This window comes from Marmota marmota, unplaced genomic scaffold (assembly GCF_001458135.2).
Source record: "Marmota marmota marmota unplaced genomic scaffold, marMar, whole genome shotgun sequence".
Lineage (NCBI taxonomy): Eukaryota > Metazoa > Chordata > Mammalia > Rodentia > Sciuridae > Marmota > Marmota marmota.
In genome coordinates, this window is record NW_025999869.1 from 18,562,345 (window position 1) to 18,633,899 (window position 71,555).

Below are 71,555 nucleotides of genomic sequence, written 5' to 3' on the forward strand. Positions count from 1 at the left end.
AATCTCCCAGGGCAGTTGAGGGAGCCCAGGGAGCCAGTGTGCGCTGGGCTCACGAGGTGGGGGTGGGGGTGGGGCACACCTGTGTGGTTGGGCATATGCACCCTCAGGCTCCTCCCTGCTTTGGTCCTACAAGTGCCTCTTCATTGACTCAGCAATAGCTTCCAGGTGCCCCAGACAGGAAACCCAGGGGCCCTGCCGTCCCCTCCACAGCCCGAGGGGCTCACTACTCTTCCCCTCGCCTCCTGGTGCCCACAACACACAGATCTCTTTCACTCCATCTGCAAGAACCCGGCAGCTGATTTAGGAGTGTGTTCAGGACCCAGAATGTAAACCATTTCTCACCAGGAATGTGTAAACAACCCATAAAGCAAAGGATTTGGGGCTCGGTCACGTGGCCCAGCTGCCCATAAAACCAAAGCATTGATCTCTGCTCTGCAGTGAGCCTGTAAGCCGCGGGAATGATGGAGGGGCTGCGTCTTGGAGACCTGTAATCTCCCACTATACATCTAGGGTGGCATGTTTGAAGTCCTAGGATGAGTTATTTATATTATTTTTGCAACATGTACTGAAAGGGCATTAGCCCAAACTCCTGGCAACGAGGCTGACGGGGCCTGGCCACTTGAAAAAAGGTGGTGGTGATTCCAGGGGTTCCTTCAGCAAGTCACTCATGAGCCAGGGTTTCTCTGGGTAGCCATATAATCAAAGCCAGGTCATCCAGCAAACCCAGATTGCTTAAGGATCACCTTCCCAACTTCCACCACATCCGTGTGCCACCTGATATACCTAATGCTTTTTATTTTAAGGCACTATTTTTTTTTTTAATGGTGCTAGGGATTGGACCCAGGGCCTTGTGCATGCAAGGCAAGCACTCTACCAACTGAGCTATGTCCCCAGCCCGAAGGCACTACTTTTAAACCTAGCTTCATCCCAAATAATATCCACGAAATCATGGGTCTGCTATCTTAACTTTATTTTTTCTCTTATACATTAAAATATATTCATAACTTAATAGGTGTTCACTTTCTACCATGTAAAATCACCTGGCATATCACCCGTGTACCACTCTTTGAGAAACTCTGAGGTGCTCAGATACATTCCTACAAATTAGGAAACTGAGTCTCACAGAGAAAGAATGTTACCCAAGGTTACTCAGAAGCAGGTTATCAAGGTTACTCAGGATTTAGGAGCAGAGGGAGCAAAAGGGATTATAATAACAATTACCTATTGGTTGAGCATTTACTGTGCACTCAGCACTGTCCTCAAGTTCCTTATGTATATTTCCTGACTCATTTAACAACGAGATTGCATCTACCATTAGTAGATGAGGGAACTGAGGCCCAGAGAGTTAAGTGGTTAGTCCCAGGTCACACAGCTCAACAATGACTGACCAGCATTTTAGTTCAGGTCTACTTGACTATCAATTCTGTTCTTAATCATCCAAGAGAAAGAGAAAGGAGAGAAAGAAAAGAAGATGAAATACTTATTAAATGCTAGCAACCTTTATATCTACAGTTGTGTCCTCTACTCACCTATTCAGCATGCCTGTTTAATAAAATCCTCCCCATGGCTGCCAGGTGCCACAAGAACAGGGTCTCCTTCCCAAGGCCCCCCAAGGTCCCAGAAAAAGGAAGCCCCTCACTGCTTACATCCTTGTTTTTCTGACATTCACTCTGTGCTTCTAAGAATTTGACTACTTTAAATGGTACATATGAGTGAGCTCACGCAGACCACACATCTGACAGGAATCGAGTGGCCAAAACACACGAGGACCTCAACAACTCACTAGCAACACCCACAAATAATCTGATTTTCAATATAAGCAAAGGACATGAATAGACACTTCTCAAAAGAAGATGTATAAAAAGCCAACGGGTAGATGGAAAAGGGATCACCATCACTAATTATTGGGACATTCAAATCAAAGCCCAAATGATGAGCTATCATTAGAGTGGCTACTATCAAAAAAAAAAAAAAAAGAAAGAAAGAAAGAAAAAAATAAGTATTGGCAAGGATGTAGAGGAAAGGGAAGACTTGTACCATATTGGTGGGAATGTAACTTAGTATAATCATTATGGAAAATGACCTGAAGTTTCCTCAAAAAAATCAACAATAGGAATACCATAGGATCCAGCCCCTCCATTACTGACTATCTAACCAGAGAACCCAAAGTATCTGAAGAGATGTCTACCACCCCATGCTCACTGAAGCACTATTCACAAAAGTCAAAATGTGGCACAATGGAATATTATTCATCCATGAAGAAGAATGAAATTTCGGTGTTTGCTGGTAAATGGAAGGAACTGGAGACTATCATGCTAAGTGAAATAAGCCAGCCCCAAAACAACAAAGGCCAGATGTTCTCTTTGATATGAGGATGCTAACCCACAAGACGGTGGGAAGGGAAGAATAGAAGTTCACTGGAGTAGACAAAGGGGAATGAAGGGAAGGGGGTGATGGGAAGAGGAAGGATGGGAGAATGAGTTGGACATAACTTTCCTGTGTTCATATATGAAGACACGACCAGTGGAACTCCACACCATGGACAGCACAAGAATGGGATCTAAATCAGGATGGGTTATACATCGTGTATGTATAAGATGTCAAAATACACTGCACTGTTATATATACCTAAAATGAACAAACAAAAATAAATAATTAAAAAGAAGTGGGATGTTTATTTTTTTCAAGGAGTTGTCTTTCAAATGGTCCCAGTAATCCAAGAAAAGTCAAATTTCTCCACATCCTCACGTCCATCCTTGCCAACATTCAGCATTCTTACTCTTTTTTCTTTTAAATATTATATAGGTGAATAGTAGCATCTCACTGTGATTTTAATTTGCATTTCCCTAATAAGAAATAATCCTGAGAATCTTTTCATGTGCTTACTTACCATCCACATCTTTTTTTTTAAGAGAGAGAGAGAGAGAGAGAGAGAGAGAGAGATAAGACAGAGAGAGAGAGAGAGAGAGAGAGAATTTTTAATATTTATTTTTCAGTTTTCGGTGGACACAACATCTTTATTTTATGTGGTGCTGAGGATGGAACCCAGCGCCCTGCACATGCCAAGAGAGTGCGTTACTGCTTGAGCCACATCCCCAGTCCCCATCCACATCTTTTTGAATGAAATGTCCTTAAGATAAATTTTTAAAAAGATACGGAAGCAACCTAAATGCCTGTCAATGGATGAGCGGCTAAAGAAATGTGATTCCTATTCACAGTAGAATATTATTCTGTGTTTACAAAGGAAACTCGTCATTTGCAACAACCTAGATGAACCAGGAGGACATTATGGCAAGTGAAATAAACCTGGACTGTAAGCTGGGCCCAGTGGTGCACACTGTGATCCTGGCGGCTCAGGAGGCTGAGGCAGGAGAACCAGAGTTCAAAGCCAGCCTCAGCAACTTAGCGAGGTGCTAAGCAACCCAGCGAGACCCTGTCTCTAAATAAAATACAGAGAAGGGCTGGGGATGTGGCTCAGTGGTTAAGTGCCCCTAGATTCAATCCCCTTTACCAAAAAAGAAAAGAAAAACAAAACAAAACAAAAAACCTAGACTCCAAATTCAAAGGAATACTTTATGTTCATGGAGTTGGATCCTTGAGTTGTTGGGGGCTCAGGTGCTATCCAGGCCCATTGAGACTAATTTCCAGTTTGACAAACTCTTGAACTCTTCATGACTGTGCTCACAGAGTTTTATATGTATGTTGGTGGCAGCTCTTGAGTTCGGGATTCCCAACTTTTTTATTTTTATTTTTATTTTTTATTTGTTTTAATTAGTTATACATGACAGTAGAATGCACTTATATACTTTGATGTATCATACATAGATGGGATATAATTTCTCAATGGGATTCCCATCTTAACTCTGCCATTACTTCTGAGCCAGATTGATGGCGCACACCTGTAGTGCCAGTGACTTGGGAGGCTGAGGCAGGAGGATCATGAGTTCAAAGCCAGCCTCAGCAAAAGAGAGGTGCTAAGCAACTCAGTGAGACCCTGTCTCTAAATAAATAAAATACAAAATAGGGCTGGGGATGCGGCTCACTGGATGAGTGAGTGCCCCTGAGTTCAATAAAAAACTACTGAAATTGCTGATCTTGCTAAACTTCAGTTCTCCCAGTTGTGAAAGGAACAGAGTCAAAAGCCTATTCTTAAAGAACTGTTTTGAAGATTGTAAAAATAAAGTCTGCAAAGCAGTTTGTGCAATGCCTGACGTGGGGTAAAGGCTTCCCACAGGAGCAATTATGCCTTGTTTCTAACAATCACATTTCCATGGTCTGATTTAGGAAATGAAGATACTGGGAAATGTGAGTTTGTGAACAGAGAGGAGAACAAAAATGTGGTTTTTATCAAACCCATTAATAAAATGCGCTGGGTTGCCAAATAAAAATCAGCTGCAGGATTGGGGACACCTCATTCCACGCACATTTTTTTGGAGGGCCGAGGGAGTGAGGCTTGACCCTGGCTCCCGGACAGTCAGGCTGCAGACTTGGCCCTGTCCTCGGGCTGCTCCAAACCTCCCAGGGACAGAGGACTGGCAGGAGCAGCAGCCCAGCCGCAGCACTGAGCCCGTTGGCCAAGCTCTGTGCGCACTCAGGAAATGTGACTAACTCCAGCCTGCAGCCCCCAGCAGAAGGCAGGCTTGGAGTTGATCCCTGAAAAAATGGGAAGAATTTCCTTTTATAAAAACAAACAAACTGCCCACATCTGGGTCCAGATTCTACCCACCCTTCAAATGCCGCTTCCTCCCAAAAGCCTTCCAGGAGCACTCTCCAGTCCAAGTGTCCCCTCCCTCCTCTTTCGAAGTCAGCCAGCCAGTGTTAGGTCTCTTACAACCTCCTGTGGGCTATTTTTACATTCCTGTTCGTACCCCCCCAACCCCCCCACCCCGCCCACCTGAGGGTTTTGAAGAAAGCTGTCTGAGCGCTGGTCTTACCAGTGTGTTCTTGAAAGCTGGGTCCTTGTCCCCATGCCAATCCAATAATGGGGACACGTCTTTTTGAGGAAAAAAAGGAAAAGTTTGATTGCTTTGCTAGCAAAGGAGAAGCACAGGGGACTCCTGTCCTGGAGGCTGTGATTCAGGGGAATAAGGGGCTTTTAAAGAGGCGATTCAAAGCCTTCATTCCACGTGTTCCCTGTTGGAGTCGTAAGTCATCTGTTAATTGGGAAATTGGCATTTGCTGCTAATGTCAACAGGGGTCCACTTTAGGCTTTGAATATGACCCTTGCCTGCTCTGCCACTGCAACTTATTTTTTTTTTTAAATATTTTTTTAGCTCTGGCTGGACACAATATCTTTATTTTTATTTATTTATCTTTATGTGGTGCTGAGGATGGAACCCAGTGCCTCATGCATGTGAGGCAAGCGCTCTGCCCCTGAGCTAGATCTCAGCCCGCAAATTATTTTTAAAATGGACAGTGTTTCTTTCTCTTCCTCTCTCTCTGCTCCTCCCTAATCTCTCCCTTCCCTAATCTCAGGGGAAACAGGATTACCTTTCTCCCCATCCTAAACAGATTTGTATGTCCTTGACGCACCCACCATAGAAACAAGTCATCCAGACTTTGGAGAGGCACCAGAAGATCTCAGAAATGACTACCTACCAAATTAACAAGCGACTTACCACTCCAGGCAGAGAACACGTAGGATGTCCCCTTTGAATCCCTCTTTAAAAGCCCCCTGTTCCTGCTGATGGGCAGAATCACAGCCTCTGGGACAGGAGTCCCTGGTGTTTCTCATTCTTAGCAAAGCAATAAACCTTCTTTTTCCTTTTTCTCAAAACCACATCCTTGTTATTGGATTGGCCCTGGGGACAAGGACGGAGATTTCAGCCACAAGATCTTTGGTGCCATCCTCAAATCTGAATTACTTCCCTCCCGAGGTGGGTGTGTGCTCAGGGACAGACGACTCTGCCCAGGTGGGGAAGAGAGGTGATCCCGGCTCCCCAAGAACTGAGAGGAGGGAGGGGAGGGGGAGAGGAAGAGAAAGAAACGTGTCCCTTTAAAAATATGTCGCAGCGGCAGAGCAGCCAGGGCTGTCTTCAACGCACAGAGTGGACCCCTGTCACAGTGGGCAGGCGATGGCTGAGGGTGGCCCAGTGGAAAGGTGTGGATCCAGTGCCAAGTCCAGGCCCTGGGTCTCTGGTTCAGACTCCTCTGTGGGTGGGTCCCACGCACATCCGAACTGGCCCTCTCCACAGCCTGCACTGTGACCCGTGCTTCCCTGCGCCCCCCGCCTCCCCTCGCTGGGCCCTCAGAACACCTGGTCTTTAGGGTCCCAGGCTCAGGTTACCTGGGAGAGTGCCCCGCTGGGCTCTGCCTGCATGCTCACTGAGGAGTCCCTGTGTCCTTTTACCTGGTTCACAGAAGCAGGAACAGAGAGATCAAAGGCCACTCAGCTGGTGACCTGGAGTGGTCCCTGACGCTTCCCTTCTCACCTCCCCCGCACACCAACCCATTCCCTGTCCTAGGCATTTCATCTGCTGGGTGTTTTTTGAAATTCACCCTTTTCTGTCCCTGCTACTGCCACCACCCTGGCCCAAGTCACCATCTCCTCTTGCTGGTATGAATGTTGTAGCTTCCCATGTGGTCACCTTGCCACCGTTCTGATCCCTTCTGGTCTGTCCTCAATACTGCAGCCACCAACTTGTTGACTTGAAATCTTTTCCCCTGCACCCACAATGCACAGACATGTAGTGTATACACACATGGTTTTACATACAAACCTAAACATGCTTAGAGTCCACTGTATTCTGTCAGTGCTTCTCTTTTTCATTTGGTTCCTCTTTTTCTATGTCCTCTCATTCCCACACTTTATGCCAACAATACATGTGTCCTTCTGTACTCCTTCAACCTAAGCACACATCTCTATTCACATTCATGTATACAACTGTCATTACTTCTTTAAAAAAAATGGGACTGTTGAGTTAGTCAGCTTTCTGTTACTGTGACAAAATGCCTGAGATAATATACTTATAAGGAGAAAAGGTTTACTTTGGTTTATGACTCCAGAGGTTTCAGTCTATGGTCATGTGGCCCTGTTGCTTTGGGCCTGTGGCAGTACTGAACATCATGGCAGGAACCCATGGCCAAAGAAGCCTGTTCATCGGTGGGGACAGGGAAGTAAAAAGGGAGGAAGAAGAGGAAGGCTTAGGGTTTCAATATTGTCTTCAAGGGCACTCCCCCAATGACCTCACTTCCTCCTATGAGGCCCTACCTCCTAAAGGTCCAGCTGGCTCCCAATAGCGCCATAAACTGGAGACCAAGCCTTTAACACAAGGACTTGAGCAACACTCATCCAGACCACAGCAACCACACTGTTAAAAAAAAAAAAAGAAAAAAAAAACTTTTTCAAAAACATATTGGCGGGGCGCGGTGGTGCACACCTGTAATCCCTGTGGCTTGGGAGGCTGAGGCAGGAGGATTGCGAGTTCAAAGCCAGCCTCAGTAAAAGCGAGGTACTAAACAACCCAGTGAGACTCTGTCTCTAAATAAAATACCAAATAGAGCTGGAAATGTGGCTGAGTGTTCCTGAGTTCAATCCCTGGTAGCCCAAAAATAAATAAATAAAAATAAAAAGGCCTGGGGCTGTGGCTCAGTGGCTGAGTGCCCCTGGGTTCAATCCCTGGTATCAAAACAACAACAACAAAAACCCTCATTAGCGTCCCCTGCACCTTGTCTTCTGTGCTTCTTGAGCATCTTTCCGAAGCATCTCGGGTAGCTCCAAGGCTTTTGTTGGAGTGACTGTGTGACACCCCTCAGTTGCCTGAGTCAGTTCATTTGCTGTCCCCTTGTTGACGGTCACTCGGTGCTGCCTGTTTTCACTCCTGGGAGCATCTGAAAGTGGCCTTAGGAGCAGCAGTGAGACTCCAGTGTGGCAGGGAGATTCCAAAGGCAGGTTCTCACTTAATTCACGGTCAGGGCATTGGGGACAGTTCCCTGCTGCAGCACCAGGACGACATTCTTCATTTCGGCCCTTTAGGAGCAGGGCTTATTAGGGCTGAATACGTGCAGTTGGGAAACGGCTCCCACCAGCAGGGGAGGTGTCTCAGCAGCAAGAAGGTGAGGCTCTATGAGATGGAGACTTGCTTTCTAGAACCAAGGCCCCAAATCATGCTGTGGAACAGCCAAAGAGCTCACCAGACCCGCCCCGCCCTGCTGCTCCACTCATGCCTCTTCTATACCCAGAATCCCACCTTGCAGCCCCTGGGGAAATGCCCCTGGTGCTGTAGCCCCCATAACTGGACCCTTATCTGCCAGTGCAAAGTGGGAGACATGACAGGGTGCATCTAATTGGCGGATCCCACTGGGACGGCCACATGGGAACTGTGAAGGAGGTGAACTGGGGGAGGAGGGTTCCCCCCAATGAAAAGGAAAGTTGGCTGGGTACCGAGGTGAATGTCTGTAATCCCAGCGACTTGGGAGGCTGAGGCAGGAGGATGACAAGTTTGAGGCCAGCCTCAGTGATGTGGTGAGGCCCTAAGCAACTTAGTGAGACCCTATTTCAAAAATAAAAATAAAGGGGCCTGGAGATGGAGCTCAGTGGTAAGGCTCCCCTGGGTTCAATCTCCAATAGAAGAGTGGGGGCTGGGAGAAGCTGTTTAAAATTACGGGAAACTATGAATATGACAGCATCCACTGCAGTTTCTTGTTCATAAGTCCTTCTTACTGGGCCTTTATTTCCATGCACCAGATCCCAGGAGCTGAACTGCTGCTTTTCAAAATGCCTGTGACAGATCCTATTTGCAGGAAATGTGTCTGATAGGTTGGAGTCCCGCTTACTCGACCTCCCCTCTAGCCATGGGTGTTAAGCTCAGCTGGACGTGAGGCTGCTGGGCTCATCCCTTTTCCTGACTGCTCACGTCAATTGGAAGATCCTTTACACAGTCAGGCCATTGCCTTTGTTTGGCCAGCTCTGTGGTCCAGGCCACACCCCTTCCCCCACAGGGATGCCCTCCTTCTGGGCCACAGCTGGCTCTTCCACTCAGCCCTTCAGATCAGCTCTGACTCTACTTCCTCCCTTTGCTCTGTGCCTCTTTTTTTTTTTTTTTTAATGCCTTTATTTTATCTATTTTTATGTCGAACTCAGTCTCAAGCGTGCTAGGCAAGCGCTCTACTGTAGTGGCACCTCCTTTATCCACAGAAAAGTCTTAACTGGGCTTCTCCAGAAATCTTCACCATGGCTGACTTTAGGACTGTCAGCAAAAGAGTCTCTGCAGAAGAGTTCAATGTAGATAGACTTCCAATTTTCATGTCACCCTGTTTACTTGGCCACTGGCTGGAAAGATACCAGCACTCCAGGTGCTGGACACCCCCTTACTAGTTTTTCACAAATGTATAGTACTTTGAAGTACTTTGAAGGAAATGCACAAACAAGTCCTCTGGCCTTGAGCTGGGCTTCACAGAGATGTGTACATTTTTAAGATAAGTTACCCACTGGGCTCCATGGTAACAGCTGGCAGGGGGAGGAAAGAAAGGGGAGAAGAAGCTCTCCCCTTCTCAGGTGTTGTCCTTGAAGGGTTAACTTGTCCAGAACAATAAAAGAAAAAACTGCTTTTATGTGAACTTCTGCAGACTGTGAACTTCTGAGCCCCTCCCTTTTCATGCTGGGTATAAAACTCAAGGCTCAGGGGATTGATTGATTTCAGCAAAAGCTGTGCCCTCTGAACGTGTCTGCAGCCAAATAGAACTGTTTCCTGCTTTCTTCCAAGCCCTGTCTCGTCTGTCCCTACAACACTACCACTGAGTCACAACCCCAGATGAGCTCTGTGCCTCTTACACCCCGTGGGCTGTAATGAGCTCCCGTCCTCTGCCTCCTGTGGGGTTTGGCCAGTGGAAGGCCCGGCCAGAGTTCCCTGGGCAGGAGGAAAGGGAGGCTGTGTGTTTATCCAAGGGCTCTACCATGGAGCTACACCCCCATCCCCAAATGTGCTCCACTAAAACATTATTTACAAAAATGGGCAGCAGCTCATTCCACTCTTAAGTATTTATCCAAGAGAAATAAAAATACAGGACCATGCAAAAACCTGTACCCAGGGCTCACGGCAGCATTGACCACAACAGCTGAGAAGTGGAAACACCCCAAATGTCCACCAGCTGAAGAACAATGAAAGCATGTGGTGGAAATCAACACTGTGGAATGTCATTCAGGAAAAGGAGGGAAGTACAGACACACGCAGCAACATATATGAGCTTGAAACAGTAGCTCAGCGTAAGGAAGCTACCTAAGTCCCGTATTATATAATTGCACTGTCATGAAATGTCCCCAGCAGGCAAATCCATGGAGACGGGTTAGTGGTTGCCTAGGGCTGGAGTTTAGGGCATAGTGGGCTGGGAGCTCAGAAGTAAGGGATTCCTTTTTTTTTTTTAGTACCAGGAATAAACCCAGGGCTGCTTAACCACTGAGCCACATCCCCAGCCCCCTTTATTTTGAGACAGGGGATCTTTAAGTGGCTTGGGGCCTTGCTAGGCTGCTGAGGCCGGCCTCAATCTTGTGATCCTCCTGCCTCAGCCTTCCGAGCTGCTGGGATTACAGGTGTGTGCCACCATCCCAGGAAGGGATTTCCTTTTGAGGTAAGGAAAATGTTCTCAATTTCACTTTGGTGATGGTTGCACATATCCATGAATATACCAAGACCCACTGGACAGTTACTTTAAATGTGTGAATTATACGGTATGTGCATTATCCTTCAATAAAGCTGCTATTAAAAAAAAAAAGTCAGCCAGCTAGATTTGGCCATGGGTCATTTGTCAACTAGCTCCTTCTCCATGTCATAAATGTGGTTTTCTAGACTCTCTTACATTCTTTTGCATATCGTGATTCTTAACTTTAAGGTTTTGATCCACCGGAAATTTAATATTTTATGATTTAAAAGGAAGGTTCATCTTACTGATTCCAGAACACTACCCCACTGGGCCAGCCCCATTTGTGCAATACATGACCTTTTTCCCACTGAGAAGAGGTATCTCTTGTCAAATATCAACATCTACATCCTGGAATCTAATTCTGGATTATTGATCATGTTCCACGGATCTATTTGTCTCTGCCTTTCTAATACCGCAATGACCCGATTTTCACAACTTTATTGTATGTTCTGGTTTCTGTAAAAGAAGTCCCTCCGCCCCCACCCCGCCTTGTTCTTTTCTTTCCCACTTGACTTGCAGCAGTGAGCTTGTCGAAATGGATATTGTTCCCTGCTGAAAAGCCTCTAATGGATTCCCATTGCTCTTGAGAGCATGGCCCAAATCCTAGCTGGCCTTGAGCTCTTGTGCTTGGCCCTGTGTAGCTCTCCGGCTTCACTTGACTGAGGACATCTTACCTGGGACTTGGTACTTTGGCCACACTAAGGCTATTCAAGAGCTCCTTCTCCCACCCACCCAGGACCTGTGCGCTGGCTATTTCTTCTGCTTGGAATGAGTTTTTCCTTATCCTTCAACAAGCTAGCACCTCCTCTTTCTGCAATCTCAGTTTGATCATTATTCCCAGGGGAAGAAGTCTATGCTGACTCCCTAACCAGAACCACATTGTGCACCTATGCTGTGTTACTCTTACTGCATTTGTTGTGGTTATTTGATGGTATTGGACTAATAATGCCTGCCTCCTCTAGCTCCCCACTGCCTTCCCAGTTTACGTCCCACCCATAGTCTGTACGGAAAAAACATTGTACAAACGGCTAAGCAGGGCTGGGATCCATTACCCCTGGTTTTCCAGTTGAGAATCTGAGGCCATTGACGAAAGGACTCACCCAAGGTGACACAGCCAGTCAGGAGCAGAGCCAGGGACCTGCTTTCAGGGACCCAAGTAGGGTTGTCTTGGGAAAGACCCTTTCCCTGGCCGCCCCCTCCCTCCCCCGCTTGGCCATGGTGACCTGGCGAGGAGGGGCGGAGCCTGGATGTGCCCCCCCTCCATGTTTCAGGCCTGGGTTGCCATATTGAGTTTCTATCTGCTGTGATTCACTCAGGAATTTTATTTAAAGGACTGTGAGAAAACAATTCACTTTGTTAAAAAATTGTTTAAAAGGAAGCTTCTAAAAATAAGAAAAAATATATTGGTCATTGCACTGTAGCCACTGGTGGCTTTTCTCTTTCTTTTTTTATTTTTAAATTGATTTTTAAAAAATAAATGACAATGGAATGCATTACAATTCTGATTACACATATATACCACAATTTTTCACATCTCTGTTTGTATATAAAGTATGTTGACACCAATTCATGCCTTCATACATGTACTTTGGATAATGATGTCCATCACATTCCACCATCATTGCTAATCTCCTGCCCCCTTCTTCCCCCCCCACCCCTCTGCCCTATCTAGAGTTCATCTATTCCTCCCATGCTCCCCCCCTCTACCCCACTATGAGTCAGCCTCCTTATATCAGAGAAAACATTTGGCATTTGTTTTTTGGAGGCATTGGCTAACTTCACTTAGCATTATCTTCTCTAACTCCATCCATTTACTTGCAAATGCCATGATTTTATTCTCTTTTATTGCTGAGTAATATACCATTGTGTATATATACCACATTTTCTTTATCCATTCATCCACTGAAGGGCATCTAGGTTGGTTCCACAGTTTAGCTATTGTGAATTGTGCTGCTATAAACATTGATGTGGCTATGTCCCTGTAGTATGCTGTTTTTAAGTCCTTTGGGAATAGTTCGAGGAGAGGGATAGCTGGGTCAAATGGTAGTTCCATTCCCAATTTTCCAAGTAATCTCAGTACTGCTTTCCATATTGACTACACCAATTTGCAGTCCCACCAGCAATACATGAGTATACCTTTTTCCCCACATCCTCTCCAACACTTACTATTGTTTTTCTTCATAATAGCTGCCATTTTGACTGGAGTGAGATGATATCTTAGAGTAATTTTGATTTGCATTTCTCTAGTTGCTAGAGATGTTGAGCATTTTTTTTCATATATTTGTTGATTGATTGTATATCCTCTTCTGAGAAGTGTCTGTTCAGGTCCTTGGCCCATTTGTTGATTGGGTTATTTGGTTTTTTGGTGCTTAGCTTTTTGGGTTCTTTATATACCCTAGAGATTAGTGCTCTATCTGATGTGTGAACGGTGAAAATTTGCTCCCAGGCTCCAACTTCCTTAATAAGACTCCTATAGCGAATTAAGAATTAATTAAAGAATTAAAACCAAGAATTAAAATTAAGAATCAATAAATGGGGTGGACTTAAACTAAAAAGCTTCTTCTCAGCAAAAGAAACAATCTGTGAGGTGAACAGAGAGCCTACCTCCTGGGAGCAAACTTTTACCCCTCACTGGTGGCTTTTCATCTAAAACACTTCTAAGTAAACTCGACCCATTGGAGCCAGGTGGGCTCAGCAGGGAGCCGAGACACCCCCTCCTCCCCTGGGGCCCTGGGGGCCTGTGTATGGGAGGCCCTGCTCTGGGCTGGGGCTGAGGTGGGCAGCCGTCCACGTGGCCTCAACTGTCCAGTGACAAATGTCTGCTGAGTGGCACGAGCGTGCAAAGGTCCAGGCCAGGGGCTGCCAGAGCAGGGCGGAGGAGGGTTCCCATGTGACTCTGGGGTGTCAGGCTGTGACGGCCACGGCATGCTGGTGTGTGTTGAGGTCAGTGTGGGTTCGTCCATGGGAGAATTCAGGATCGTGCCCTCCGCTGGGCCTGCTGCCTGGACTCCCACCACTGCCCCTCTTTCCCAGTCCAGTCCCAGGTCAGCCCACGTGGCGGTGCTGGCCAAGGCCCGCCTTCTCTCAGGGCCAGAAATGCCGAGTGACAGAGACAAGGGGGCCAGCAAGGAGGGCACCTCCATCCGGCCTGGTCTCCTGGGGGCCAGCAAGCAAAGGAGGCCTCTGGAGTCCTGGCTGGGACCTAGCATTCCAGAATGTTCCTGGCCTCTCTCTCATGGACCGATGGAGAAGTGGGGCTTGAAGGGCAGGAGACACTGAGCACTTCGGAGGCAGGGCCAGGCCTCTGGGTCCTCAGTGACTGTGCAGCCTCGTCACGAGCCTCCAGGGACTGGCTGAGTACCATCTGCTGCCAAGACAAACTGGAAATGAGGAGAAAACGAGAACTTTGAAACTATAAGTTAAAACCAATGTGTGTGGAGCCCATGTGTATTAAACACTTTAAATGCTTTACCACAAATCCCAATGAGAAAGAATGACTATTATCCCATTTTCCAGATGAAGGAAGCAAGGCACAGAGAGGTTAATTAACTTGACCAGAGTCAGAGAGCTAGTTCACGGCTTTATGGCCAGCATTCCAGGCCTCTTCGGTAAGCAGAGAAGGGGTAGGTGTTCCATGGATAGAAAAAAACTGAGATTCAAGAGTTAGCTGGAGCCCTTCGGCCATCCTACCACATGTCCTTGGAGTCTAAGGTGGCCCCTGCCCAGGTCTGCCTGTCAGTTCACAAACAAGGAGACCAAATGGAGGTGAAATCACTTGTGTGAAATCATATCGATGTTCCCAGGTCCCTCTCCATTTTCGAATGGGGAAACCTGAGACTGAGAGTGGTTAAGTAACTCACCCAGAGGCACACAGTTTGCAGCTAAGAGACAAAGGTGTCTGGTCTGAAGCCCATGACCTTCCCCACTAGGATCTCGGCTTCACATTTCCCTGTATCTCAAAACCACAGCAGAGAGGGCCGGGCACAGGCACTGTCCCATTAGACAGCGAGGTGGCTCAGCTTGCCTGAGAGCATGCGGTGGGCCAACCTGGGAGCCAGGATTCAGAAATCTAGCTCCATCTGATTCCGGGGCCAGTGCCTTTTTCAAACTTTGTTCCTTCAGGAATATTCCAGAAAGGCTCCAGTTCTGTAGTCAGCAGTTTCCAGGACACTTTCCAACACGGTTTCCTACTCATTTTACTGATCACTCCTTACAAGCCCTTGAGAGTCAGAACATGCTCCAGTTCACAGATGGGCCAAGAGGCTCTGTAAGGGAAAAGGACGTGCCCAGGGCCTTGAACCAGGGTCCCTGGGTACATCCACCAAGTCAGCCCAGGGTGGGGGCTCTGCTGGGCAGTCTCTGGAGGGACGACCCTGTCTACTCTGGGTGAGGTCATCGTCTTATCAGCTAATTGCCACCCTGAGGTCTCACCCTGGCTCCGCTGGAACCTGCAGGAGTGGCTGCTGGGAGGGGGAGCTGTTACTGTCCAGATGAAAGGACCCTGAGGTAGAGGGCAGGGGAAGGGGGAGAGTGCACCCTCCTACTCCCCCTCCAAGCCGTTGGCTTTTGCAAAAACCTCTGGGGCAGGAACACTGGGGCTTCCCCCAGCAGAACAGCAGGTTTCTGCTTCTTTTTTGCTGAGATGTCAGATGCTGAAACCAGGTGGGGGCCACAGGCTCGCTAGGAATAGACAGGCAGGGCTGAAAGCGGGTGGGGCTGTCCCTGGGTGCAGGGAGCTGGTCACTGATGCTGAGATAAAAGTTGCACAAGCCTGGGAAATGCTAACGCGGTGTCTCCCCCTGGGGAAGCCCTCGGGGACAGGAGTCAGTGGGACGTGAATGTGGGCAACAGAGAGCTGTATGTTGAAAGGAGGGACCCAGAGAAGGACCTGGATGAGTCCCAGGATGTCAGGGAGACCAAATGCACAGGGCCTCCCAGCTCCCTCCATCCTAGACCAGGTCCTGCTGGGTAGGTGACTGTCCCTTTCTGAGCTCCAGTCCTGTCCTAGGTGTGATGGCAGGGGAGGAAGAGCTCCTTCTACCAGGAAGGTTGTCAGCATGAAGTGCAAAGAGGGAGAGGAAGTGTCTAGCACACTTGGCACCAGGCCGCGGGATGGATGGCGGCCACCAAGCTGACTCAGGGGAAGGACAGCTGTGGCTGGGCCTACAGGTGAGCTGGCTGCACCAGTCTGCATGAGCCCACAGTGTGTCCAGGGGAACAGATTGGGCTATGAGATGACCATGGGGAGGGAGAGGCGGCCGGGAGATCCCACCAGTGAGACACAAGAAGTCCTGCTCCCCAAATGTGGTCACTTAGAACCAAGAGAGACATGTCCTTGCTCTGAGGGTTACCCAAACCGAGTTGGCACACTGTATCTCACTCTGTTTTATTTAAGCCTCAAAACCAATTTTGCAACAGCCTCAGTGGATAGATACATGGAGAAAGGGAGGCTTTGAGAAGTCAAGTGGTGCTTCCTGTCGTGGAGCTTGGGTGTGGCCCAGCCAAGATCTAACCCAGGACTGCCCGACCCCTTCACTTATCCCCTGGGCTCTACAGCTGGATGTGCTGCTGGGTGGATGTGTGACCTTGGAGAAGTCATATCTTCCTTTCCTGAATCTCTGTTTCCCCATCCCTGAAGGGAGAAAACATGGGTCACGTCAAGTCATGGGTGTGGGAGTCCTGCCAACGTTCTTCTAGCTGGAGAATTATTAGAAAGTGATGTAGAAAGCACCCAAGGGACTCTTCTTCCCCCACCCTCAGGATCTCCCTCTGAGCCAGGGTGCTCAGTCTCCAAAGATCTCCCTTACATCTTTCCTGCACCCCAACCCTAGAGAACCATAAGGAAGCATATTAATCAACAGCTATGGCTACCTCACATTTTCCAGATGAGAAAACCAAGGCACCAGGAGATAAAGATAAGTCTTTTTCCCCAGAGGACACAGGGTATGGCTGAGGGGGTGCCTGAGAGCAGACATCAGTCTCTGCCCACCCTGACTGCAGGCCCTAGCCCTGGGACAGTACTCACAGAGTGGGGGCCGAGGTGCTGTTCTGCTGAGGCTGCGGTGGGGAAGACAGGCTCCACGGACCTCCCTCTCCCTCCTCCACCCTGCCTCCTGGTCTAGAGATGTCCCCCGGTGCCAGCCCTTCCCCACTGTGCAAATGAGCCTGGCCCTTTGAGCTCCCTTCTCACTTGCATGTGAGACTCCAGGCCTTCAGGAGGGCCTTTCTTCTGGGAGAGACGAGGAGTCTGGAGCAGAAGGCCTGGGTGGTCAGGTTTAGGAGGCTCCATGGGGAGGGACGTGGGGAAGGGTCTGGAATGAAACAGGATCCTAATCTAACCAAAGTGACATTGTGTTTTGCTTCGTTTTGCTTTAGCCATAGGAACAAGTAAGACTTAGAAAGGTGCTCCAAGCCTGACATCAAGAGAGGAGCAAAACCAGGACCTCAACCTGGTCTCCTGAGCCCCTAGCCTGACCACTTGTCTGGCCTGCTGCTTTGTGCTGTGACCTACAAGTGACAAGAGTCCTGCCTAGAGACAGGGGGGAAGCACTGAAAAGTGTTTTGAGTGAATGAATGAATGAATGAATGATGCTAGACCTTCCTCTAGAGAGGCGTTGGATGGGGAGCTGATCCCCCAGGAACCCATGGGCAGGGCTCAGCTCCTCTAAACCAGTCCCTTCCCAGCTTGGAATTCACTCGCCAGGGCTTTCCCTTTCCCCTAGAGAGTTGGGCGCCACCTAGAGGACACTAGGAGTACCGCATCCTCATCCCACTCCACAGCTTCTAAATGTCCCCCATAAGCCTGCCACCTCATGTGGGGGAGGCGTGGGGCCCAGATCAGCTTCCAGGAACATCTAGCAAAGACTTTTTTTTCTTTGGTACTGGAGATTGAACCCAGGGACACTTTACCTCTGAGCTATATCCCCAGCCCTTTTTCTTTTGAGACAGGGTCTCAGTAAGTTGTCCAGGCTGGCCTTGAACTTGTGATCCTCCTGCCTCAGCCTCCTGAGTCACTGGAATTACAGGCATATGCCACCACGCCCAGCATGGAGACATTCTTTCTTTTTTCTTTTTTTTTTTTTTAAGTTATAGATGGACACAATGCCTTTATTTTGTTTATTTATTTATTTATTTTAATGTGGTGCTGAGGATCGAACCCAGGGCCTCACACATGCTAGGCAAGTGCTCTACCACAACCCCAGGCAATTAAGACATTCTTGCTGACTAAAAGATTTCAAGTAAAAAATGGCCCAAACTCTCCCACTTCCATGTTTCCTAACTCAGTCTGTTTTGCCTCCCTCTACCCCTTCCCCACTCCGCCATACCTCTAAATAATAGAGACAGAAGAACAGCACTGCTTCCGTGGTCTTCCTTCAAAGATGCAAAACCAGAACTAATCATCAGACAAAACCCACGGAAGGGATATTCTACAAAATAGTTGGCCAGTAATCTTCCAAATGCCAAGGTCACGGAATTCACAGAAAGTTGAGAGATGGTTTCAACTGAAGAAAATCAAAGCGACACCCAGGATTCTAGCCACACAGAATCTCGGATGGGGGCTGAGGGTTTGAGGGTGGGATGTTAACGTCTTACCAGCAAAGGTCATGTTCGAGTTTGTAGGACATTGTCTGTTTTTTGGGAATAAACAGAAAGCCATTCGGGTGGGATGGGCTGTCCATCAGCAACTTACTCTCAAGCGGTTCTAACAAAAACAGGAACGTGTGCTGTACTTGCATCTTGCTTATGAATTTGAGATGGTTTCAACATTTTTAAAAATAGATGGCATTAAGAGTAAACAGAATGAATTTATTATAGGGAAAAAGATAGCACTGCCTTCTTCAGATTGAAATGGTAGTGAAATTAACGTCCATAATCACGATGCCACTTTTTGATTCCTGACTAAGGGCTTTGCATACCCCATCTCCTCCGCACACGCTCTGACTGTGCATTAAGCATCTTCATCCCCATATTCTGGATGGAGAAACTGGGGTTCAGAGGTTAACTAGATGAGCTGCTAAATTTTCAGCCCATGGTCTCAGCACCTCCCAGTGCCCACCCAGGGTCTAAACAGCACATTCTCCTTCTCTGCCAGTGAACATCTCCTATTCATCAACCCCGCTTATGCCCGGTACCCAGGAAGTCTTCTTGGATTTCTTACGGGATACAAGGATGTGTCTTCTGATCTCCTACCTCTGAGATCCAGCCTTCCCGTGGTCTGTCCTTCACTCACCAAGGAAACATTTGCTCAGAGACTTCTATGGGGCCAGCATCATCATCCAGGGGCTAGGCCTGGACTGATTTGGAAAACACATTGTGGCCTCCCTGGTGGCCTTGTGGTTAGGTAGTGGAAAGAGACGGAACCCATATCCACACACATGTACATGATTGCACATTGGTGGGGCCACGGAGGCAGGTGATATGATAGCAGGGCAGAGGGGTGGCCTCTGGGGAGGAGGGTGCTCAGCCTGAGTGCAGGAGGGGCCAGCGGGTGGGCAGAGACATGGGCACCGCCAGCCCAGGGGAGCCCAGAGAAGGTCTGGAAAGGGGTGGGAGAGCCCTATCAAGGCTGGAGGTGAAGAGGGGCATGGCAATGGGGTCCCACAGCGGGCCGGCATCCTACGGGACTTTGGAGGCCATATTTAAGGAAGTTGATCTTGATTCAGCTGCACAGGAAGTCCCCGCGGGGCTGGGAGTCAGAGGGAGCCTGAGATTTACATTTTTCAGAGATCACTCTGGAGCTGCTGTGGCAGATCAGAGGGTCAAGAGTGGAAGCAGATGGGTCCTTATCGCTCCCTGCCTGTTTTCTGGTTGAGCGGGGTCTTATCTGGCTTTCTGGAGAGCTCCTTGAGCCAGGGCGGGCATCTGTCTCCCAGGCTGCAGAGCCCCGGCCTGGCTCCCTCTGTGGCTGTGTCCCCAGGCTTCGCCTCTGTCCCTGGGGACAATCTGGGACACTTTCTGCTCTCGCCTCCCCAGGACTGTGCAGCCCCAGTGTGGGGGAATGTTTGACACAGGAGCTCACGTGTTCTCCAAACAGACCTTGATTCATGTTTCCCAGAAAAACTTGCAAACAGACTTCAGCGGGTGCATCCATCAGAGGGGAGAAGGACTCTGTAAACAAAGGCCTGCGGACTGTCTCCGGCTTCCACACAGACATCCTCCCTGTGGGCCACTGGCAGCCCCCCAGCCCTGTCCTGGTCACTTGGGTCCACACTCTGTGCCAACCCCTTTACTCGAGTCTCCAAGAGGCATTGCCCCTTTTTATAGACAAGAAAACAGAGGCTCAGAGATGTTGAGTTAGTTGCCCAAGGTTACTCAGCACCGCCAGGTACTCAATTCGGATACTGTGACTTTCAGACTATATTCTACTACCAAACTCTCCTATTGATAAGCATGACGGTGACTCACACCAACGGACCCTTGCCATGTCCTAAATGCTTCATGTGAATTGATGTGCTTCATCCTCACGACCACTCTGTGAGGTAAGGACCCTTATTCTCCCATTTTTTCTCTTGGGGAAGCAGGACACAGAGAAGGAGACCACGTGCTCAGGCTAAGACCAGAGGGAAGGTCAGACCCGAACCTGGCAGTATTCCCTGGGCTTTGTGTTCTGCCAGGCTGGACCCCGGTGGCTCTGGCCTCCAGGAGCCAGAGCAGGCCTGTCCCTCTGACCCACTTTTTTCTCTGAGAGGAAGAAACCAAGGCCCAAGAGGGTCCCTGGCTGTGCCTCCATAGCAGGGCGGGGCCAAGAGCAGGGCTGGGGCCTCTCCTGTTCAAGCCCAGGACAGGAGCTGAGAGGCCTGGACTCTGCCTTGCTGTGAGATCTGTCACAGCCCACGGCCCCTGTCTGAGCCTCAGTGTCCCTGTCTTCTCAGTGGGAATAGCTGCTGCGGCCCTTACCCACCCGCGAGGCCCGCTGGGAAGCCGACTGGGGACAGGATGGCCGGGATTCCTGGTCCCCGAATGGAATGTCCAAGCAGCTCCTTCTGGGGTTTAGAGCCCCAGGGGTGGGGCCGGGCTGGACCTCCTCCATCGGGAGACCCCCCACCTCGGGCTCCAGCCCAAATTGCCAGACGCAGGCCTGAGAGGAGGCCGCCCTCCAGGCGGGGGGTGACCAGGAGCCAGCCGGCTGGCCATTTGTCCACAGATGGGCGTGCAGATAACGGCGTCTGGAGATAAGGCAGGGCCTGTCCCAGCCCAGGGCAGAGCCAGGCGAGCTAGCAAGGCAGCTGGGGAGGTGGGGTCTGGAAGTGGGCAGCTCAGGGCTCTGGGATCCCAACCCTAGGCCTGCCCCAGAACTCCTGATTCCTCACCAGGGCTGCTGTCCTCCCCCTCAGGACCTGTCTCTGCCACCACCAGGACCAAGCAGAACAGAGCAGACACACCAACAAAAAATATGTATTATTATTATTATTTTTTAAATAAGTGCTGCTTCAACTGAAGAGAGCCTTGGGACAGCAGCAGGTGTGATTCAGCAGATCCCCACTCCAGGTCCTGCCTGACTCCGGGCCTCCGTGTGCCTATCTGTGCAATGGGCCCGGCGAGGCCTCACACCCTTCCTCGTGAGCATGAAGAATGCAGATGATAAGAAGTGGGCGCTGTGCCGAAGCTGTGGAAGCGACTGTCCCTGTCCCCACTTTGCAGATGAAGAAACCGTGGTCAAGAGGTGCATGACTCTATTCCCAAATACCAACAGCATTGATATCTAGTAGGCTGGAGGGTTGGGCCATGAAGTTCCAAAACAGTGAGAGCAGGATTCAAATTCAGACAATTCAGTCCTAGTGTTGGGCTCTTAATGGCTTGAAATGTCACTGCCAATATGATTCAAGGAAGATTAAAAAAAAACCAAAAACCTCCACAATTGATTTTTAAAATTTGCACAGTTAGGTTTGTATGGTCACAGACGTGTTTAGGTACAGTCATCTGCTGCTCACTGACATTTCAGTCACCAGTGAACTGCAGATATGGGTTGTTCTCCTGGGGTTACCTCTCCTAGGGATGTCGTGGCCATCTTAGTTCATACAACAGAGAAATCGCCCTCCACGGCATTTCTCAGAACATATCCCTGTGGTGGAGAGGCGCATGACTGTACTCCCAAGTACGAACAGCATTAATATCTAGTGCCAGGTTTTTTCTGCCTTGGAACTGTTGACATTTGTGGCTGGTTAGTTCTGTGTGGCAGGGAGCTGTCCTGTGCAATTTAGGATGTTGAGTGACATCCCATCTATTTATTAGATGTCGCCTCTTGCATCCCTCAAGCTAAGACAATCCCAAATGCCTGCAGACATTGCCCAATGCTCCCTGAGCACAGTCCCCCTCCCCCATCGAAAACCACTCATCCCGTGGATGGGAGGAAGAGGAAGTCCACTTTCTAAACCCTCCACTGGGCATTTTGCCACGTGCAGGCACGACACACTGAAGTTGGAGAAAGCGGCAATAAATAAAGATGAAAAAATGAAGCAGAGTCTCTGGATGACGGATGGCGGGTGGTGGAAGAAGAGATGGATGATTCTCCACTAAGGGGTCAGATGTCAGAGCCTGTGCATTCTGGGAGGGCATTTCCAGACTGTTGGTCAATCCCTGCATTTTCTAGAAGAGGAGAGGAGGCCCACAGAAGGCAGGCTGCGCAGGGTTCGAGGAGAGGCTGGGGCCGGGGACTTCTGTCCAGTGTTCTGATTTCAGGAATGTGGAAAAACAAGTGGGAGAGGAGTCACACGGAGAACCTTCTGCTCTTCAGTGGGAGGCTCCCGGGGCTCCAGAGTGGAGCTGCCACCCGGCCTGGTGCCTTTGATGGTGACCTTCTGGAGCAATGGGCTCCACAAACAACTTGGCCCCCGTGGACCCTCAGTGTGGAGAGTCTGCATACATGTGACAGTCTGTGTCAAGGGCCAGAGGAGGAGAGGAGTTAGTTTATTTATTTATTTATTTGCTCTTTTTAGATATCCATGACAGTAGAGTGTATTCTGACATATTATACATACATGGAGCATAACATTCTAACCAGGTTCCCATTCTTGCAGTTAGTTGTACATGATGTGGAGTTTCACTGGTGGTGTGTTCATATAGAAACACGGGAAAGCTATGTCTGATTGATACTACTGCCCTTCCTATTCCCTTCATTACCCTTTGTCTACTCCAATGAACTTCTATTCTACTCCCCCCACCTCTTATTTTGGGTCAGCATCTGCATATCGGAGAGAACATCTGGCCATTGGTTCTTTGGGGGGATTGGCTTATTTCACTTAGCATGATAGTCTCCAGTTCCATCCATTTACTGCCAAATGCCATAGTTTCATTCCTCTTTATGACTGAGTAATATTCCATGTGTATATATACCACATTTTCTTAATCCAGTCATCTATTGAAGGGCACCTAGGTTGGTTCAATAACTTAGCTATTGTTAATTGAGCTGCTATAAATACTGATGTGGCTGCGTCACTATAGTATGCTGATTTTAAGTCCTTTGGGTATATATAGAGGAGTGGGATAACTGGGTCAAATGGTGCTTCCATGCAAGTTTTCTGAGGAATCTCCAAACTGCTTTCCAGAGTGATTGCACCAATTTGCAGTTCCATTAGCAACATACAAGTGAAACTTTCCCCCCACATCCTCACCAACATTTATTGTTACTTGTATTCTTGATAACTGCCATTCTGACTGGGGTGAGATGGAATCTCAGTGTTGTTTTAATTTACATTACAAGGAGTTGGTTTGGCAGCTCCCTTTGGTGGCACCATGAATTTCCTGTGTAGGCTAAGAAGACCGGTGGGGACCAAATGGGTCCTGAAAGCCTGAGCTTCAGGTCAAAAAGATAGGGGTGTCTAGGGCTGCGGAGAGTGGGGCAGACCCAGGGAGAGCCGTAGCCATGGTTCTGAGATCAGAACTTCTTCTAGAGTTGTCCCAGTGAGGGCGACAACCCTCCTTTATGGCCCACTTACTATACATCGAAGATTCCATGGTGTGTCCGCAGGGTGGACGTAGGATTCAGACCTGGGTCAACTCCAATGGAACCCTGAGCAGCCATTAAAACAAATGGGAGGGGCTGGGGGTAGAGCTCAGTTGGTAGAGAGCTTGCCCTACCTGCACAAGGCCCTGGGTTCGATCCCCAGCACCATCACCATAAGGAAAACAAACAAACAAACAACAAAAAATAAATAAAAATGAGAAAGTGGAGCCATTCACAGCAGGCAAGAGGTGGAAGAAAAGTGGCCACTGACAGATGGGTGGGCGAGACAAACTTGGTGTGGGCCCACAGTGGAATATTTGGCCTTAAAAAGGAAGGGAATTCTGACCTACGCTACCACTTGGATGAGCCCGAGGACCTTGTGGTAAGGGAAACAAGAGAGTCACAAAAACACAAATATTGTAAGATTCCCCTTCTCTGAGACTCATCTGAGGTACTTGATCAGTCAAATTCATAGAAATAGAGAGAGAGCTGTTGGTGGCTGGGGAGGGTGGGCAGTTTTGGAGAATGAAAAGAGTTCTGGAGGTTGGTGGCCTGGTGTGAATGTGTTCAATGCCACCAAATCACACATGTAAAAAATAATTCAGGCACTAAATTTTATGTTGTTGTGTTTCATCATAATTTCTGTTGAAAAGGATGCGGCAGAATCTGGGGTAACAGGGCTCCCTCAGGGAACGAGGCCACTGTGAGATCTGGAATCAGGGCTTTGTTATTGGCGTCACACTGCTCCACAGTTGGGGAGGTGGAAAGTCAGGGACAACCAGAGGGTACGAGAAGACTGAGGAGTAGACATTCAGCTGCCTGGTAGGACAGGACTGGCGCCCAGGGAGGTCTCCAGGAAGCGACATTTCTGCATGGCATGTCCCTGCAGCCCATTCTCCCAGGTCTGATGGCGGGTCATGCCCCTTAGAGTAGCTGGGCCATAGGTTGGGAAGAAGAGCAGAATGTGAAGAGAGGAGTGTGAGGAGGACCAGGGACCCACTAGCAGCTCAGCATCCGCCCATCATGGCCTCTGATTGTGATGACCTTGAGAGGGGTTCGACCTTGACAGAGGAATGGCTCAGGACTTGCATCCAGATCTCCACAGATGCCTCTTCTGTCCAAATCTGACTGGAAACCCTACTGCAAAGGGTGCTGCTACCCAGCTTGACCAAGATGAACAAAAAGAGGTCCCTTTGGGGTGGTGGAATGCTTTCCTAGAATTAGTTAATTGAAAATAGATGGAGGGAACAACGGATGTTAGAAAAGTTATTATTTTTTTTTTACTGTGGTCAAATACACAGAACATGAGATTTAACATTGTAACCACTTTGAAGTTGTCTAGTTAGTGGCATTAACTCTGTTCAGTGTGGTGAATCTTCTCCAAAACTTTTTTATCCTCTTGATTTAAAACTCTGAGCACATTATTTTGCGCGCGCGCACACACACGCACAAGCCTTTGCTGCTGTATGCAGAGGATATCTCCGGAAAGATATTCACTAAATTAGTGCTGGTTTCCTCTGGGATGGGAGACTGGCAGGTGGGTGGAGATATCTGCTGTTGGAGGGCTTACTTTCTATTGTTCTTTCTTTTTTTATTTTATTTTATTTTTTTTGGTGGTGCTGGGGTTTGAACTCAGGGCTTAATGCATGCAAGGCAAGCACTCTACCAACTGAGCTATATCCCCAGCCTCTGTTCTTTCTTTCTTTTTTTTTTTTTTTAAATAGTTTTATTTTTTAGTTGTTGATAAACCTTTATTTATATGTGGTGCTCAGAATTGAACCCAGTGCCTCACATGTGCCAGGCAAGTGCGCTACCACTGAGCCCCAGCCCCACCCCTCCTCGCGTCTTTCTTTTGGACTGCTTAAACAGTGTAATTTTATTTTTCTGGAGCCGCTCTGGTCCTTGACTTCTGATTGAGTTTATGAGGTGGGCAGCGTCCCTTTTCCAAATCCATTAGCGCCTGGTTGCCTTTCCCCACCTTCCCCAGAGACACAGAACTTGGGGCACAGTTTGGCGTGGTGGAAAGGTGGCTGAATGATGAGTTGCTGTGCAGCCTTGGGGAGCCCCTTCCCCTCAGCCTCCTCCTCTCCAGTCCTACCAAGAAAGTCCTGGCAGAGGTGGCGCCTGAGAGTCCACCACACTCAGACCCTCTGGGATGTCTTGATTCTAATCAAAGTTTAGATTAAATTCCCCCCGGAGGCTGGGTCTTCCCAGTGGAGGGGGAGGTACAGAGGCAGAGAGAGAGGGAGTGAGAGGCAGGTTAGAAATGAGCGTCCTCAGTTACCTTCTGCTCAGAGACAGAACTGGCCCCAATTGAACTCAGCTTCAGTAAGGGGAGCAACTTGGAAAACACAGTTTGCTGTAGGTTTCCTTGCTATCTATCTATCTATCTATCTATCTAATCTATCTATCTTTTTTTGGTACTTGGTATTGAACTCAGGGGCACTTGGCACACCCAGCCCTATTTTGTATTTTATTTAGAGACAGGGTCTCACTGAGTTGCTTAGCACCTTACCCTTGTTGAGGCTGCCTTTAAACTCTCAGTCCTCCTGCCTCAGCCTCCTGAGCAGCTGGGATTACAGACGTGTGCCACCGCGACCGGCCCTTGCTATCCTCATTTTATTTTATTTTTCTCTTACATATTGAAATGTATTCATTACTATTAAGATGACAAATGTCCATTTGTGCATGTTAAATCTTTGAGCTTCCCGTACCTCGGTAGACACCGGCCTAGTCAAACGGGGATACGGTGAGTGGGGTGTGTCCGGTGCCCCGGAGGGAGAAGGCAGAAGGGGTGGGAAAAGCCTAACCAGTCGGCAGATTTCGGTTCGGACTTCAGCTCTCCAGCACATGGTAAATGTGACAAAAGTTCTATTTATAATAATCATTATTATTCTATACTATAAAATAAAATGATTACCCACAGTAAAGTATAACTTTAAAATAAAGTTTTTACATGTATTTTTTAGGAAATGCAAGTCGTGTATAGCTCATGAGGCACATAATACCTCCTACAAGATCCAGAAGATAGTGACAAGAGTGGCTTTTCTAGGGAAAGGAATGAGCCCCAGGGTAGCGGGTTAGGGGGTAGGGGTGTGCTCTACCTTTTATACTTTAAAAATGGCTTGATTTTTAAATCTTGGGAATGTGTAACTTTTTAAAAACTAGGCTGACAAGCACAGAGAGAAATACTGCATGATCTCAGTCATATGTGGAATCTTAAGAGTTGAGCTCACAGGCTGAGAGTGGCACAGTGGTTAGCACAGGCTGGGGGTGGGGCAGGCGGAGGGAGGGCTGGGGCAGGGTGGAGGATGGGTACTAATCAGTTAGAGAGGGGGAGGAAGTTCTGTGTACCATTTCACGGTAGGGTAGCTATAGATAATGATAATGCACTGCAGATTTCAAAAAGCCAGAAGAAAGATTTAGAGTGTTCTCACCACAAAAGAAAATAAGTGCTAGAGGAGACAGAATAACATATCAAAGCATCACATGGTACCCTATAAATATGTACCATTTTTAGATGTCAATTTTAATTTTTTAAATTGATAAATGGTGAAAAAAAATAGACTGATTCCAAGTCTTGGGCAGGAAGTGCACAGAAAAGCTTGGAATATTTTATAATCAATATTAAGTAGCACTGGGCACGGTGGCACACGCCTGTAATCCCAGAGACTTGGGAGGCTGAGGCAGGAGGATCGAGAGTTCAAAGCCAGCCTCAGCGAGGGTGAGGTGCTAAGCAACTCAGTGAGACCCTGTCTCTAAATATAATAGGAAATAGGGCTGGGATGTGGCTCAGTGGTCGAGTGCCCCTGGGTTCAACCTCTGGTACCAAAAACGAAAGAAAAAGAAAAAGATTAAGTAGCAAGGAAGCTCTGAGAGACTAAGTCATGCAACTGAAGGGGCTACCACCGGCTGAAGACAGGAGGGAATGAAAGCGGAATTGCAAGGGCAAACAGCTACAATACATCTACAGTTCATAAAGACAGAAGTAAATATAAACAAATATATGGGGCTGGGGCTATAGCTCAGAGTGTTTGCCTAACATGTGTGGGGTACTGGGTTGGATCCTTAGCACCTCATAAAAATAAACAAATAAAATAAGGGCATGCTGTCCACCTACAACTACAAAAAATTAAAAACAAATATATATATGTAAATATACATATGTGTATATATACATACATACATACATACATATTGGTCATCTCTGGAGGATGCTGCGTTGGAATGATTGCAAGGACCTGATTCTTCATTCTTCCCTGAATCCACAGGGGATTGGGCAGCTCTTTCCGTCAGGGGAACCACGCCGCCCACTCTAGGGTTGGCCATGTGACTGGCTTTAGCCAATGGGTGCTGGTGAATGTGACCTAACAGTGTTGAAATGTGCTTATGGGGTTGGACTTGCTCTTGGGTTCCTGCCCCCACCAAGAGAACATATCCCACTGTGGCCCATCAGCCCCAGAAGAATAACAGTCACATTGAACAGACCTGACCCCAGGGGCAGCTTGGGGCCAAGCTCCACGGCTTCAGCCATACCTCTCAGACGTGTGGGAGAAAATCAAATGCAAACTGTCATATACTGCTGAGTTTGGGGATGGGTTGTTGCTCAGCATTATTGTGAATGAGTAGTTGACTGATATACTATGGTAATGGTGTTATAGTTTGCATTTAAAAATAAAAAAGCCCTTATAGAAGTCTAATACTCCCATGCCTTAGGCATGTCATAAATTTTGTGTTCTTTTTCTTGTTCAGAAAAAAAAAAAAAATGGGAGGAGCACACAGCATAGCTGTCCTGAGCCCTGCTGCCTTTGCCGTCTCCCGGTGTTCCTGGAAATGTCAGGCGCAAATGACAGGGTCACTGAGAAGAACTTCCTTAAGGAGCAATTCGATGAGGAAAATGTGATTTTAATACTAGTCCCAGTTACAGAGGAACAAGACTATCCAATAGAAACAAGTGTTTCTTCAACTGCAGAAATCAAACAGGAAGTCTGCTTTCCTGAAACAAAACCTAATTGTAAAATATGACCCCTTCCCTTGCCGACCATTTTGCCTCCAATTAATAAGGTTTCTCGGGATACTTTGCGAAACTGGTGCCAACAATTTGAGTACTGATGGCCAGAAAATAGAGGTTTATTTGAGGCTACAGAAGCATGCATATCCTGAACAAAAATATGATATTCCTGAAACATCTCAGGAGGCCAGATTGAAGCCAGTTTCCAGGAAATGAAAGGCAGTGGCCAATGCAGCAGGGCTTCAGGAAAGTCATAATAAGGTTAAAAGAGAGGAAGAGACTAACATGGTTGAAGTGGTAAATTCAGCTCAGGAGTCCATATTGGCATCTTGGGCAAGGATCGCTGCCAGAGCCACTCAGCGCAAGGCTGTGAATTCGTGTCCCATCCCTACTTCTGTGGAGGCCTTTTTGCTGCAAACCTCTGGTGTCAGGTGGTGTGTGGTCCATGGCCAATTTCTTTCTGCAGAAACAGCAGGATGGGTTCACCTGCAGTTCCATGCAGGTCAGACTTGGGTCCCTGACACTCCCAAGAGGATGATTTCCCTCTTCCTGTTACCTGCCTGTATTTTTCCACCCTCGGGACTAGAAGATAATATGTTATGCCCTGAATGTGTAAAAAGGAATAAGAAGATGATGAAAGGATTAATTATAACAAGAGAGAAAAGGCAATGCACTGTAGGAGACCAAAAGGTGCCGCCTTAAGCAATGTTGAAGTACTATTTTGATCTGAAGGCAATTGAGAAGAAACAGACAAAAAGTTTTCTGCTTTCCAACTATTGGCCTCAAAACAGGACATAAATTTGCAAATATTCCTCTTCCCTCCCAGGACAAGTGGTGGAGAGCCCATAGGTAAATCATCACATAGCCTGATGAATGCTGGGTTGGTTTCTGACCATCTTTCATTTTCTTTTTTTTTTTTTTTAATTTTTGATATTTATTTTTTAGTGGACACAACATCTTTGTTTGCATGTGGTACTGAGAACCGAACCCGGGCCGCACGCATGCCAGGCAAGCGCGCTACCGCTTGAGCCACAACCCCACCCCCCATCTTTCATTTTCAGTGTCTCCTGATCATTTGTGTCAGACTCAAGTATTAACTATATATATATATATATTTTTAAGCAGAGCTGCTAGGTTTATGGGGAAACTGAGCAAAAGAGTTCTCTTATGCTTCTCTTTAATATTAATTTTTTTGTGTGTATACTAAGATTGAACTCAGGGACACTCTACCACTGGGCTATAACCCTAACTCCCTGCCTCTTTTTTTTGTTTATTTTTTGGTGCTGGGAATTTAACCACTGAATCACATCCCCAGCCCTTTTAATTTGAGACAAGTTCTTCCAAGGTTGCTTAGGGTCTCACTAAATTGCTGAGACTGCCCTTGATCTTGCAATCCTGTCTCAGCCTCCTCTAAGTAGCTGAGATATAGGTGTGCATTATCTCACCTGGCTTTAATATTAACATGTCCTATTAGTGTTGTACATTCCTTAATTGATGAGTCAATATTGGTATATTATTAATTTTGGTGGTGGGTGGGGTACCAGGGATTGAACTCAGGAGCACTCAACCACAAAGCCACATCCCCAGCCCTATTTTTGTATTTTACTTAGAGACATGGTCTCATGAGTTGCTTAGCACCTTGTTAAATTGCTGAGGCTGAGTTTGAACTTGAGATCCTCCTGCCTGTATCTCCAGAGCCACTGTGATTACAGGCATGTGCCACCAAGCCCAGCCTATTATTAATTATTAACTACCTATTATTACTAGTTATAATGAATTATTATCTTTATGTGCACTGAGGATCGAACCCAGGGCCTCACACATGTAGTCAAGCACTCTACCACTGAGCTACAACCCCAGTTGTATATTTGGTTTCATGCTTTTTGTTGAACGTCTTATGATTTTGATCTGTGTGTGTGTGTGTGTGTGTGTTTGTGTTTTACTAGGGATTGAACCCAGGAAAACACTACTACTAATCTATATTCACAGCCCTTTTTATTTTTTATTTTGATATAGGGTCTCAGTAAATTACTGAGGCTGGTTGGGTGTGGAGATACACATTTGTAATCCCCCAGAGACTTGGGAGGCTAGGTCAAGAGGATTGCAAGTTTGAGATCAGTCTCAATAGCTTAGCAAGACCCTGTCTAAAAATAAAAAGACGGGGTGTGGCACAGTGGTAAAGCATCCCTGGTACCCCCCTCCCCCCCAAAAAAAAAGTTGCCAAAGCCAGCTTTGGATTTGCAATCCTCCTGCCTCAGTCTCCCAAGTAGTTGGGATTATGGCCCCCACCACACTTGGCCACTGACTAAGGTTTGACGTGTATCCAACATTCTGCATGATAATTCATAATTATCTAGGCCCTAATGCTCCATTCCTCAGTTCTACCTGTTTTTTCCTCCCGTCAAGCCTCTGTAAATCAGATGTTTTTACTGACATTGTAACTTTGCCCTTTTTAGGATGCTTTATATTTAGAATCATACACGTGTATTTTAAAATAGTCTGAAATATGTATTTAAGGTCTCTTCATGTCTTCATGGATTATTTTTATAGTGCTGAGTATATCAATTCTCAAGATATACCACAGTTCATGTATTCATTCAGCTACTGAAAGACACCTTGGTTGTTTCCAAGTTTTGGCAGTTATGAATAAAGCTGCTATAAACATAAAAAAAAAATGCCACATTTGGAGATGTGTACTAAAATATCTATGAAATTAAAAAGAATTACTTATTTTAAGAGACAAACAGTACCCCATTGGCCCTACATCCATCCGTGTGGCTATTCAGAGTGTCCTGGAGTTCCAGTGTCCTGAGGCACTTTTCTATCCCCGGGTAGTGATCCTGATGCTAGGGGTCTGGAGTCCTGGAGGGCTGGGGCTGGGGATGCTGAGTAGGGCACTGTCCAGGGTCTTCATTTGGGGGATCTGTGGGTCACAGAGCAAAGGGCTTCACCAAAGCTCTCCTGAGCCGAGGCTCCTCCCAGGACTCCTGACACCTCTGCTGTCCGTGGCTCTGTGCAGGAAGCACAGGAGCCATTGCTGTCTCTGGGCATCTCCTCCCCTCCCCACCCTCCACCCCTGACTCAGCCTGGGAAAGTCCAGAATGGCCGGGGAGCTCCAGGGAATGCCATTCAGTCTTCCCCTTCTGGCTGTGCAAACGCCCATCACAGCGCCCATCCAGATCCCCGAGGGCCTGGTGGAGACACGGGGCCCTCACAGACCCAGACGAAGGGGTGCAAGGGAAAGCAGGCTCTTCATCAGGGACCCAGCTGTGTGCTTTCCCCCCCCTCTGTTCCTCAGAACCCCCCACTGAACCCGCACCAGCACAGCCACTGCGGCCCCTCCCACACCTCCTGGGTCTTGCTTCACATATCTGTCTCCATCTGCTGGACTGTCATTCTGATTCCACGGGACTTCTCCAGCTTTGGGGTCAGAAGAGGTCTTCCAAAGTCTCCTGGGTGTCAGAGACCATTGCTGCAACCCACTTACCCCAGCGAGAGAAGGGGCTTTCTAGGTTCCCCTGACCCCAGCTGCAGTAGCCTGCTCCTGCTCCCCGTCTGGGGGGACCAGCTGTCTCCCCATGGGGCCAGGACAGCTTGGCCAGAGCAAGGGCTGCTCTTTCTGTGCTTGTGCAGTTTGGGGTCCCTGAGTGCCATCCTCTAACTTCTGTGTGGCCCGTTCGCTCATGTCCGGGTGTTTGCTCAAAAATTGCCTTGTTATGGACCTCGAAAACAGTGATAGCAGCCAGTCACCAAAGACCCTATGCCACACAATTCTACTTATAAGAACTGTCCAAAATAGGCAGATGCATGGGGACAGAAAGTTAGGGGTTGGGGATGATGGAAAGCAGGGAGTCACTGCTGGTGGGTCCAGGGTTTCTTTGGGGGATGATGAAAATGTTCTGGAATTAGTCTGTGGTGATGGTTACACAACTCTGTGAACAGACTAAAAGCCACCAAACTGTAGTCTTTTAAAGGGTGAAAAGTATGTGAGTGACATCACAATAAAGAGGTTTTTAAAAAGTGGAAATAGAGAGTGGCCTTATCAACGAAGCGTTCCCTGGCTGCTTTATTTGAGACCGAGCTCCCTCTCTGCTGCCCACCCTGCCCTCATTCAGCTTCCTTGTTCTTGGTTCCGTGTATCAGCACCTGTCATGTTGCTCTGTTTTTGTTTCCTGTCTCTGTCCTCTGCTGAAATACAGTCAGGGATGCCACTGTGCTGATTGTTGTACTCTCAGGACTTAGAACAACACCAGACATGTAGTAGGTTCTCAATAAACAGTTTCTGAATCGATTGTCCATTCCAATCCTGTATCAAGGTTCCCCAGCGGGCATCTCACCTGAGGGGTCTCAGAGAACGGACCTCTTTTAAGCATCTTTGAACCAACATTTTATGGGGAGTCTGCCTTTGGGCTCTAGCTCCTCCTTTGCTCCCATTACTCCCCATTCATCACCATTTTGCCCACTCTGTCAAGGGAGGTCTCCTGCAAGACTTTCTTTGCTCCTTCTTCTCATTTCTGTGCCTGTCTGCCACAGGCCTGTCACCTCGATGACTGCGATATCCAAACGATCCTTATCCCTCCTGCCTCTTGCACCCCTGGCATCCTGTTTGCAAATCCATCCCTGATCCACTTGGCACAGCTCCTTCTTTAAACTTTCCAGTGACTTCTTTTAGCTCTTGGAATAAAGGTGTGAGGCTCCGTCTGAGGTTCAAAGCCCTTCAGAACCCGGCTGACACCCCCCACCCTCCTGCGTGTTCCCACTCACCCTCTGGAGCGACTTTGGAACTCGAAGCCCCCATCAAGCTTCTATTCTCCACACACCACCACCTCTGCCTGGACACATGCCCTGCCCTCTTGGCCTTCAGGGCTTCAGTGTTGCTTCTTTCCATAACTTGAGGCTGTGACAACCAGGGACACTGTGCATCCCACTTCTCTTTTTGTGTTGCATTGAAGGCTGACTTGTCTGTCCCCCACTGTGAGGCTGAGTGATTCTTATACATAGGAATTCTGCACTTGGTGTGTGCTCAGTGCTGCTTACAGGTTCCAACCAAAAGATGAATGAGCAAATGCAGGCAGACATCTCTTTTTCCAAGAGATGCCATTCTTCTCTGCATTTCTTCCCTCCTTCCTTCCTAATCATGTCCACTCTGCCAGGCGTAGTGGAAGTCTCACCTGCCTGGGACCCAGGTTCAGGATGCATGCCTGGGCCAGGCTGGACCATGCTGCAGAGAGAGCACCCTGTGCTGGACTTAGAGCTCCAGTGGATCTGGCTTCCTTGAGGAAACAGGACTCCGAGGATGAGGGTCTGAGTCTGGGTGACCTTGGATGGTACCTCACATTCTCAGGGCCTCAGGGTCCTCTGCTCCTGGGACCAGCATCAGGAATGCAGACAGGACACGGCCCTGATATTAGCTATGGCCCCACATCCCACAAGCCCTATTCCTGGGGATTGCTCCTCAAGCTTGCCAATCCCCGCCTGCTTTCCTTAGCAGCCTGGGACTGGAAGGAAGCTGGTGGGGCCTGCCTGCGACCCAGTGGATCCCTTCAGGCCGGCCCTCAGCCCTCGGGGCCTCAGTCTCCCTGCTCTGATTTCCTGGTGTCTAGGAAAGACTACCAAGTAGGCCTCAAGCCTGCAGCAGGGTGGCCCTGTCCCAGAGGCCTCCGTGTACCAGTTTGGAACTTTGACCTGGACCATGGTGCCTACCAGGCTGGGTGCTGGTGCCCTGGTGGGGCCCTTTATCAGGAGAGAGCCTGCCATCATGGCCTGGGGAAGGAATGTGCTTCACCCACAGGAGCAGGCCCGGGTCGGGTTGCGAGTCTGGTTAATGCCTCGGTGCATTAGGCCTGTCGCCCGTTGACAGGATTTTTTGTTTAATTGGAGGCATAAGAAAACAATAACCTCTGTCGGCCTTAAGGGCCCAGCGGCAGCGTAGCAGGGAGCACTTAGTGACGAGGGGAGGTGGGAGCCTGTGGACTCCTAGCCTCTGCCAGGCTGGCTGGGTGTTCCTGGGCAGGTCTCTTCTCCTCTGTGGACTTCAGTCTCACCATGTGGCTGTGAGCAGGTTGCTGGAATCCTGCTGGCTAGCTCCAAGTGCAACACCTGTCAGAACGTGTCCAGGAGCTTGGCAAATGCAGATTCCCAGGCCCTGTACTGGGTCCAGACTCTCCTGAGACTCATCCATCTGCTGCCTTGTCTCAAGCATGATGTGGCAGGACCCGCACACTGCAGCCAGGTTAGCCCTGCCATTCCCAAATGCTTGGCACTGGCTCTGGCCCACAGCAACCATCAGCCTCTCCTGGGGAGTTGCAAGTCAAAAGGGTAGGCTCCAAAATGCTCACAGGGTATAATTCTAGTAATTTCAGTTTTGTTCCTGTTTTATGTATGAGCGCTTGCTGATTTTCCTACAATGAACATGCACAGGAGTATAATTGAAAAAATAGGCCTGGCCTGGTGACACACAACTGTGATCTCAGTGACTCTGGAGGCTGGGGTAGGAGGATGGCAGGTTTGAAGCCAGCCTCAGCAACTTAGTGAGGCCCTAAGCAATTTGGTGAGACTCTGTCTCAAAATAAAAAAATAAAAAGGGGAGGGATATAGCTCAGTGGTAAAATACCCCTGGGTTCAATCGCTAGTACGAAAAAAAAGTAATAATAGTAATAATTATGGGGAAAATTGAGATATCTCTACAGAGGATGATAGTCTTCTTGGTAGATGCTCGTGTGATATGTATTTAAATTGTCTCGTATGGCTTTTGGATTGCAACAGCCATCAGGCTTACTGAAACCAGCAAAACAACAGAACACGAATGCAAACACACAAAAAGTTGTTACACAACCCCCATCCGTCCCTTCCCCTGAGGTAACTGATGTTAACAGCCCCAACGGACTTCATTCCATGCAGGGCCTCCTGCACTCACACAGACCAGACACCTTGGTGCATGGCCTGTTTGGGATTTTTTTTAAAAATTTAAAACAACAAAGTCAAATCATCACATACACTACTTTGCAACTTATTTTCTCCCTTGACAATATATCCTGGACATTTTTAGGAGAAAACACTATCTCATTTCTACTTAGATTCGCTCAGTAAGCTTAGAGGGCTCCTGGCTTACGATGGTTAGACTTAGGATTTTTTGACCTTACAATGGCTGGTGTGGAAGCAATACGCATAAGTCCTTTCCAATTTTGAATTTTGATCTTTACCTGAGCTCATGGTATGCAGTATGATCCTCTCTTGACAATTCTCTCTCTACATGGAAATTGCACAACTCCATTGGGGCTGGGAGGTGCCATACAACATGTTGCTAACCTAGGACATTCAGTGGGTTAGGTAGAATACATACATTTTAAAATTACAGCATATTCAACTTACAATGGGTTTGTGGGGACATAAGCCCACCCATCATAAGTTGAGGAGTATCAATTTCATTTTCTTTCTTGCCTCTCTAAATGAAAATAAAAGCTACTCAGTAACATTGGTGTCCCAGTTTGGAACTTTGACCTGGATGGAGCATTCCACACTCATTCCCCTCCACTACACACACGTGCATACACCCACACCTCTGTGCATGCATGCACACACAAATATAACACACCCCTGGCCTTCCCTCTCTTTGCATTGTTTGGTGAACCTGAAATCTTACCCCCACGAAACCATATGTCCTTCAAGAGCAGAGCATGGGTCTCAGTCACTCTGGACCCTCTCAGCCTACCTGGCTGGACTCACACTATGAATTTAGGTGCTGCTTTCTAAATGAGCATCTAAAACCATGAGCCGCCAGAAGCCCCCAGGAGCAGCCCCTTCTTGAAGCTCCAGAGATGGGGTCTGGTGAGTTGGGGGAAGGGCAACTTCAGCCTTCACACAACAGCCACATCAACCTCCTCTGACCCAGAGATGCAAACTGAGGCCCCATCCAACCACAGATGGGTTTAGTTCGACCCAGTCAGCACTAAAAATGTGTTTTAAGTTAAAACACTTTAAAGTGTTTGATATAATAACCTAGATTCCTGACTTGTCCTGAAAACTACAGAATTTAGCAACTCTGGGCCCAGATTCCCAAATGGCCACAACTGGGGTGACGGGACACTGCCCCAAAGCTAGACACAGCTTCACTGGATGACTTCATTCAATTACATCCCAGTGCTCTGCTGGCAGAGGGTCCCAAGAGAATGCTGGACAGTCCTTGCCACGGGCTTCTTCTGGCCCCTTCATTGGCAGAAATATGTTTCCAAGTCACTCTTTGGTGACTGAAAGTAGCACAATGCTAATTAATAACAGCTACAAATAATCGAGTACTATTATATTCTGGGTTCCAAGTTAAGCAACGGCTTTCAGGGGCTCCTGGATCCTGCTAGCAGTCCTTCCTAGAAATGATTGTCTCCGTGGATGGGATGAAGACACTGAGGCTCAGTTGGTAACTTGCCTGACTCCTCGATCAAGTGGAGGAGACAGAATTCCAATCAAACCCCAAAGCCCAGGCCTGAGCCTGCCAGGCCCGACTGCCTTAGGGAGCCATGGAGATATGCTGATTTGCAAATTAGCCTAATAGAGGAGGTCTCCTTCTCTGGGGCTCAGCTTTCTTTTCCACGAAATGGAAGGGATAATAATAGCTGCTTCCTATGGAAATGGAAGGCTGAGATACTGCATTAAAATAGTGTATCTATAGATTTCTTTGATGGCTGGCATCAGAAATAGTGGCTAAAATGTCAGCAAAAAGAGAGATTGTTGGAGAGGACATGACTCGCTTAGAGGATCTCCAGAAAAGAGAAGAACCAGAGATGCTCAGGAATCAAAAGAGGAATAATGGACACCCTTGCCAAAATGCCACTCCTGAACGAGTAGGCTCTAGCTTTTTTTTTTTTTCCTCCCCTCCCTGATGCAAGGTCCTTGGAGATGGGCCTGGCTTGGGTCACATTCCTACCTGGCTTATGTCAGGTTGGCTAGAAGCAACCTGCTTGAGATGAGGATTCTTGTGCAATTTTCTTGTTGTGAGTATGTGTACGTGCGCGCGCATGTGTGTGTGTGTGTGTGTGTGTGAAAGAGGGGGGGACGGGGGGGACTGGGGGGTGCTGTCAGAAGAGGAGGCTTGGGAACAGGATTGGCAGGGCAAGAAGCTACTCAAAGATGTGGTTTCCAGGGAAGTCCAATTGAGCCTGATACCACAGCAGGTCTGGAGTGTGAATTGCTCACCTTGAGGCCAGGGGGCTAGACTTATCCCACATTCCTCAGCTATGGACTCCAGAGCACCCCTGAGGGGAGAAGTGCAGCTTCTCTGACAGCCCAAGACCTTAGGTAATCCCGGGGGAAGGAGGTAATTTTGAGCTATCTGCATCCAACCACCCAAGTTCCAATGGGAAACCCAGGAAGGGATGTAGGCAAGGCCTCAGACGCTTCTGTTCTCTTACTCATTCCTAAGTGTCCTAACCAGGGAGACTAATTGCCTCAAAAGAAATCAGGGTGCTATTTCCAGAAGGTGAAATGGATACAGAGAGCTAAAAATAAATATTCACTACAAATGGTAAGCCTTGAGCCTGCCTGTGAAGGAAGGCATAAACCAATGGTGGCTTTTAACATGACAAGGTATTAACATGGAGGGTTGGGCCCAGATTCCACAGATGCCATCTGGAGCAAGGTGCCAGATCTCAGCGCAGCATTTACAAAGCAGACAAAAACTGGTTGTTCCCAACCCCTGCTCCACATTATGAGGGGGTTGTAAGGGGTTGGAAGTCGCCAAGGATGAAGAGAAAGCAAACCCCCGCCCCCAACACACACACACACACATTAAGAAATTAAATTTTATTGTTAATATTTCATGAACCCAGAAGTATTTGATATATATGGCTAGAAAAAGGAGACAACTCTCAAGGTGTCTGCAGAGTTAACAATGCATAGTAGTTATTTCACATGTCTCAACAGTGGGTTAGAAATGGAGTGGTCTTAGAAAAAGTAGGCCCTAATCTCCATCATGTGGGATTCGGCCCCAACTTCCTTAATAAGACTCCTATAGCACAAGAATTAAAATTAAGGATCAATAAATGGGATGGATGCAAACTAAAAAGCTTCTTCTCAGCAAAAGAAACAATCCTTGAGGTGAACAGAGAGCCTACGTCTTGGGAGCAAATTTTACCCCTCACACATCAGAGCACTAATCTCTAGGGTGTATAAAGAACTCAAAAAGCTAAACACCAAAAAAAAAAAAAAAAAGAAAAAAGAAACCCAATCAATAAATGGGACAGGACCTGAACAGATACCTCTCAGAAGATGATATACAATCAATCAACAAATACATGAAAAAATGTTCATCATTTCTAGCAATTAGAGACATGCAAATCAAAACTAAGATTTCATCTCACTCCCACCAGAATGGCAGCTATTATGTATACAAACAACAATAAGTGTTGGCAAGGATATGGGGAAAAAGGTACACTCATACACTGCTGGTGGGACTGCAAATTGGTGCAGCCAATATGGAAAGCAATATGGAGATTCCTTGGAAAATTGGGAATGGAACCACCATTTGACCCAGCTATCCCTCTCCTCCATCTATATACCCAAAGGACTTAAAAAAAAGCATACTACAAGAACACAGCCACATCAATGTTTATAGAAGCACAATTCACAGTAGCTAAACTGTGGAACCAACCTAGATGCCCTTCAGGAGATGAATGGATAAAAAAAATGTAGTATTTATACACAGTGGAATATTACTCAGTGATAAAAGAGAATAAAATCATGGCATTTGCAGGTAAATAGATGGAGTTAGAGGAGATAAATCTAAGTGCAGTTAGCCAATCCCCCAAAACCAAATGCTGAATGTTTTCTCTGATATAAGGAGGCTGATTCATAGTGGGGTTGAGAGAGGGAGCATGGGAGGAATAGACGAACTCTAGATAGGGCAGAGGGGTGGGAGGGGAAGGGAGGGGCATGGGGTTAGAAATGATGGTGGAATGTGATGGTCATTATTATCCAAAGTACATGTATGAAGACATGAATTGGTGTGAATATACTGTGTATACAACCAGAGATATGAAAAACTGTGCTCTACGTGTGAAATATAAATTGTAATGCATTCCGTTGTCATATATAAATTTAAACAAATTAATTTTAAAAATTAAAAAAAAAAGAAAATAAATGGAGTGGTCTTCTGGGGTGGAGAGCATCCTTTGGGATTTTTGTGGAGGTGGTAAATGCTGTTTACCATCTTCTCCAGGTGATGCTCCAAAGCAAGTTAGATTTGGGTGGATCTTCTTTTCCTGCTAGGAATTTGGGCAGGTGCCACAGATCCAGTTGGGAGGGACAAGGACAACTGGCCATGGCGCTGATAGTCTGCGTTGGGGTCTGACTTCCTTAGCACTGGTGGCAGTAGTTTAGTGCCTGAACAGCTGTTCAACTTGGTGTGTCCATGAAGAGAGAGTCACGGGAGGGTCTTAGCCACCATCTTGCTCTGTCTCCTGAGGAGGAAATTTTCATGCTGTGAGTCCCATCTGCCTCAGAAAGGAGTGACGGGGGATGCTTCCCTTCATCTGGAGAAAGGAGGGCAGTACTTTAAGGTGGCTACTTCTAGAACTCCAGTTGTGTCTCTGCATTCGGGGGGACACATAGGCTGTTCTGTTTGAAGGCAACCTTCCTGGTGGCCCAGAGCTTCACTGATGGAGCCCGGGGAAGTGGCTATACCGCGGCTCACTCCAGAGCTTCTGGAAGCCAGCAAGGGCTCTGCAGTGACCGGTGGTGTACTCACGTGCGGCAGCTAGGGAGGGATGCCAGCAGGGGATTATTATCTTAGGGACTGTCCAGAGGGGATTTCTGGAGGGGGCTAACAGACAGCCCAAAGTAGCTGGAGATCCTGAGATATCTAGGGCTGTGGAGGCAGAAGCCACCCTCAGGGTACACACACAGTCACCTTGTAAGGGACCTGCAGGTGAGGGACTTCAGAGGTGGAGAAGGGCAGAGGGTGTCTGCAATGGACCCAGAGAAAGGTCCTGTGAGAGAACCTACTTTAGATGCCCTCCCAGAGCAAGGAGCCCAAACACAAAGGCACCAGGACAGTGCCCTCAGGTAGTAACTCTGCCCCACTGACTTCTTCTCCTACCCTGGACTCCAGACCTGGTGGGTAGGAAACCGAGGCTGTCAAATTCTCCAGGGAGGGGGTGTTGATAAGGTGAGGAGAGAAGCCAGGAATGCCCCTCTCCTTGACGACAGGCCCCCCATCCTTGCGACACACACGGCTAGGGAGTGGGGGGCCAGCAAGAAGGAGGCTCGACTTGAAATCAAGACGGAAGGTTTGGGAGATTGAACTGAGACTGTATGTAGTGACCTGAAGACTTTATCATCCAAAATGACCAGAAAAATTATGGCTCTGTTTAATATTTCAGGAGCACAATTAACCCCAAAGAATAAACAAAGAGGCACAGAGGGGGTAAAATTTAAGGTTTTTCTCATATTAAAGCCTTTATGTTCCGTGGGTTCCAATACTGGCTACTGGTGGAAAGGCATTTTTGAAACTATGTTTCAAATATGTGGCCTTTCCTAGGGGCCTGAAGGTTCTCCTAGGAAAATGAGGCTGTTGGCCCAGGGCAGTGTCCCATGCCTATAATCCCAGCGGTTTAGGAGGCTGGGGCAGGAGGATCATGAGTTCAAATCCAGCCTCAGCAACAGCAAGGTGCTAAGTAACTCAGTGAGACCCTGTTTCTAAATGAAATACAAAATAGGGCTGGGATGTGTTTCAGTAGTTGAGTGCCTCTGAGTACCCGCCCACCTCCAAAAAAAAAAAAAAAAAAAAAAANATTGGTGTGAATATACTGTGTATACAACCAGAGATATGAAAAACTGTGCTCTACGTGTGAAATATAAATTGTAATGCATTCCGTTGTCATATATAAATTTAAACAAATTAATTTTAAAAATTAAAAAAAAAAGAAAAGAAAATGAGGCTGTTATTTGGGGGTTTGGTGAGCCTGAGCCCAAGGTCATGCTCTAGTTTTAGTCTTAGGCTCCAAGTTAAGCTGAACAGCCCCTCATCTGCATAATGCCACCTGCCACGTTTGAGCACATTTGCAAAAAGGGAAGGTGTCTATGTGGGCAAACAACAAACCCCAGGTCTCCAGGTTGGGTAAAAGTGGCCTTCCTGGTCCCTGGGCTCCTGAACTTGAATTCTCTAATTCTGGCCATGACATGATGGCTTCCAGTGTGCTGCTCTGACGTGTCACAGGCTGTGTGCGAGGTCTGTGGGTTTGTGACAGCCGTGTGGGTGCTGGGAGGGCATCCAGGGCTTCACAAGGGTGAACACAGTGTGCACACAGGAAGTGAGAATCTCAGTTTGGAATCTGTGAACTGTTCAGAGCTGCGAGGGTACTTAGAGACCATCCAGACCCCCCAGCACACTTACAGATGGGGAAACTGGGGCCCATATATGCCAGGGACTTCCAGGGCTGAGTCTATGCCCAGGCACAAGTAGACCTGAGCCCTGGCCCTTCCTTTAGGATGCACATAAGAGATGCATTTGGGAAAGAGGGAAAAGCTCCCATCAAGGAACCAAGAAAGGTAAACTGAGGGCATAGAATGGGGTAGAGATAGGAATTGCTCCTCTTGGCATTAACAGTAGGGCACTCAAGGCTCCAAGTAGGGGGGCTGTGGAAAGGAGATGAAGAAGGTTGGCTTCCATGGGGAGGCTTCTGTGAATCACCTGCAGGCAAGGGAAAGCTCTCAGTGGGGTCTGGTGAGAGACAGCATCATGACAGCAAGCACAGCATGCGTGTTCACTGTGTGCTGGGCCCTGTGCTCACACCGGGATGCGTTCTATCTCAGTTAAGACTGTGAGGTAGGTTCTGATGTCACACAGCCACTTAACAGATAATGAAGGCACAGAGAGGTCGAGACACTTGCCCAAAGTTACCTCTTGGTCTGAGTCAGGATTCCAGTCCCAAGAGCCTGATTTCAGAGAGGAGCACCAGAGCTCCCCTCATCACCTGCAAATGCATTAGAAGTGCATCCTGTTGGGCAGAGATGCCCCAGGGGGCAAGGGGACCCTTTGTTTGTGGTGTCCCCTCCAGAAGCAAAGGCAGAACTGCCAGTACTCCTGGGTGGGAAGAATCACAGGAGCAGCTCCTGTTACCTCCACATGTTTATGTGCAGGGACACAAAGATGAACAGATCCCAAGGTCGTGCAGCTAGCGTGTAAGCCAGGCTTGGGTCTGATTGCCTGACTCCAGAGATTTTCAAATGCTAACAATGTTTTCTGAGAACCATGAGATATTCCATAAGGAAAACTTTTACAGTGGGTATATCCTTGGATACTTTTAGGAATTTGTCCTAAAGAATATGTACGCAGCCAGGTATGGTGGTGGCACCTGTAATCCAGTGACTTGGGAGGCTGAGACAGGAGAATTACAAGTTCAAAGCCGGCCTCAGTCACTTTGTAAGGCCCTAAGAAATTTAGCAAGACCCTGTCTCAAAATAAAAAATAAAAAGGGGTGGGGATGCCAGGCATGATGTAATCCCAGCAGCTCTAGAGGCTGAGACAAGAAGATCATGAGTTCAAAGCCAGCCTCAGCAACATAGTGAGGTCCTAAGAAACTCAGTGAGACCCTGTCTCTAAATAAAATACAAAAAAGGACGGGGACTGTGGTTCACTGGTTAAGTCCCCCTGGGTTCAATACCTGGTGCCAAAAAACAAAACAAATTGCCAACCATAATGGGATTGATTGATTAAGTGAATTATGATTTATTTATTAAAGAATACTCTATAATCTTACAAAAAAAAAAAAACCAAAAACAAACATTTTGTAGGTCTGGAGCTCTTAACCTGGGATCCATCCATGAATGTCAGGGGGCTATGGGTCTCTGAAAGCTGGGGGTGCCATATGGAATGGGAGTTTCTCTGGGAAGTGGATCTATAGCTGACTTAAGATTTTCAAAGGAATCTACGACTAAAATAGGTTAAAAACTACTATTAGAAAGTAATATTGAAAAAATCTTTTATGTAAAATGTAGATGGTGAGAGTATCAACAACTAACAACTTATAATTTATGTTTTGTCTCTGCTCCTTCCCATATTAGTTTGAAGGGAACCCCAGACATCATTTTACTTAGAAATAGCTCAGAATATATCTGTAGAAGGACTCTTTTTAAAAAGGCACAGGCACAACATCATTACCACACTTAAAAAGAAACTATAATCAATAGTTCTTTGTTTTCATCAGATGTCTGGTTAATATTGATAATTTTCATTAATATCCCCAAACCATTGCTAAGGGAGGAAAAACCAAAATAGATATTCTCTGGCCTCATTTTGGAAATATACACATCATAATGGGAACAGAGTTATTTGTGGGGGCTCATAGGATTATAGTGGTTTCTTTCTTTCCCAAGTTCCCTATGTTGTATTTTGTATTAAAAAATAATATATGGGCTGGGATTGTGGCTCAGTGGCAGAGCACTTGACTGCACATGTGGGGCACTGGGTTCACTCCTCAGCACCACATAAAAAATAAATAAACAAAATAAAGATATTGTGTCCACCTATAACTAAAAAAATTAAAAATAATAATAATATAGAGCCAAGTACAGCGGAACATGCCTGAAATCCCAGCAGCTCAGGAGGCCGAGGCAGGAGGATTACAAGTTTAAAGCCAGTCTCAGCAAAAGTGAGGTGCTAAGTAACTCCACTCCACGAGACCCTGTCTCTAAATAAAATACGAAATAGGGCTGGGGATGTGGCTCAGCAGTTGAGTGTCCCTGAGTTCAATCCCTGGTACCAAAAATGCAGAAATAAAATAAATAAATATAAATGGAAAAATAAGATGATAGATTTTTTTTTTTTGTATTGGGGATTGAATTTAGGGGTGCTCTACCACTGAACTACATCCCCAACCCTTTTTTTAAAAATATTTTTTTAGTTTTCAATGGACCTTTATTTAATGAATTTATCTATATGTGGTGCTGAGAATTAAACCCAATGCCTCACACATGCTAGGTGAGCACTGTACCACTGAGCCACAACCCCAGCCCCAGCCCAAACCTTTGTATTTTCTATTTCTGGCTGAGTCAGCTAGGTTGGGCTTGAACTTTCCATTCTCTTGCTCCAGTCTTTTGAGTCCGCTGTGATTGCGGTATGTGCCACTGTGCTGGGGAATGGATTTCTCCTAAAAAGTCTCTGGCTCAGCATCCAAGTTCAAGATTTTATCAAGGTCCATCTTGAAATGCAAAAGGCCCAGCCCTGCAGAGAGGTTGGGTTCCGGGCCACAAGCGAGCAAGCCAGTGAGGGCCCAGAGTGGGGGCTGTGGGGCAGCAGGAGGTTCCTGCTGGCCTTCCCAGGCTCTTGGGAGGAGGAGGAGAGAGGCTCTGGGACTTCTCTCAAGCTCTGGTCCCTGATGTCCTGCCACCTCCGCCCTCTTACCTTCCCACCTTTATCAAGCCTCACACGTTGGGAGCACTTTGCTGTTGGAGTTGACGGACCAAACGAAACAGAGGCGGTGGCAGATAACCAGAGCCCCTTCTCGCCACACGTAGGCCTGTTGGCTTGTGGGGCCTGGAAGAGAAGGCATCTTGTTTCCCCAACACATTCCACAGTCATGTCTCCAGGGCTGTCACCCCTCCAGCCCCCAGGTCTTTCATGATTGACAAAAAGGGAATGAAAGACCTGCCATTGTTAACAATGCTGTGTTCTTTCCTCCAAAGTTTCAGTTTTGCTGTGTGACATTGGGCAAATCCCTCCCTCTCTGGGCCTCTGCTTTTGCATCCAGACAGGGAGGGATTAGAGCTAGATAATTTCTGAGACTTCCATGGTCCTCCAAACCTCAACTCTGATTTCATTCAGAGTTCCGAAATTTATCAGAAATAGGAAGCAGGTCTACCACACCTCTAAATGTCAGCCCGGAATCTCACGTCTATCTAGGGCCACAGTGTGCAGACCAGTTAAAAGTTTTCTGACGAAAAAAAAAAAAGTTTTCTGACGGAGAGTATTACCTCACGACCTGTATACACACACACACACACACACACACTTAAAATAAAAATCTCATGCAGTAACACCTATGAGATGCCCTCCAATATTTTCTAATTTTTAAAAAATTTCTAATTGAAATCCATTCAAGTATTTTCACAACCCACAAAATAGCTATTACCTGTGCTTTGAAAAACATTGATTCATGTAGCTATACTTTTATTTCTGAGCAAGGTGGTATCAGCCCAGACGAATACAAATAATTGTGTGTGTACGCATACACACACACACACACACACACACACACACACACAGAGGTTCTATATTAACTATCTTTGATAACTAGGTTTCTCAAACTCTAATGTGCATACAAATCACCTGGAATGTTCTTGGCCCCTGGGAGATGCATATGCTGGGTCAGACCACAAATGGACTCCCATTTCATTGCTCGAACTATTATCAGCAACCAGACCATCCCCCCCTCCCCCATGCCTCTTCTTCCTCCATCCTTCTATAAATGTGCTTAGAGATGAACCCATTCAAGTCAGTCTCTGCTCCTTCCAACTGGGGAACCTTGAACGAGTTAAATGATCTGTGCCTAACTTTGTTTACCTTAAAAAAAGGGGGTCTTAGCTATGTTTTTCTGATGGAGAACTTTTGAGGATTGAAGGAGATAAACCCTGTAAAGCACTTAATGTCCTGCCCACCAGGCCGGGTGCCAAATAGTGGCTGTCATTGCCAAGGTAGCCTTGTCCTCAGCCCTCTTCCTTATTGACTTATTCTCCTCTCATAGGAATTATATTTCAGGTTGTATATTTTGTGAGAATGAATTTATTTTGAACATTAAAAAAAATCACAATTAGAAAGGGAAAATATGTTAATGCAGAAAGTTTGGGAAATTTAGGAAAGGTAAAAATGTCACCCACAATCCCATCACCCCAACATGGCAATACTTACTGTGAGTGTCTTCTTTCATATGCGTTTGTCACGGAGCTGTAGTACATTTCATTCTGAGTCCTGCTCGTTTCTTTTTTCTGTGGTGCTGGGGATCGAACCCCGGGCCTTATACACCCTAGGCAAGGGATACTCTACCAGCCTGGTGTCCTGATTCTTTACTCAACATTAGATCACATTCATTTTCTCTCTAGAAATTTGTTCTAAAGTATAAATGGGAGTAGGTGCCAAGTACGACCTTGGGAATCAAAGTCTGGATGCAAACCTCAAATCATTCCAACAACCTTGGCTGAGGTCTGAGCGTGTGGCTGTGGTCTGAGCACATGCTGAATCACAGGGGATAGGCAATGACTCAGGACCATGCAGATAACAGGTCATACAAACACACCACTGAGGCAGGACAGTCCCCAGGGAAGAAATGGAGTTTGAGGTCACCTAATGAGGGACATGGACCTGAGACCAGAAAGCAGTAAGGAATCTAACTAAGGTGGAGAATCTATTTTAATTCTGTTTTACTAATTTGATTGAGAGTTTATTTTTAAAATTCCTGAAGATGGCAATTTTTTAAAAACTCAGGTAATGAAATGTGAACTGTCATAGAAACAATTTGACAAATACGTGCTTAACACAATGTGGTCTCCTCCTGGAACAGATCTTGGCACAGAAAAAAAGAACTTAAGTGAAAAAAAAATTGGTGACATTGAAATAAAGTCTGCAGTTGAGTTTAAGTGTAATCGATGTTAGTATCTTTGTTTTGATAAATGTCTCACGGTTATGTAAGTCAGTAACATTAGGGAAAACTGAAGAGTGAAGGGGATAATGGAACTTTATGAATTATTTCTGCAACTTTTCTACCTAGAATTATTCCAAAATAAAATATTTATTGAAAGTGTATGCATTTCATATGAATTATATAAATTTGCCATTACCACAAAAATTGTATTTACATGCTCCTGACAGTGAGTATGTATATTGAGCATCTAATATGTGCTAGCTCTCCTCCTGAAAGATGATTGTACCCATCACATTTTCCTAAGCCCTCACCAGGAATGGGGCTACATGGTAGACTCCTGGCTGAGCATTGCTAGTGGTATCGTCTCAGGATTGTTTGTATTAAGCAAGTTACTGTTCTTTTATTCATTTATTAGACACATATGCATGGGGTAATTTCTATGTGAGATACTGTGCCTGGAGGTGGGTGGGGGGCAACAGTCTTGACTCCTCTCCTCCTGGGGCTTATAACCTCTTTATGACAAGTCACATAGAACCTGATGCTACTATTCAAACTGATGAACATGAACTCTGTGGAGTGCAAAGTATTATTAGGAAACGGTGTTTGGGGCTGAGGGAATAAAACAGACTGCTGTTTGAGAGGCAGGTTCATAGTCTTAATTATTGTTGATATTTATTATAATTAATTGTAAATAAAATACAGTAAATAATAACATAATGAATTATTGTTTTATAATTTATTATAAATTATTTTTGTTATGATAATGTTAAATTAAAATTACAGTTAGCAATTTTATTCCCCAGGTCCACATAATTGTAGTGATAAAAGCAAGATCTTTGCAGTCAGGGATATCTAGATTTGAATCCTTTTCTCCTAGGTCCTAGTTGAGGACACATGAAATATTAAAATAAAAGTGTGTTGAACATAGTGAGAGCTTTACCAGCTGCCCTTAGTGCATTGTAATGAAGCTGGGTGGGGGCGTCTTCAAGATTTCAGGAAAGAATTGCATACTTGTGAATGGAGGATGTGCACCTATTCTGTTCTGGTGTTTGCTGTGCAATTTGCTGAAGTCTTGTTTAAAAAAAAAATCTGTAACCACTGTTCCATTTGGTATAAGGCAGGACGGCCCCACTCAATTCCAATCCACGCAGATGGCTCAGCTGCCTCGGGCAAAGACAACTCTACGCTAATATCAGATACAAGCATGTAGAAAGCTGTCAGATCAAGTGACAAGACACAGAGAAGAAACGTACGCATGTTTGAATGTCAAGAGTCCAAGTGACAAATATATCTGAGTTTGTGCAATTACATTTTTTTTTCTTACAACAGAGGATGAAAAATAGAGGTCAGGGTTGTCGGTGACTTTAGAGATCATCTGATTCCAGTTTCATTTAACTGATTGCTTCTCTCAGCAAATATTTTTTGGAGACTCTCCTATATGCCAGATATGTGCTGTGTGAGAGGCAGGGTGGGAACACAGCACACCTTCTAGGAATCTGTAGACTTTGGCTGACAGAACTCTGCCCAGGATACTTAAATAATTTGTTGGACTCAAAGAAATTTAAATTTGATTCCTGTTTTTTTCTACATTTTTCAATATGGCATATTTAACTGTATCTACAGACTTTGCTGGAGCCACATAGCTTACAAGAAAAAGAATTTCTATGTGTAAATAGTACCTACCATATCCATATAAGTCTGGATTCTCAAAGCATGGTTCATGCAGCAGGGCATGCAGGTGGGCTTTACTGAGAGGACAAAGATTCCACGCTCACCCCTGATTTCAAATTTCTGCATCACCCAACTAGAAGAACATGGGCTTCTGAGGATGAATCCCACGTGGCAAAGAAAGCAGCAAGGATTTTTAAAAAATGGCCCCAGAAATTTAAATTAATGAACTAAGTTAACAAAAACAAACACATTTACCTTTCATTGGAATAAAGTCAACTCCTACCTTTTTTTCCCCCCTCTGGTGCCACAGATAATTGCATCCATTATGTGTTTTTAACAGGTGCTGTAAATCAGGGTGCCCACGAGAACACAGCGCTATGGAGGGGTGGGGGAGGGGCGCTCTCCATCTCACAAAGCAAAATACAAAACAAGTGGCAGCCCCAGCTCTCAGGCCCAGCCATTCTCCTCTCCTGCTCTGCACCCGCCTCTCCTAGCCGCCCCTATTTGCTGGGGGTGGGGGTGTGGGGGTTGCACAACAGCCTTTTCCGGGCCCCTACAAATCACAACCCTGTCCTAATTCTTGAGCAGGCGCCCTTTACACTACCCAGCCCCACAGCCTTCAGCATTTGTAACCTCTCTCTTTTCCAGGTTATCATCATCTGTCAGATCTGAAGTTAAACAACAAAAAACATGTCAGGTGAGTGGCGGGGAGAGACACTTGGCTGTTTATGAGAAATATTCCATTACAATCTGACGCAAAATGTTAGGATGCATCTGCCACAGGGCCCGGGCTCCGAGAGGGTCCCGTCTCCGCAGCAAGCTGATTAGTGTGTGGTTCTAACCCATGTTTATCCTCTCTGGCTCCGTGGCAAACGCCCTTGGAAAAACCTGGCTCAGTGGATGCCTGGCCGCCTGGTCCACTCCATTTCATTCAATTAGGATACGCAGTTTGAGACATAATGGGTTTTGGCGAGCTCAATAGACTGATTGGGTTTTATACACATGTACAGAAAGATTTGATTTCCTCTGCGGAATTTATGGCAGGGGAGAAGAGGTAATTAGATTAATTTCTGCTCTGGTTTCTGGGGTTTTCCTTTCTGTTCTCTCTTCTCCTGCCACCTTTTTTTTTTCTTTTTAAATAGACTTTTTTTTTTGGGGGGGGGTCTTGCTTGCACGAATGAAAATGAATTTAATAACCGCCAGCAGTTGGTTTGAATTTGGAGCTGGGTTTCACTGTGACTTCTTGTTCATGGCTTCATGCTCTGGGTGGGTTTTAGGGAGCTAATGAGGACAATCTTGTGTCCCTTGGCATGTGGGGCTGTCCATGTGGCTAGGGAGCATTGTGTCTGAGCCCAGGCTTCCTGGAAGGAAACCCACTTTCACGTTTGATAATGAAGTCAAAACCAGAACGTCCACTCCCTTTCTCCACTCAGCATTCATGACTCTTGCCTTTCTTCTCTGATTTCTGTTCTTTCCATATTATCTTCTCATCCCCAGCCCCCTCCAGAGAAAATTTAGCTACAGCAAGAGCAATGGTAAAGCAGGAGGAAAAGACACCATCAGAAGACTGTCAGCCACAATGCAAAGGATGGAGATTGAGTTTGCTGCTTTGCCACTGCGTTCCCTTCTCCATTCCAAAGCCAAGGTCCTTTATCCATCCGCAGCTTTTTAACGAAGAACTTCCTTCGTTAAACTAAAGAGACAACGAAGACCCCTGAGAGACTTAAAAATTCAATGGAAAAAGTGAAAAAACACTGAACACTTAACTTCTCTCCCAAAGGACCCGAGAGCCTGCCAGTTCCCCAGCAACACCAGAGCTAAGCATTTTCCCAGCGTCGACCTTAAATCCTTTTTTTGTTTTTCTCTTTTAAAGTGTGTTTACAATTGACCATTATGGGAAAGATGACGGATGTAGCCTGGCCCCGTTTAAAATAAGACTAATCGGGACACAGTTTCTTGCCCGCAGACTCTTCCTAAAAGCCTGTAGGCAGAACAAAGGGTTGGAGAGCCCAGAATTTTCACTAGTTAAGTGCAATCAGCCGCTGATCTGCCCCTCTCCCCCACCCCCACCGAGCCACTGCTAGAACCACTCAGCCTCCTGCGGACAAGCGCTGACTTCCAGAGCTGAATACCTCCACCTTCAAGCAACCAGAAGAGTCCATTTCTTGTTCCAGTCCTGTCAGCAGCGCTGAAGAATGTGTGGATCCCCTGATCCATGGGAACAAGGCCATTTTAGATCCGGAGAACGAAGAATAGGAAGCTATTCCTTCCTGAACCCCCAGCCCCAAGTTCTAAAGGGGGCTAGTGGAAGAGGAGCCCTCTGTGCCCCCACCATTTCTGATACATTCTGTCTCACATTCGTTTTTATCTTCCTGTGCAGACAACGAGGTCCATCCAACTGGGTTTTCTCTACAAAAATTTATTGCATTTCTTTGAACTAAATGCTACTGTGTATACATCACTCCTGGCAGGTAGTGGCTGAGGGCTCAGGCGAGGGGGTGGGCTTGTGAGGCAGCCTGGTGGAGCTGGGATAAAACCTGATGTGTAATCTCAGGTTCCTACACTACCTTTGCAGCTGCTGTGGTTCCCACGCGCTCTTTTTACCTACTCTGGAGCAAGAACCATACAATTTTGATCCAAATTCTCTCCCTGAGAGAGCAGTGCTTTAAGATGGACAAGCAGTGTGTAGATGGACAAGCCTAGAGCTGATAATTTCCTCTGTTCCCCATGAGGACTCTGCCAGGGGAGAGTGTAGTTCAGTGGCAGAGCACTTGCCTAGCATGCAATTGTGAGGCTCTGGGTTCCATCCTGGGGTGTGTGTGTGTGGGGGGGGGGGACAGACGACAGAGGTATGGTTCATTTAGCCCTGTTTCTGCCTGACTTGGTTGCTCACCAAGGCCCCAGAGTCCAACTCCACCAGGACACGTCACTATTGAGGACTCAGTCTCTTTGGCCATTGTCATCATCCTTGGAGACATGTTGCCAGTTCTAACTAAACTTTTCCCAGCCCTCATCTGAGGTTGGCTGGCAGCCGAATTCAGGAGATAGGTGAAGTGGGTTGATTTAGTCCTTGCTGTGGAATTCTGATTAGATTGAGAAAGGAAAATTCCCCTGACCTGGGAAGCAATGGTCAGGCAGTGAAACTGACCTTCACAGCACTAACCAGAGATAAACCTCTTGGCATAAAACAGCTCCACACACAATTGATCAGTGGGTCAGAAGCAGCCCACGGAGTAACACACACACACACACACACACACACACACTGATATAAGACTCGGGTGCGAAATAAGACATTATAACTGACCATCTGCAGCTGACACTGTAGAGCTGATCAGAATAAAATTGAATGAGCCAGAGAGAAATCCACCTGCCAGCTAAAGCTAGCACACAGCTAACCACAGCAAGGGGCTGGAGCAGGGGGGCCCTGGAGGGCTGCAGGGTGGACAGAGGAGGAGACCCGGGTCTCTGGGAGTTGAGGATACCTGGCCTGAGCCGCTGCAGGGAGGGGAACTTGGCTGGGGAGGAGGGTGTCCGGTGCTTTTTGATTTACAACCACCACGCCCCAAGCGACCCCATAAATTTGGGAGCCGTTTTCACCAAAACCGTGAGTTACGATTTTTCAAATAAATACATTTCCCAATCAGACAGGGTTCTGTTTAGGTTGAACGCTTCCCGAAGCAGACATCTCTCTGTGCAGAAAATACACAGAGGAGGGAGAGAAGCCTGGATGAAGCTCAGACGACATAAAAACTTGTGTAAACACGTTGTCATTTACAGACTACGGAAGAGAAAGGGAATGGGGGGAGGAAGGCAGAAAAAGAGGGGAAAAAAACATACATGTTTAATTCTCCCTTGAATTCTCTCGTCCCAGCCCGGAGGGAAGATTCGGAAAATTTAATATTCTTTTTCCATGAGTTTGATTTATGTTACTCATTAGACAAAGGGCAGCAGAAGGTTTACCTTAAATAGGTTTTGTATTTTTACGGTTGTTACAACCTAAGAATGGACAGGTCTCCCCATCCCCCGGCACATCCATATGCACAGCACCCTCTCCTAATTTTTCCTTAGCTAAGGAAGAGTGTGGCAGAGAAACTAAAGTGGATTACATCTGCAGTGGAGTGTTTTGGATTTCTAGCTGTGAGCCCCTGGGCAGGTCCCTTCCCATCATCTGGGCCTTGATTTTGCCACCTGTAAAACAAGGGAATAAGACCAAGAATCAGAGGCTGGATTGCACAGAAAAGCATTCACACACAATTATGTGCACAACTACAAGAAGCCCAGGAAGCCCCAAGCTAATAAGTAAAAGTCACTTGCTACTGGAACCCACTTGCCTGGACCGCTCCTTATCCCAGAAGAGGAGGTAACAAGGGGAGAGAGAGGCTGTCACCGGCCCAACCACTTCCCCTGGAGGTCTGCAATAGCGCATCTCCTCCACTCATTGGTTGTGTGCTCTTGGGGAAGTTCCTTCCCATCTAAATGCAGAAATTGGTCCTAACAGACCTTTCGGTAGACTTGTTGCTTTCGGGTACCAGCAAAGGCCAGGAGGCTTCACATTCTAAGAGCTTCCTGGAGAAATCGATTCCCTACCCCTCTCTCTCTTCCCGCCCCCGACTATCCTTCAGCTCCAGGGAACAAACCCGGTCACACTGGAAAGTCCTAGACCCTCTTTAGATACAGCAGAGAACTGTTTAAGGGATTTGTGCGCTCAAACTGCGGGGTAAATGGCCCGCGGGCTGATTTATGGCGCGTTACTCCGCGACGCGATTCCCCAAGACAGCGGGAATATTTTACACCGCGCTAATATAAACAGGCGGCCGGCCGGGTCCTTTTTATGGAGTTCCTGTAATTACCCGGGCCCTGACAGGTCTTTGATTTACTGCCCTATTTAGATAAGGGGTCCGGTGCGGGGATTGCCCGTGGCGTCAAGGTCACGGGACGTGGCGGGGAGAAGGTTTTGCGGTAGGCGCCGGGGTGCAGGCTCCCCTGGACTGCCAGTCAGGAAGATGGGGTGAGGGAAGAGCCCAGCAGGGTAGTACAGGGACCCTGCGGACATCTGGAGCGTCCGTCCGAGGTACTGCCTATCCAACTGTAGATGAGGAACTGAGTCCTGGGGGTAGCAATAACTCCCCTCAAAATCATTTAGCAAAGGAAATGGGGCGGGGGCAGCGTGCGGAGTGGGGATCTGTAACTGGAATTGGGGTCTCCAGCAATAGAATCCTCATACCTGGTGATACTCTCCTCTCCTCCACCTCCAGCCTTATTATGGCAACTGGATTCTGTAGAGTTGTCCGAAAAGGGAAGGACCCCGATTTGGTCAGAACAGAGCAGTGCAAGAGGAATCCAAGGGTCTGGCCTCTTCTTCCTGTCCAGGTTTTGCAGTGGTATGGTGGCATGTAACTCCATTTCTCCCCCTGTGAAATTAATATTCCTAAAAATAGACCCAACATTTTTGCAGGGTTATGGTTACCCCTCTAAGAGTCTCCTCTATATTATTTCACTTAATTTTACACTGGCCCTCCGGGGTGGGTATTATCATCCTCCCAATTTACAGAGGGGGAAACAGACTCCAAAGGTCCATAGAGAGGAATGACAGTGCCCCTTCTCAACATAGGTGGGCTGGGTCCCATTGCAAGACTGTCCTAAGCACTCTAACACAATCTTCAACCTCTATAAGCTCAAACTCTCTTGGGGTGAGTGTTCCTGCCTGGCCTCCACCTGCACAACTTGTGAAGCCTTCCTTGGAAAGCTGTAGGTACTCTCTAGGTAAGCAAGACAGGTTAAGGAAAGGGGCACTGCAGTGGAGTGTGGAACTGGCTAGGACCCCCAGAATCCTTAGCACCCCATGCTTGCTCTGTAGAGGTGGACTGAAGGAGAGTGGAGTCCCTTCTCCCTTTGGGGCCCAGAAGTGGAGAACTAGGTCAGGGTGCAAGGGGAATCAAAGTAGGCCCTGTGCAACAGTGGGGAGCTGGGGTCCAGACTGTCAATTCTAAACCCATTTTCTGCAGATGGGGAAACTGAGGCACAGAGCTGGAAAGGAACAGAGTGAGGTGCAGATAGTGCTGGAACTAAACTGGAAGCCACATCTTTTGCTGTCAACCTAAAGCATGTTTGGCTAAACTCCTGGTTCCAGACCTTCCCTTATCCTATAGCCTGAGGCAGAGGGAGAGAACACCTTCGCCAGGTCCTTATCCTAGGAGTTCTGCTGCACTCCTCACACACCCGAGCCTGACTGGTGTTAGAAGCACTCTGGAAGGCTGTGTCTGGGGCCTAGACAACTTTCTGTCTCTCTGGCAGTTCAGACTGCTGGGGGGCCATCCTTCTCCCAGTCCTAATAGATCCCTCCGGGCTATACTCCAGTGGGGCCACTGCAGTATAGCTCTCCAAGGCATTGGTGGCCAGAGACAACCTGCTCTTTAACACTCACAAGATAGTTTCAGGCAGTCTTGGGGCCCTCAAGGGGTCTCTGTGACTGGGGCCCTTCATTTAGTACTGATAAGGCATTCCCCACTAGACTAACCAGACCTGATATTTGAAAGTTGAATGCAGCCATGAGTAAGGGGATAGATGGGAGAACTATGAGTTTGCATGTGGATAGTAGCTGTTCTTTTGTGTCAATCATTGTGGGTGCCTTCATAATGTGCATACTATTGAACAACTTCATTTTGAGGCTTGTGCTGTGACTACATAGGTAAGGCTGAGGATATATATCAAATTGAATTTGTGGGATCTATATGTCTGTGTTAACGTACCAATAGGTGAGGACGTCCATTTGCAAGCACCTGTGCACATATAGTAATGTATGATTTTTGCTTGCTTTTTGTTTAGGCTAGATCTCCCTCTGACAGGCATTAAATCCAATTTGAGGTACTGTGTGTATTGCTGTGAAAATGCCCAAATGCCAGTGAAGTTGCGAGCCCGAGTGCACGTACAAGCGCAGGTATCATGGTAGGGCCTCCCGTGATAATAGGGGCAGCTGCTGAAGATCGTGTTGGGGTTAGGACAAACACTGAGAGTGTTTTCCATAGTAATTACTTTCTCTACCGGCATAACCTTACTCTAGAGCGCCTCCAGGCCGGGGAGGCGCGGGATCCCGCGGAGCCGCCGCCGCTGGATCGGGCGCCCGGCGCTCCCTCCCTGCGAGCCTCCGGCTCCGCGCTCGGCCCAACCCCAGCGCTGCTGGCGCCAGGCGCCGGGAAAGCGGCGGGTTTCCAGCCAGCCTCGGGCAGGAAACCAGGACCTCCCTCCGCCGCTCCCCCACCACCTCCTGCACCTCTAGGGCCCACAACCACATTGAGCTCCCACAGGTGAACCCCATGGGCTCAGACCTAAGTGATTGTCCCCTCTTTCCTCAAATAAATAAACATTTAGAACCAAGGGTACCCACAGTACGTCAATACTCACGCATCCTAGGATTTACACGTTATGTCTGTCACTCACAAGTACACATCATGCTCAAGACGTGTTTCCACCTACCCACTCATCCTTGGGCCTTCCGGAGGAATCCATCATCCTGTCTGGACCTCACTTTCCCTTTTTCGTACAAAGAAAGTTGGCTTTCTCTCTCTGCCTTTGGCATCTAGTCAACGGTGCCATGGCACATCGCGGGCATTCGAATAAACCATTTTTGAGTGAATGGATAAGTATGAATTGCCCTCTAAAACAGCACTCAGGATAATCTCCTTTCGCCCTTACCTTGGTATCCTGATTGCAGAGAAAGGCACATTTGTCTACTCCGCCTAAGGAAGGGGCTTGGCTGGAAAGGGCTGAGGGGTTAGAGGGCCTCGGTTTCCTCTTCTAGGAAGCCATTGTAATACAAGGTTAGACCTACGCCTCGCAACCCGCAGCCCGAAGCACTGCCACTGTGGGATTACCAGGTTCCCACGGGAGCGGGAGGAAAGCCCCAGTGGAGAAAATCAGACAGGCAGTCAAGGGCCCTGGTCCTAGGGGGAAGTTGCAGAGGTTGTGCACTTTGCTCCACGGCTCAGTGCGGGTGGGTCGAAAGCCTCCGGGATGCTGTGCAGGTCGAGTTTCCCTCGGCATATTTTTCGCGGAAGGCTGGTTTCTAGCGGTGTGAACTTGGGTGACAGGGTATTTAGAGACTCAAACATTCTCAAGGGGTGACGATCTAGGTAGAGTGGCCTAGCATAATTTTGCTCCCCGCCTTCTGCGCGACTACGGGGGAGAAACCAGGAGAGTCCTAGCAGCGTCTTGCGGATTACACGCCCTAGGGCGAAGGCGGTCTCCAGGAGGCTGCCTCTGCCACAGCCTGGCCTGCCGGCTTTAAACGGAATCAGGCGCCTGCGAGGCGAGAAGAGCAGATTTCAGGCCCTCGAGCCCGGAACAAACTGGTAAATGCTCTGGGCTTGACGTCCGTTCCTTCTTCCCGTCGCCCATTCCCACCGCAGCTTCAGTAACGCTTCTCGGTGGGAAGCAGGCTTCAGGTCTGCCGGTGACTGGGCGAGAACTGGCCGGCTGGTTCAACCGCGGATGCAAGATCGACTCCCGGTCCCACCAGACAGGGCAGATGATTAAATGACCGGGGTGAGAGGGTGGGGTGGGGTGGGGGAGGAAGATGTTAAGGAAAAAACGTTAGGAAACTATCCTGCCTCCCACCGCGCATTCCCTTCTTTGGATTCCCCTGCCAGGCACAGCAGATGGAGCTGGGGACCGGGATCCTTTGCAACTCCTATTCTGATTTCCCGAGAGTCTAGAAACAAGAACAATCCCTTCACCCCCATCCTGTCTCAGTTTCCCTATCTGTAAAATCAAGGGGAGCCCTTCTTTTCCTTCCAAGACTCCAGTTTCCTTTCCTTGGACCCACAAGTTGGGGGTGGCAGCAGGTTGGCCAGCCTGCCTCAAGTACGTAGCCCCCGCCTTCCCAGCCCGGGAATCGGCGGGCAGGGGAGGGACGGAGGCGTGGCCGGTTCCCTGTCCCTGCAGGCCGCCTGGAGTCAGTGGCGTTAGCCTAGCAAAACCTGGGACGTCCAAACCCCCCCCCTTCCTCCTCTCCGCCCCCCTGCTATTGGCTCCAGGGAGAGGTTGACATCAAAGCCACGCCTTATATAAGCCAGATCCTGAAGGGGAGTCCGGAGAAGGGTTAAATCGGTCTTTGGGCATCGGCATCCTAGTCCGCGACAGAAACTTGCACGAAGGCAGCAGGCTACGTGTGTCATCTTCAACCTTGCTCAGGACTCTCGCAAAGCCGGCGCCCAGCAGTGCGCGGCGGCCCGGGAGCCCACGGGTGGCCCCGGTCCTCTTTGGGGCACATGGGGCGGCGCTAATCCGGCTAGCGGTTCAGGCCAGGAGCCTCTCCAACATGAACCTCGTGGGCAGCTACGCACACCATCACCACCATCACCACCCACACCCCGCGCACCCCATGCTCCACGAGCCCTTCCTCTTTGGCCCGGCCTCGCGCTGTCACCAGGAGCGACCTTATTTCCAAAGCTGGCTGCTGAGCCCTGCTGACGCTGCCCCGGACTTCTCTGCGGGAGGGCCACCACCAACAGCCGCTGTGGCTACTGCCGCCTACGGTCCGGACGCCAGACAGGGTCAGAGCCCGGGGCGCCTGGAGGCGCTCGGCGGCCGCCTGGGCCGGCGGAAAGGCTCGGGACCCAAGAAGGAGAGGAGACGCACAGAGAGCATTAATAGCGCGTTCGCTGAGCTGCGGGAGTGCATCCCCAACGTGCCGGCGGACACCAAGCTCTCCAAGATCAAGACTCTGCGCCTGGCCACCAGCTACATCGCCTACTTGATGGACGTACTGGCCAAGGATGCACAGGCTGGCGACCCCGAAGCCTTCAAGGCTGAACTCAAGAAGGTGGATGGTAGCCGCGAGAGCAAGCGGAAAAGGGAGCTGGTGAGTACTGGGGCCTGTAAGCTTCCAGCCAGGGGTGCAGTCTGCGTGAGCATCGCCAGCACTGCAAGAAACCGGAGTTATTTTGTGTGTGAGATTTTGAAAAGCTATGGAGTTTTCTCACATAGTTACAGTGTGTGATTGTGTGTGTGCAGAGAGGCAGATTCATAATTGAATTCAATTGTAATGTGGGTTAGTGTTTGTTAAGACTGAGTGAATGAAGAATCTTAAGCCTTTTGGTTAGGATCTTAGGGCTTTCTTTAAAACTCCTTTGAAAGCCTTGGATTCCAAGAGAGTGCACACACTATATATTGCACTTACAGTTTGGAGGAGACCTGATCCATCCCTGGGTTCTTCTGGAAGCCAGGTTAAGATTGCATGAAAAGTTCATTAATTTGCTTTGAGTCTGAATATATGCATTTGGCCTCAGTTTCTGCTTTCAAACAGCCTTTGATGGAGAGGTTAAACTACTTCCATCACTGGATAGAAAAGGGAAACAGGCCCATAGTAGGGCAAAACACGAAAATCTGCTACAAGAGAGTAAGTAAGAAGTGGAGGTGAGGGGCTGGAGTTGAGGCTCAGAGATAGAGCGCTCCCCTAGCACATGTGAGACGCTAGGTTAGATCCTCAGCACCACATAAAAATAAATAAAATAAAGGTATTGTGTCTAACTACAACTAAAAAAATATTTTTTTTTAAAAAAAGAAGTGGAGGTGAGGTAAAAGAGGTCAGGCTTTCAACTCCTGGTTCAGAACCCACCAGTTCCACTCCCCATGGGTTGGTTTTAGAGCGCAACCTCAATGGCTTTGTATATAAACAAGCAGGAGCTACTTTTTGGCTTTGGAGGTCATAATCCCTACTACGTCTTTCTGGATCCTCTTCAGTTAGAGGAATACATTTTGGTGCCCAGTTTCCCTGCCCAGGGCTGCAGGACCTCTAGGCATGGTGTTATTCAGGTTGGCGAAGGAGTTCTCCAGGTTGGTGCGCTCAGGCCCAGTTTTATCTGATCCAAGGGGCCTGTGGGTCACGGGGAAAAGACAGTAGTCATCAAATCTCAGCCGATGCCCTGGGTTGGAGGAGATGCAGGCTTTAAGGGGGTTCCTCACTGCAAGTAGTTATTGGGTGGATCCACACTGTCCCCCCCCCAACCCGTCCTCCGCCGCACAGCCTCCTGGACGTTGCACCGTTGGGTGCCCTATTACGGAAGCCGGGAAGGAAGCTCCGGGTCAGGCCGGCTCCTAGCCTTCTGAGGCTTCCGCCACCAGTTCTGGCGGATCCAACCCTGCATCCAAACCAGATGGTAAATCCTGTTAGCAAGCCGGCGGGTCGTGTAGGTAGCTGGGGAAAGTGGATTCCCACCCCTCCCATCCCAATCCCCTGAGGTCTCCCTTAGGCGCCACAAAGCCAAGTCAGCACAAATGCGTTCCACCAGACGCCGAGAATTCTGGTTACCAAACCTCCTGCAGCTGCCGGTCCTGTCCCGGATCCCAGGAACTTGGCGCATTAAGGCAAATTTATGGGCCTGTTTGCCTATTTTGCAAACAGAAATCCGTCACTTATTTAAAGACTCCCAGTTACTGCTCTGGACACCTTTCCCCTCACCCCACCCACTCCTCGCCGGTGATCGGAGCAGAACCGTCTAAACCTGTCTCTTTCACCTCTCTTCTTGTGTGTGTCCTTTGGCAGCCGCAGCACGAAGGCTTTCCTCCTGCCCTGGGCCCAGGTGAGAAGAGGATTAAAGGGCGCACAGGCTGGCCGCAGCAAGTCTGGGCGCTGGAGTTAAACCAGTGAGCCGAGGACCTGGCCACGGCTGGGCGACCCCGGAGCCCCGGGAGGAGATGAAGGCGGCGGCCAAGGCCGGGCTCTGGGTTCCTGCGACTTGTGAGAGAGCGTTGCGCAGAACCTCTGAGAGCGCTGGCGGGTAGCGGGCTGCAACCACACACTTGGATCGCACGTGCAATGTCATTTGAAATTGTTTTAAATACATTAAGAGAAAGAAATTTATATATATCCACCTCCTTTAACCGAGGGAGGCTTTTGGAGGCACGATGCAGGAGGGAGGGACTGCGGAACCCAAGTGCCTAAAGACACACCCTTCCAACCCTTCTGGGTCGAATTTAGAACCCCCAACGCCATCCTCAGCTCCGCCATCTGGCTTTTTCTCTTGTTCCCCTCTCCGCTTTGTGCCACCCCAGACTCCTTCTTCTCCAAGTAAAATGCAATAAGAGGAATCCATAGTTTTCTTCCAGGGAACGAGAACCGAAAGCAGGAAGGTGGAGGGCTGCCTTTGGTCGTTCCCCTTTAAACAGCAGTGTTTCACTTTTCTTTTTGTTGCTGTACATCCTACGTAGTTCCAAGGGGAACTCTCCCTCTTTCTCTCTTTTTCTTCCTTTCTTTTTTTACCCCTTTCCTTTCTCTTTTTTTTCTAAATAAAAATTTCCCCTATGTTGCAAAGTTTTTATATATTTAAACTACCTATCATGCCTGTTGCACTCAGGTGTTCGTTATCTCCCCATCCCCATCCCTTTTCTACCTCAGATCTGTATGACCACTCACTGCCCCTCCCTTTGCCAAAGCAGTATCTATGCTCTTGAATAATAAAAAAGTTTTCAGTAATTCTCAGAAGTCTGCGTGATGTTTCAGCCTGGAGCCAAGCCTGCTCCCGCTTCTCCTCCTTTGATAATCACCAAACCAAACTGCAAATCAAGTTGAGGGAAGGAGGCAGATAAAGGATTTCTTTCTGGAGCGAAGAGTAAAATTCTTAGACTACACAACAACAGGACTGGTTGACTTACCTGAACCAGGAGAATGGGAAGCGGGGGAAATTCTGACTTTTAAACTCAAGAGTTTTATCTGGGTGGATATTCACAGGTTAGTATGCACACTCGTGTCTGCAGATTGTGGTTTGGTGGTTTTCTTTGGGTGGAGTTAGCAGGAGGGGAAGAGGGTCTATCACACAAACCAGGGTTGTCTCCACCAGAGTAGCTTGAAAGAGGGGAAATTTTCAGAGAATTCATTCATGTATGTGAAATTCTGAACATATAGGTGTACATTTTTCGGCAATGTATACGGAGCCGGTGTCTGTGCAGGTCCTGTGAGGGTCGCTTAGCACAGCTCCAAGCACGCATCGTCCAGTTGTAGCAGCTATGTGAGTCAAATAAGCCGGGGTTATGGTTAAACCTAGTCATTTATCTTTTTCTCCAGCATCAGAGCGTATGGATTTTGTGCAAAGTGTTGGGGTGCGTGTGCTGCGGGCACTTGTGCGCGCGAGCCGGTCTCTGAGGCCCCACCTGCGCACCATTTCTGGGTGTGAATAAATGCAGGCACAATTGCCTAAAAGCGCGCGTGAGAGTTGGGCTAAACTGGGGCCGGCAGACGCAGGTGTTTACACGCCCACGAATAATAACATAAATAATAATGTACGATTAGTTTTATTTGCATGCAGCCGTGTCCCCTAACAGCTGCCACGCGTGTCCCAGGGGCTCAGCGCTCACTGCTGGTGCGGACCTCGGTTCTTCCGCGCTCACTGCGAAGGAGGCGGGAAGACGCGCACAGCTGTCCTGGCACTTTCGCGCTGTGCACCCGAGCTTGATCAGGCTCTCGGCTTTGGGACAGACAAGGAGACCCCGGGCAGCTGCAGGGCAGGGCTATGCGGGGCACCAGGCGTGGCCCAGTTGCCTCGAACCGGCAGCGGGGTGAATATGGGGCCCCATTAGTCTTGGCTGTAAACACCGTGGCAGGGGCTGGGAGGCCACGCGGGCCTTTCCGGACGCGAAGGAGTTAATAAAAGGTGTTTTATGGACGCGAGGAAATGTGGGGGAGGTGTGAGCTTCTCCCCACGCTCGCCCCCCTACTTTTTTCTTTTTTTCCCCCTCGCCACCCGCCGCCAGATCAAACAGACCAGCGATTTAACTAGGGCAACACCTCGCCATAATGAGCCGGCGACGCGCCCCTCCCCCGGCCTCAGTGCGGGCCGGAGGCCCCAGGCCCTCAGGGAGGAGAAGAAAGAAAAACCAAGTTTTTTTTTTTCTTTTATTATTATTATTTTCCTCCCAAGAGCTGGGAATCCTTCTGGAAATTCTAGCACGGGCGTGGGGAAACCAGGGTCCAGGGAGAGAGATCATTGCTGGCCCACAGCACAAGGGGACCTTATCTGGATTCGAACCCAAGACTCCAATTTAGCTCAAAGACAAACCTCCGGCTATACATAGGGCCCAGCTCCCTTGACTATTTTTAGCAGGGCAAAGTATCTTAGGCACGGGAAGAATGCGCACCCGCGTCCTTCTTCCTTAAGGCCAGGGAGAGGAGAGGGGTACCTTCCAGGGGTACCTCCCGCCCGCGGCAGCTAGAGCCCAAACTGGCATAACCAGGAGACGCCCCGGTCAGCTGGTCCCTAACTTTCTTTGGGAAGAGAGGGGTGGACCCCCTAAAATCTGGCTCAGTCATGTCTGATTTGGATCTTAGATCCTGAATATGGGAACTCAGACTGGCAGCCGCTGCCCTTTAATGGGGTCGCTGGATGATCTGTCTCTCTCTCCTACACGTTTTACCCCAGCAGGGGTGAACGCCCATGCCACGTTCCCAGTCCCGTAGTCCACAGCTGGAAAAGCCAAGCCCGGAGGGAGAAACCGAGTGGCTCCAGTCACACCAACCAGTCCGGCTCTGGAGGTTCTCAGCCTGTCTCCTGGCAAACATCTTTAGAACCTGGTGTCTACTTTCTTATTCTAGACCCACGTTTCGACGCTGTCAGACGCTTCAAGCAAGCTGTGGTGAAGCAGTGTCATATTTAATTTAAGTATATTCTCCCTTTTACATAGAGGGGGAAAAAAAAAAGGAATGATCATGAACTTAAAAATAGACTCCAGGAATATATCATAAGGAAATAGTCCCTGATGTTACAAAGCTTCAACTGTAGAGCCACTGGGCTGAAGAATAAAGACAGGAAAAGATCCCCAGGCCTTGGTCTAATTAAGAGAACTGGTTGAATAAATTCATCAGCACATTTCGAAATTGACACGAAAATTGTCCAAAGTATACTAAGTAATATTATGGGAAGACCATTCCCCCATCACTAACCACCATAATTATGGCTCCCTTCATGTGAAAATAAATAAGTAAATAAACAAAAAACCCTCAAATGTCTTTCATAGATAAGAAGTGAAAGAATATGCATCAAAACATGGGCGGGGGTTGTGGCTTAGTGGTAGAGCGCTTGCCTTAGCACGTGTGAGGCACTGGGTTTGATCCTCAGCACCACATAAGAATAAATAAAACGTTATTAAACAAACAAACAAACCCCCCCAAAACATATCTATACCTCTGACTTGTGGGAATGAGCATAATTTTTACTATTCGTCTTGATTAGCTATATTTAAAAAATTATTTACAATGAATAAATACTACTTTTGAGATTAAAAATCTGCAATTTCCTTCTAACTTCTCTTGCCAGCATGATTTCAGTACTGTACATGGTGTATTCAACACACATGTTTGAATTTCTAACATGTGCACTGTGGGTATCACTGTGGGTATAAGTATCACAGTAAGAGAAAATCCTAATAACGATATATTAATATCGTTATTAATATAACGATAATAAATATCTGTCTGGAAGAGTTATTAGTCCTTCCACACAGCAAATATGAGTCTTCTTCTTCCATTTAAAATATATTGCTTAATAAAATATTAACTACAGCAAAAATATACAAAGCAAACTATTTAAACCCTTCGCTCGCATTATTTCATCTAAGCCTCACAAAGGTTATGATTGGTTAAAATTGAGGCAGCTGAGGCTCAGAGGGGTGAAAGGGTTTTCTCCAAGGTCACATAGGAGGTAAAAGGCACATTGGGCTTGGATTGAAGTACTAGATCTGGCGGCCTTCAAAGACTTGGCTTTCCCCACATCTTGGAGCACCTCCAGGGTATGTAGGCGAGCGCACACACATGCATAAGTACACACATGCATCTAGATATGCTTCAGTCTGATTTCCTTTGGTTGCCAAAATTAGGCAGAGAAAGAGGGAAGGAGTTATGTAAAGGGGTTTGGGATTCTGACCGACTCCAGCCCTTCCCCTGGAAACCTCTTCCCTGCTGGAGCTCAGAGTAGATGCCCTCTATAAAAATGAGGAAATGTGTATCTCCTGAGCTCTAGATTCTTTCTTGGCTATAACTTTCTGATTCCAAGCACTTCCTTTCTTCTGGTAAAAAAGTCTGCATGTTATTCTTTGCAGCAACTTCTGGTGTTGGTTTGCATAGCGAGCGTTCAATTTCTTTGGTATTTCCATTTCTTGAAGCACATTTTCCTCCTGGTAATCTAGAAGGGAGGCAGGCAGGCATGAGGCTCCCTATGGACCAATGGGAAAAGGAAGAGCCAGAGAGTTGAAGGGTCACACACCCAGTCAGAAGCAGAGCGGGTTCGGCAGGCGGCAGGCCCCCAGCTCTCTTGGAAAAGGCACCAGATACCTTCTCTCCATGCAGCAACCAGCAGTTAAGCTTATGGTCTTGCTAAATCCTCATAAAAGAAATGAAACTAAAAAGCCAGTCAACCTAATTTTTAAATGAAAAGTGACTGGAAAGAAAAATTATGCTCGCTCTGAAGTGCCTGAAACTAGCCTCCCGATTTGTTTGAAAAAAAATTAATCTTTTTTTTTCAGCTGAGTTTTTACAGCTGAGCTCTCCCAAACCCATAAAAAACAAGGTTTATATGGGAAATAGTGAAAGACTCTTAACTGTAATACACAGCGTCTAATGTAAGCAGACGTAGACACTATATAAAGTTCCTACAAATGTTATTAAAACAAACAGAAATGCCCATTTATCCCCATAGAATGGACAGCGGGAAGCCTCGGACCTTAGAGGAGTCCCAGAAGTATTATGTTCACCCAAATGCTCAGAGTATCCCCCAGCATTGAGACCTCAAAGATCTTTACCCACATCCAAATATTTCCCTCATTTTACAGAAGGGTAAACTGAGGCCCGGAGAGGAGGGACTTGCCCACGTTCCCTTCTTCTCTTCTGTTGACTTCTCACCTTTACTTCTAGTGTAGGGTAGAGAACAATAATGGCAAGAGACCCTTCTCAAATCATGGAACCTCCCTGGGTTTCCTTATCTGCAAATTTAGAGAGATCATTGCTCCAACTCCCTGGGCTCTGTGAGCATTGAATGAGATAAGGTGTTATCTGTGGTGGGCTGTTTGCATTATTTTATTTAAACCTCCCACAGCCTCCTGAGGTTATTTTGGTCTGTTTGGTTGCTTTGGAAAAGGAAGATGTCTCTCTGATGGGCACCTATTACCCTCACTTGCCTCAGGGTACAGAGCCAAAGTGGATTAAGGGTTCAAAGCCCTATTAAGGTAAACGGAGGGTAAACTCATTAAGGTAAACTGAGGGGTATGTGGGACCGTAGCAGCTGAATTTCTCAAACTGTCTTCAGGCATTTTTGTTCAGTAGAGATATAATGCAAGCCACAAATATCACATCTATAGTTACAACTTTGTTTTTTTGTTGCCACATTAAAAATGTGAAGAGAAACAGATGAAATCATTTTACATGTTTTATTTAACTCAATATATCCCAAATATAATTTTAACATAAATCAACAAAAATATATTATATTCTGTTTTCTGGAGTGAGCCTTCAAAATTTAAGATCGGGTTTTGTTCTTGCAGTCTATCTTGGTCTGAATCACATTTCAAGAGCTTAAGAGCCACGTGTCGCTAGTGGCTACCACATTGGATGGTAACGGAAGCTCCGTGTTCTAAAGCGTCCTGCTAAGTGGCTCTTTAGAACACAGAGCTTCAGTTAATCACGGCAATGAAGAGCTATGTTTTACTGAACATTTACTGTATATTAGGCAGCAGTGCTCAACATACTTGGGCTCATCTTCTTAGACTCAGAGGGTGAGTCATTTTTCAGCCACAGAAGTATTCAGCTGCAGAGCTGACTTGCAGACCCAGTTCCAGACCTACGGGACAAAGCACAATTGTCCCTTGACAACTGAAAAGGCTTCCACCACTAACTACGCTGGGTGCTGGGTGAAGGGAACACAGGGTGGCCTCCCACTGTGCTAACTAGCTGCTGAGCTGAGTTCCACTTACTCCCAGGGACATTAAAGGGGCTGGAGTTGGGCAGTACACTGTGGAGTGATCTTTGGAGAGTCCCACCCAGTTCCAAATCTGATAAGAGTCTGATAAGAGTCAGCAGACCCTAAGGCCAATTGTCCCCAGGGTCCCCAGTTCTCTAATGTCTAAGATACCCCCACAGCAATCTTGTCAGGCTAAAATGGGAAAAAGTATTATAGAGACTATAGCACAAAAAACCCGACCAAGGTCAAGAGGGAGGTCTGGACTGGCCCCCAAGCCTGTACTCACAACCAGTTGAAAACTGGTTGGATGAACTGTGTGGCATTGGACAGGTTTCTTAACCTCTCTGAACCCCAGAATTCTTAGAGTAAAAGGAAAGGCAGAATAGCTCCCAGAGATGTTGTGGAAGTGCAGGAAGGGCTGGATAATGAATGGAAAGCGGTTAGCCTGGCAGACTGAGCAGGGTAAACATGGGCTGTTATTATTACTGCTATTATTGGTAATTGGGCCGCTGGGCCTCTTCAGAAGCCAGAGGGCATGGCAGGAAGAGGTGAGGGAGCATGGCCTTTTCCTGCCCCAAGCCCAGGCTTTTGACTGAGGCTCATATACTGGTAGTGGGAAGGCAGGGTGCAAATGTGTGGGAGAGTGAGAGAGTAGGTCATGTGACCAGAGTCAGGAGCCCAAAGAAGGAGGTGCAATTTGCTGTGTGACCTTGGGCAATTCCTTGCCTTGCTGGATCTTGGCGTCATTTATAAAACAAGGGAGTGGGACCAGAGATCCAAGTCCTTTTCTGCATTGACTACCTAGGATATTTATCATGGAATCAATCAAAGCCCTCATCAGATACAGCTTCTCTAAGGGGTACAGAAAATACCCCCCCTTCCCACGTGGCCAGGAACTGTCATTGACCAAGGGGAGGGCGCCACCTGGTGGCAACGCTCCCTCTCTGCACTCTCAGTGCAGAGAGGCCAGGGTGAGCCTCAGCCCCAGGGCCCTCCCTCTCTAACTTCCAGGTCAGGTCACAGTTGCAGAGATGGGCTCAGCAAGTTCATGTTGGCATGAGGCTAACTTCCCAGGGAATGTGGAGGTTTTGCCATCCAGGGACTCTGAGGTTTTCTTCCCTAAAGATATCTTAGGGATGGGGTCTGTGTTTTCTTACTATGCATTCTAAAATGCATGCCCCCTGCCCCCATTCCTTTGAATAGAAGATACTAGCAAAAGCACAACTGTCCCTTGATAACTGAAAAGGCTTCTGCCACTAACTACACTGGGCCAAGGGGACGCAGGGTGGTTTCCCACCGTGCTAATTACTCCAGGCTGCTGGGATCCTAAGTTCCTCTACAGTGTTCACTACTCTTCCATCCCTGCTCCATCCCCGACACTGCCAGTATTAGGTTTCTCTGTGGTGGCGGTTTCCTGGTACATTGAGGAGGCAGAGTGATGTGGGTCCCAATCCTAGCTCACTATGAGAACTTGGGCAAACTGCCCAACTTCTCTGAATCTCAGCTTCCCTGAAACTTAAGGTAACAGTTTCAATGCAAGTCGGTGTGAGGATTATGACCATATATCCATAACTATTCTAGTATAGCCATCTCTTTCCTTGCTATAGAAATAACAGCTATTTTCCTGCAGGTCTGTCAGTCATCCTGAGCATCTTTGCATTGCCAGCTTTTCTAGATATAAATCTGAATAGTATGCATTGGAAATGAGAGCTACGGAAGTAAAACAAAGAAAAAACAACAACAACAATAACAGCAACAAAACCACTAGCTGAAAATGAAGAGGCTCTTTGGAAGTGCAAGCTGATAGCCAAGTTCAACCTGATCTAGTTTAGATAAACACCAGGAGGGTGGCTGGGGTGACAGCCCTGCTCAGTTCTCTTTATTTGAGCTTCCTTGGATACAGTTTCACCTTCTGGCAGTTGCTGGATGACCTGCCTGAATCTGTGCCCTGTGGAAACTCAGCCCAGCTGACTGGTCAGCTTCTCCTGCAGCTGGTCCCCTCTGGTCATTGTGCAGGAGCAGGGGCTCTTTGGGCACAGGTACCCTCCCACACCTCCCTGAGTGGAGTCCAATCTTGCTGGTGGCCATGAGCCCTCAGGAAGTCTCATTAGCCATCTTAGCTTAATTAGGCTCTTTACATTCGCTAAGCCTCATTGGCTTCTCTAAGACTTCCAGAGCCCATAAGCACCGCTCTGTCCTTAGAAGGAGGACTGAAGCAGGTTCTGGGTCTTCTTCACGGTTCCTATGACTTTACCAGGACCCAGACTAGACTATTCTCCACTCCTGTCTGTCTTAACTCTTCTGAAATTCCTAGCTCTAGGAGGATACAGTCCATTCCCTTAGGCACCTGGCCCACAGACACTGGGGACACCAAAACATTTTCTTGACTATATACTTTCTCTCTCTCTCTCTCTCTCTCTCTCTCTCTCTCTCTCTCTCNGAGAAAAAGCCAGATGGCGGAGCTGAGGATGGCGTTGGGGGTTCTAAATTCGACCCAGAAGGGTTGGAAGGGTGTGTCTTTAGGCACTTGGGTTCCGCAGTCCCTCCCTCCCCCCCACTCAGTAACAGGAATGGAGGCAGGGGCCCTCTAATACTGAGCTACATTCCAAGCCCTTTAAAATCTTTTTTTTTTTTTTTTCATTTTAAGACAGGGTCTCTCCAAGTTACCAAAGCTGGCCTTGAACTTGTAATTCTCCTGCCTCAGCCTCCCATGTAGCTGGAATGACAGGTGTGTGCCACTGTGCCTGGCCCAGGTAGGTTTTTAGTTATAGGTGGATCAATATCTTTATTTTATTTGTATGTGGTGCTGGGGATCGAACCAGGTAGGTTTTTAATAATGGCAGGTTTGGTGACTCCAAGCTGCTTACCCTGCACTTGAAGTTTTCTGCTCCTAATTATAGTAATGTGGGCTTGGACTCCCCAGCTCTCAGTTCAGCAGACCTTCCATTTCCTTCCAGGGCCTGCAGAGGAGACTCTTCCTCCAGGTCCTCCCTTGGTCCTCCAGGTGCCTTTTCCTTTGTATTTTCCCTTACTTTTTTAATATTTATTTTTTTAGTTATAGGTGGACACAATATCTTTATTTTATATTTCTGTAGTGCTGAGGATCGAACCCAGTGCCTCATGCATGCTAGGCGAGCGCTCTACCTCTGAGCCACAACCCCAGCCCTCCCCTTACTTTGAATCACATAGAGATACAGCATGGCTGTCCATGGAGTGGTAAATAAGAGGCTTTGAAATTGCTATAGTTTGTATCTGGAATGTCCCAGAAAGACTCATGTCTTGAAGGCTTGGTGGGGACCAATGCAGCCATGTTCAGAGGTGGGTCTCTGGGGGAGTGATTGGATGGTGAGGACTCCGACCTCGTCAGTGGATTAGCTCATCGATGGGTTCAGGACTGATGGCATTATTGGGAGTGGACCCTCTTTGGAGGAGAAAGGTGCCCACGGGAGTGTGCCCTGGAAGGGGATCTTGTCCCTGACCCCTGCCTCCCTCTCTCTGTGCTTCCTGGATGCCATGAGGTGAGCAGTTTCCTTTGCCACACCTGTCTGCCATGATGTTCTGCCTTGCCTCAGGTCCAAAGCGATGGAGCCAACCAGCTGAAACCTCTGAAACCAGGAGACAAAGCAAATCTTTCCTCCTTCAAGTTGTTCTGTTTAGGTAGTTTGTCCCAGGGACAAAAATCTAACACAGATATACCCAGGAATATGGCCACAACTATAGATACAAGTATATATTTGCATTTATAGACACATCTGCATACATACATGTGGTATGAATACATGTATGTATACGTACACATACGTACTACATATAGCGTGTACACGTATAGATATAGTATAGATAGGAAAACATAATATAGTATTTCTAAACTGACACGGATGTCTTTCTGTCATTAAATCTTATTTTACAATGATGATAAACATAATACTTTTACAACCAGTCTCCTGTTATTTGATAGAGAGGCCATTTCTAGTTCTTCCCTGATCTAAATAATGCTCCTGGGAAATAGTGTCTTGCCCAATTAGTAGGCAGCATGGCACAGTGAACTCTGGGACCTGTGTTTGATTCCCATCCACACTACTTTCTGGTGACCCTGGACCAGCCATTTCACTTTTCTAAATTTCTATTTCTTCATGTGTGAAATACGGATAATAATAGTGGTAGGGTCGTTAAGGCATGCAAAGTGCTTAACATTGGACCTGTCACATAGTAGGTGAAAAAAAAGAAAAAAGAAAAAAAGTAGCAATTTGAGAGAAGGAGATGAAGATTTGTTTTGGCTTTCCTCTTGCCAGTGTGACCTTTGTATATCATAGCGTATGACGAGAACCCATGGAGGTAAATAGGTGACAGCCCCTTTACCATGCTTAAGTTTAAGACTGTATTGTTGTTGTTGCTTTGACCTCTCTTACTATTCTATACACCTTTCCCCAATGTGAAGCTTAACTTTTGCAAGCAAGGGATTTGCTACTTTAGTTATGGTGGGAAGGGTTGATGCCCAATATAAACGGTTTAGATGACATCCGGAAAGCACAGGGGAGAAAGGAAAACTCACCCCCCAGCCCACCAACCAGGACTTACCATGTTGGTTGTGGCCTTTTCTTATTTGCTCCCCCATGGTGCCCAGGGCAGGCCAGGGCAGGCTTCAGCTGTTTAATTACTGTCCGTTGACCTCAAGCAGATCACTTGTGAACTGCATGCTGTCCCTCACCAACCTCTGACAGTTT

General features: G+C 47.5%; 1 protein-coding gene, 1 long non-coding RNA gene and 1 pseudogene across 2 annotated transcripts; 2 read left to right on the top strand and 1 right to left on the bottom strand.

Annotated features, from left to right (window-relative positions):
• The first annotated feature begins 28,414 nt into the window (after positions 1–28,414).
• LOC107147985 lies at positions 28,415–29,409 on the top strand (annotated as a pseudogene).
• Positions 29,410–52,650: 23,241 nt separating this feature from the next.
• Positions 52,651–58,122, bottom strand: LOC125610551. The gene is made up of 3 exons (XR_007340541.1): positions 56,585–58,122; positions 54,117–54,303; positions 52,651–53,080 (listed from the first exon to the last, which is right to left on the bottom strand). It is a non-coding gene; the product is annotated as an uncharacterized LOC125610551 (long non-coding RNA).
• On the top strand, positions 57,966–61,364 carry Hand1 (heart and neural crest derivatives expressed 1). The gene is made up of 2 exons (XM_015492810.2): positions 57,966–58,751; positions 60,435–61,364. The coding sequence occupies exons 1-2, from the start codon at positions 58,209–58,211 to the stop codon at positions 60,537–60,539; spliced, it is 648 nt and encodes a 215-aa protein (XP_015348296.1). The 5' UTR covers positions 57,966–58,208; the 3' UTR covers positions 60,540–61,364.
• Positions 61,365–71,555: the final 10,191 nt, after the last annotated feature.

Excerpts from the sequence above, each read along its gene's own strand:
- Hand1 (XM_015492810.2), top strand. The coding sequence starts at position 58,209 with ATGAACCTCGTGGGCAGCTACGCACACCATCACCACCATCACCACCCA. Across the intron at positions 58,752-60,434 it reads GCAAGCGGAAAAGGGAGCTG|CCGCAGCACGAAGGCTTTCC; the intron begins GTGAGTACTGGG and ends GTCCTTTGGCAG.